The sequence below is a fragment of the Gymnoscopelus microlampas genome (genome assembly GCF_963454915.1).
Source record: "Gymnoscopelus microlampas genome assembly, chromosome: 6".
NCBI lineage: Eukaryota > Metazoa > Chordata > Actinopteri > Myctophiformes > Myctophidae > Gymnoscopelus > Gymnoscopelus microlampas.
Genome location: NC_139943.1, coordinates 46,429,399 through 46,501,487, shown reverse-complemented (window position 1 = coordinate 46,501,487; position 72,089 = coordinate 46,429,399). Strand labels below are relative to the sequence as shown.

At 41.4% G+C, this 72,089-nt stretch overlaps 3 protein-coding genes across 5 annotated transcripts in view; 2 read left to right on the top strand and 1 right to left on the bottom strand.

Moving 5' to 3' along the window:
- The window catches only part of tbc1d2b (TBC1 domain family, member 2B), an 18,315-nt gene extending 14,880 nt beyond the window's left edge, over positions 1–3,435 (top strand). The window contains exons 12-13 of the mRNA XM_084060381.1: positions 918–1,039; positions 1,611–3,435. Of these exons, the coding sequence (XP_083916507.1) occupies positions 918–1,039; positions 1,611–1,806 (318 nt within the window). The 3' untranslated portion in view covers positions 1,807–3,435. The remainder of the gene's footprint in view (positions 1–917; positions 1,040–1,610) is intronic.
- A 2,190-nt stretch (positions 3,436–5,625) lies between these two features.
- dapk2b (death-associated protein kinase 2b) lies at positions 5,626–27,338 on the top strand. 3 transcript variants are annotated; one of them, XM_084059299.1, is made up of 12 exons: positions 5,627–5,780; positions 6,773–6,938; positions 16,749–16,970; positions 18,493–18,631; positions 19,977–20,106; positions 20,257–20,305; positions 20,398–20,424; positions 20,643–20,795; positions 21,510–21,555; positions 25,767–25,856; positions 26,026–26,109; positions 27,183–27,338. In XM_084059299.1, the coding sequence occupies exons 2-12, from the start codon at positions 6,862–6,864 to the stop codon at positions 27,261–27,263; spliced, it is 1,098 nt and encodes a 365-aa protein (XP_083915425.1). In that variant the 5' UTR covers positions 5,627–5,780; positions 6,773–6,861; the 3' UTR covers positions 27,264–27,338. The 3 variants fall into 3 exon arrangements, with proteins under 3 accessions (XP_083915424.1, XP_083915425.1, XP_083915426.1); XM_084059300.1 differs by lacking the exons at positions 25,767–25,856; positions 26,026–26,109; positions 27,183–27,338 and adding exons at positions 21,803–21,933; positions 23,119–23,346; XM_084059298.1 differs by lacking the exons at positions 25,767–25,856; positions 26,026–26,109; positions 27,183–27,338 and adding an exon at positions 23,119–25,744 and having other exon boundaries at positions 5,626–5,780.
- Positions 27,339–59,302: 31,964 nt separating this feature from the next.
- On the bottom strand, positions 59,303–68,664 carry ciartb (circadian associated repressor of transcription b). Its single transcript, XM_084060783.1, has 6 exons — positions 68,483–68,664; positions 65,548–66,013; positions 64,757–64,832; positions 63,779–63,857; positions 61,773–61,905; positions 59,303–61,321 (listed from the first exon to the last, which is right to left on the bottom strand). Exons 2-6 carry the CDS (start codon positions 65,971–65,973, stop codon positions 60,914–60,916), a joined length of 1,122 nt encoding a protein of 373 aa, XP_083916909.1. The 5' UTR covers positions 65,974–66,013; positions 68,483–68,664; the 3' UTR covers positions 59,303–60,913.
- Between the last annotated feature and the right edge of the window lie 3,425 nt (positions 68,665–72,089).

The window sequence follows — 72,089 nt, the reverse complement described above, 5'->3', positions numbered from 1 at the left end:
ATGTATTCATATTAGGATGCAATTCACTCTCAAAGTAACAACCTTTTTGTGAGCGTTATCTGTTTCCGTGGAAATGCATGGGGACTGACTGAAACAATAACTGTTTACTCAGCCAGTCCAGGCATGGCTCTGTGTTTGTTAGCCCACTTGAGCTAATGAACTAAATAGACATTGTGACTTCCCACACACATTCCACACATAGAGTATTAAAACAAATAGGCAGATTGCAGTATGAATCAGTGCAAATTTCCTATTGCATAATAGTCCAGATGGTTATATTCACAATTGTAGGCTAAATGATTTCAGTACTTTTAAAGCAAGAATGCTGTGTACTAAGGCCTAATAGTCACAAAGGGGCATTAAAGACTATGTTTGGCTATGTTATACCATCTGATAGTAAATGTCATTATGCTGCTCACATTGATGCATGCATGGTGGCAGGGTGTTGTGAGCGCTGCCGTCTGTGTGTCTGCCTGTGAGCAAAATAACTAGAGAATGGACAGGCTGGTGTTCGTGAAACATGGTGCCAATAATCTTTAGACTGCCCTAAAGAGATGAGAAACGTTTTGGGATGAAAAGGACAAAGGTCAAGATCAAAATTACATAATCAGTCATATTTCAGTGATGGAAAGCTATAAAACAAGAGATACTGATGCAGGCTGGGTTCACTAGCCTGGCCGAGCCAGTGGCCAAATTTCGCTTCCCTCATTTATATCTCGTAACGAAAAAACTAAGCTCGCAAGATTTAGGCTAGCATTGGGAGGGTAAGGGTTTGCATTCCCAGGTGCATTTCATTGCTACGGTAATGGTTCTATAGAGTAGGTATCAGTCCTCTGAAATGGTGTTACATTTCAGTGGGATTCGATTTCACACATTGCTTTCTCGTGACATGCTGTGACACCGCTTTCTTCTCTCAGATCATATTCCGCTTCGCCCTCGCTCTGTTCAAGTACAAAGAGGAGGAGTTTTTGAAGTTAGAAGATTCCACCACCATTTTCAAGTACCTTCGATACTTCACACGCACAATCCTGGACTCAAGGTAAACCACTGCAGCCAACCCGGAACTTTGGTATAACATAACCTTTTATAAGTGTTCCCTATGGATGGAGGTCGTATTTCCAGCATGAAATAAAGACAGCATGCCTTTTGTTATGTCGCTGTAATTTTTATCCTGTTTTTATAAAGCAATTTGTAACCTTGTTTTGAAAAGCCTTGAAGAAATAAAGTTTATTATTTGTTATTATTAACCGCTTTCAACCTAGCGTCTCTATTTTGGGTATGTAATGTGAATACTTTCCACAATTTTCCAAGATTTTCGTACGATGTCGTATGATTAAGTATGAAATAGGTTAGTGGTTATATCTCGGGAGAGTGGGCTTGGGCGGTGTGGGAGCTTACGATGGGGGGGGGGGGGCTTTCAGGAGGAAACTGCCTGAAAAATAGGGGTGTGTGGGCAGTATGTAGGGGCTTTCAGGTAGGAAGGGGATTTAGTTTATATATTATTGGTCTAAACCTCAGTGTCTAAACCTTTTAGGTTTCCCCCCCTACAATGCTTAGCCTTGTCAGCAGCTATAAGCTAACAGGGCTGGATCTCTACCTCCCCTTTACAGGAAGCTGATGAGCATCGCCTTTGGGGATATGAATCCATTTCCCATGAGGCAGATCCAGAACCGACGGGCTTTCCACCTGGAGAAGGTCCGCCTGGAGCTGACCGAGCTGGAGGCCATCCGGCAGACCTTCATCAGGGAGAGAGAGACCTCTCAGGAGGGTAGGATCTTTGTCAGCGATGATGAGGAGGATAACTAAACCCTGGTGGGTCTCCAGCATGAGGGTCAAACATCGCTAGACCAGTGATTGGCTCCGGTTGCTGCAGTTTTCATGCAGTACTGGATTTGGGGGCCATTACGTTCGCGCTGTGCTGGAACAATCACCCATATGTACAGCATGGCTTCTAAGTACCAAAACCTTACGAGCCAAATTCCTTCCTATCAGTATTCCTGCCATTGTTTAAAAAAAACGTCTGCATGCTAGCGTGCTTGTCTTTCATCGAGCGACATTGTGTTCGCTTGTTGATGTGACAGCCATACAGTAAGTGTCCCATGCCACATTCTGAATCAGTATTTTTTATTTTTACAACTCTATGCTGGACATGATTGTACATGTTCATAATTATTCACTCTTTCCTATTCTTTATGATTGTTTTTCTATTATTTTAGCTATGTAGCTTTTAGTTGTAAGGCCTCACATTGTGTGCTTTTATCAAAATTGTTTACCTGTAATACTGCGCATATTTCTCCTCTGCATTCCTACTCTGTGCACAATGCTGTGCAGTGTCTATTGATGCACTTGAATCACTCTTGCTGAAATGTAGGTCTTTTTGAAGGTTTCCAATTGAAACAATTATGCCTACTATGGCCACTAAATACCCCTGGATGGTGTCTGAGAACACCAAACACAAAAACGTATTATATGGAGTAAGGCAGGTTTGAGAACAAAATCTTACCACATAATCACTTATATTATACATAAGTACATAATCTCTCTATATTCTGTGTGTATCGGTACCTGACTTTGCTGTTCTAATTATTCTTAGATATGTGTTATGGTGGATGTTCTGCCATGTGCTCTCAAATATTCCCACTGTCTCAGATTACAGCTTTTGTCTGTAACGTGATTCTCTTTTCTATGGTTATGAAGGCACTCATGATGTTCAGTGTTTTAAAATACCCCCCCCCCCCCCACACACACACACACACACACACACACACACACATTTCAGCTGTATTATCTCACTGCCATTTTATGCACCCAATCTACACTATTGCTTGAACCTTCCTTTTTTGTTGTCTTATTTCACATTTTATACTGTATGTAGATGCGGTTGTTCGCCTCAGAGTGGCAGTATAACATTTTTCAACCAGTCGTGATGTTTACAGTAGTACACAGGGACCTTTCCACACAATGTACGGTTTTTAATGTTGATCTTACTGTGACTGAGTTTCAGATCAAACGGCAAATAATCTAAACTTAAACACTTGACTTGCCGGCATGGTTGCTGTCTGAAAACAGAAATGTGATTTGGAATAGATGAGGGAAGTACATGAGGGAATTTCATATGCATGTGTAGCAGTGTTCTTTCTCTGTTCTGCAACCCTTGTCATTGCTGGATCCCCAGTACTCTAGGCTTTCTATCATATACTGGGAGTTGACTTGTATCCACCTGGCACCCAGGGTCCCTGATTATAGATGGCTAGAATGCAATTAACTTACTGGTAGGATAGAAGACCAGGGTCCCAGTATCAGAGTGTAAGAACGCTGCCCTATTCCATAGGTACACAGGAGTCATCCAGATACTTGTGGAATACAGCTAACTGCTGTAGGTCTACCACTATCTAATTATGTACTGTAGGTTCGACATTACCTGTTTACAGTGACAACTGTACAACCCCCCCCCCCCCCCCCCCCCCCGGCCACATCTGCCTGAAGTAAACATTTGTGCCTGGTATAATTTAAAGCACTATTATGTAACTCCCATTGAAAATGGATTTTTATTCCCCATGCTATTCTTTGCTGTAGGATTTTCCTTTCCTTTTTTAATTGCTGGACAACTAGCTGTCATGTTTCTGTCTAACCATACATTTGCGTAAATGTCATGGTTACTACAATGATGTAGTGATTTAATGAAGAAAAAAATGGCTTCTACAAATTGGGTTTAAATTGCGTTATTTTGAGAGCAGGTCTCTTATTAAAAAACAACCTTTTATGCTTGGCATGCTGTAGGTTACTCTGTTACTTTGCAAACAGGTTTCTGCATTAGTTTACCTTTAGTCAAAGAGAAAACCGTTGGCTTGTTGCAGTGCTGTACATCTTCATACTTTACTCCTGCTTCATTATGTAACTTTCATTGTAAGCTTGTTATTTTGCATGCTGACAGTTATTTCATGTGATGCATTGATCATATAATGTTTATCATAGCATCATTTATTTTATTTCTTTGTATCAAATAAGCTAGCTTGAAACCCCCTTCTTTTATTCTTCGCACCAACATGTTGCACAAGTGTAGTGGCACAAAGACCTTATAAAATATACCAGGGCACTTTCATTTTGTTCTCTAAATCTATTGAATATCACTGTTGATGTTAATCGGTATCGTTGATTGTTTAAAAAATACCACATGGTGTTGAATTCAATGTTTTTCTCTGATTTTTTTTTCACCCTTCCTTTATTTTTATTTTTATAAAACGGATCCAATAAATAATGTTTTGGATGACAGAGTTCATTGTGAAATTCAGTAGCAGATTAAAGACACAGAATGACCACAGAAAAGGAGCACCACTACAACAACAGTAAACAAAAACAATACTAATTTTTTCATTGCATCAGTCATGCCGAAGGGGTTGGAGGGGTCACTTACTAATTCTGAGGTTTTTCCCCCATCATCATCTGTTTTTATGTCTGGAGACTCCTGTCCAGGACAGGCTTCAGACACGCCTCCGCAGGAGACTTGGCTCAGATCTGAACTCATTTGATATGGTGTTAGGAACACGATGCGACCACATGGCTTTGCTGACGTCGAGGCAGGGTTCGAACCCACAACCTGAGCGGCCCTTAAGCACTTTTCCCCCATAATTCCCAGAAAGAAATGCCTCTTGCTGACAAAACATATGAATTGTTCCAATTTGAGGGCTTCTGAGGCTAAATGTAACAGTCCTTACATAGACGTTTAGTAAGTCTAATGTTAAAGGAGTAGTTCACCCAAAAATGTTTTTATTTTCTATCAATTACACACCCCATGAAGCCTTGAATTCATTCATTTGATGACCAATAATTTGATGACGGGTCATCAGTCAGTAGGAGACTCTTTGTCTGCCGGTCATCAAATTATTGTTTTAGGAATGCGACAAAAACAATCAAATCAATTACAAATCATGGAATGTGTAATTGATTGAAAATGTGATTTTTTTTGGGGAGTGAACTACTCCTTTAATCATTATGGTTGTAATTATAAGCATGAATTTAATAACCTTTATTAGTTTAATGCCTTAAATGTCTTAAAGAATGTAATCTGAAAGACCACCTTTTTCTAGAGAAAACTGTTCAAGTACTTGCAATGCAATAATGCTGGCATAATAGTGAAGTTGACCCCCCCCCCCTCCCCCCCATTCAATACTTCCCCTTCTTTACACATAAGAATTCCAATCTGAGTGGAGCTCAGAGGGTCATCACGCTGCAAGCAATCTGGGAACCCATCTGCAAACAATGAGCTCTCCCCTCCCTCTCATGTTGGGCCCCCCAACAAAACAAACAAACAAACAAACACACACACACACATAAACACACACACACACACACACACACTTTCTCTCTCTCGCTGTCTCTCTCTCTCGACATGGCTAGACATGTCTACACTATGTTCACGTATAACTGATTGAAAGCTACAGTAGCAAGACAAGTGGTAATTTACCAATGACCAATGTTCCTCCAGCACGTTTAGGCACAGCTCTATAAAAACTTCCATAAAAGTCTAAGTGATTTTCACCAATGTTTTGTCTTGGCTCTGTCACACAGTGCAGTTTCCTAATGGAGCCATCAGGGGGTGTGACATTCAAAGACCTTTTGAGGGAACAAAAGCGTGCTGGTGCTGCTGCGTGACAGACAAACAGAAGTGGAGACTGACAGGGCAGCAGCAGGACTACAGACGCACTGTGAGCGCAACAGGACTAGTTGTAGAAGGAGGGAGAGTATGCAAGTTCATCATCAAACCTGCCACCTGACACAAGGTAAGACATTACTTCATGTTCTTTCTAGTTTAAACCTTGTAAAGTATGAATTCAACATGGTAAACCTAGACTTGTGTACCTCAAGTTTTACAAAGTCAAGTTATTTGAGTATATAGGCTAATATAGCATGAACTGTATATGGCATACTATTCATCAAATAATTGGTCATTTCTTAGTTTAAAGGTAGGGTAAGTGATTTACTTTGGTTAAAATAAGTGTTAAATAGCTCTATTTTCTGATAGTACTCATTGCTAGAGTGTTTGTTCAGTAAAATGAGTCTCCCATGTCTCTCCAGCTCTTTAATAAACAGAAAATGCATTTTCAGTGCTCTCTCCTGATTGGCTTAAATGTTGTCTCCTACCTGAAAATGTACTATATTCTGTTTACTCAAGAGCTGGAGAGACCCCTGTGACCGAACAAACGCTCTGTAGCAATGATACTATCAGAATATAGTACTTTAACCTTTTTAACAAAAAACTAAAAAAATACCCCAAAAATTCACTTACCCTACCTTTAATTCAAAATTAATGATTATGCCATATAAGCATTTATAAAGCTTATGCTATTGTCAGCATCTACCTGTGTCATCATACAAAAACTGTTCAAAACAGATGTCCTACCCCAAATAACCAAATGTCCTCTTTGGTTTGTTATATACAGCTAAGTACAGTATACTACACCTGAGTTGTACTCTTACAGTAGGTTGTACTAAATGAATAGGCCCAATTAAGCCCTCTGTAATAACAATGTCATCGGCACTTTTGTTTAGTGCCAGCTAGTAGGTATTTAGACCTGTGAAAGACAGAACAAGTGCCTTCTTTATATCTTCCCTTCATGAGCAAAAGGGTATCTGTTTGTGCTCGTCGGGCTAACGTAGAACATGAATTTAGATACAGTACTGAGATGGAATGCTAGACGGCGTGCTGGAACATGTGAGCGTACTCTCTGCTCTGCTGTCAAACTGCAACAAGAACATCTCCTGTTCCTCACAGGGCTGGACTTGAAGTGAAGTTAAAAGGAGTTGGACTGACGGAGGAGCGACTGACTTAAGAGTTCCATGTTCAGGAGATAACCTATATCAATGAGGACACTGGGCATGGCAGTATTCAAGCAACAGAAAGTGGAGGACTTCTATGAGATTGGAGAAGAACTAGGAAGGTAAGTGTTGTTACTTGAACCCTGCAGTAGCATGCCTATTCCGGGACTGACATTTGAGCAATTTAAGATATTTGGTGTAGAGGAAAGAAATGAGGGGTCCTAGTATAGAGTCCTTGGGAGTCCGGTTTAAGTGGTTAGGTTTGGGCTATTAGTTTTAATTTAATCATAAATACAGGGGATGATTATAAAATGCTACATGCCTCTTAGGATAGTGGTCTAGGTAAGTATACTTAGGGATTGCTGATATTGTGTGCAAACAGCGGGTCTGTTAACGTTTAAGCTGCTTGGGTGTCACCATGATAAGTGGGTTGAAGTTTACAGCAAATGATAAAGTTCAAAGGATAAATGTGTGCCAACCTAACGAGTAGGCTACTGTTTCTTTGGAATATAACAAAAAAACACAGTGGTGGAAAAAGTACTCAAATGTTTTGCTGAAGTAAAAGTATCAATACTGCAATGTAGAAGTACTCTGTTACAAGCAAGAGTCCAGAATTAAAAATGTACTTGAGTAAAAGTACAAAAGTATTGGTATCAAAATGTACTTAAAGTACCAAAAGTAAAAGTACTAAAATGTCTGAAAATAGCAGATCTACAAGCTCACAATGCGTCGCAATGCGACACGTTGTGAGCTTGTAGATCGGCTATTTTCAAATAGCCTAGGTATGAAATAGGGCTTATGTGGTTAATGTATGTTTTATAATAGAATAATGTATATCTGCAAAGTAACTAGTAAAGTTTTCAAATAATTGCAGTGGAGTAAAAGTACAATATTTGCCTCTGAGATGTAGTGGAGTAGAAGTAAAAGTATAGACAATTGGAAATACTCCATTAAAGTAAAAAAATACCTCAAAATTGCAGTAAAAGTAGAGTATTTGAGTAAATGTACTTAGTTACTTTACAACACTGGTAATACATTGAGTTTAAATGAAATTTTATTCAATAGCTTAAAATGATTATGGAAATACAGGAACAAATCATTTAGAGACAAAATTATGCAGCTGAAGGCAAGCCCCCTACATCGAGGAAATTATTTCACAAAGGGAAATTGATAAAAAGGGAAGTTGGCAGTGCAGTGTTGAAAGGGGAAGCTGCAAATCATTGTTTTGGACCGAAGGCCAGCATGACATGTGCAACTCCTGTTAACAGATGTGGAGGGTATGCGGGGAAAAAGGTGTGACAAGGTTCTGACTTCTCGTGACCTCTGAAAGCAGACTAGTATGTCCCCGTTTGCTGTCCAAAATATACAGTTACTTGCTGGACACACCCTCACAGAGGACAAGCTGAGAGCATGCCTGTACAGGCTACAGTATAGCCTGATGTTCAACTGGACGACCCCAGCTGTGTTTACAGTACATGCTTCATTATTAGTAACATTAGGGGAACGATTTTGTGTCTTCTTCTGCCATAGAATGACACGAACGATATAGCATTATAAACATTTCCAATGTGTACTATTTGCAATTTCACCCAAATGTGAATACTCCATATTATAAAATTAATTATATTATTATTGACTGCTGGTTAAACATATTAAGACATTTTAAGATAAGCCATTTTAAGCGTCTGTTTGATTTCTGTGATACCCTTTTGTACTCTTGTGTATGGGCTAAATTAATTGTAGCATAACATAATGGAAAATATAATGAAGAGATTACTAAGAAAACAATAGGTCAGCCCTATCCTTTTGAAATGCTCTTTGTCAATGGTTGAATGGAGAGATGAAATGTAATTAAGACAGACGAACAGAGGTTACATAACAAGCTCATGTCTAAATGAAGACCTTCAAAAACTTACAGGTTCACAATATCACAGCGTTTGTGCTACTGAAAGCTTTTTGCTTGCCAACATGCCTGAGCTCAAAAGTGGGTTCTATCTATTCTGCACATGTTCGATCCCACCGTCATGAGCACGTGCATGCGCGTGTGAGATAGAGAGGTTCAAAGAGGCAGTGCGGTTGAAAGTAAGAAGCAGAAGGACTCTTTCTGTGGCGTCACGGAAGTGTCTGAATTTCATCAACACTTCAGCAGCTGCCTCAGCCTCACTTGTATTACCGGAGATTATGCTTGTTCCACGGTCTTGTTTTGGGTGACTGTGCGTACAAGTCCCCCAGTGGGTTGCAGAGGCTGCCAAACTATCACCCCCCCCATCACTTTCCCTGCCCTGTGTGGATCTCTAGATTCACCTGTCACGGAAAACGCTATGCAATCATGGTCTCTTGGGGGGTGGAGGAAACCTGACAGGGGGGAGGTGTGTCATAAACTGCCCCGTGTAACATACTCAAGATGTTCTGTACCCTATGGAACCCTTTTGCCTCATGTCACTGTAAGGTGATTCATCATGTAAAGGTCACACCATCGCCCATATTGATATCATGTACGTACCCCCACTCCACGTGCACACAGTTCTACTTGGCGTTGTGTGGCAACCCCCGTCGTCTATCCAATGGCATATGCATGTTTTTCTGCGAAGCCACTCTGTACTGACGTCCACAGCATTTGCAGACAGCTACCTGTCAAGCAGATTACATCTATGGTATTTGGAGCTTCAGGCTGGCGGCCTCCAGCTGTCATTGGCCATCTTAGGGACCGGTGGTGGGGGGGGGGGGGGGGGGCTGTGGTGAGCTGTTATGTACTGTAAGCACCCATCCAGACTTCTGTCTTAAGGACCATGTGAACCCTGCCTTTCAGCAAATATTGGGATGCATCGCTGATGCCTGCACGTGGCTTCGTGCTCATCCATATTTGGCAGCAACAGTTAGTATACCAGACCCGTATCCCATTCAAACAGGGAACGCATCTGTGTAACCACTTAAACCATCGTTTTATACTTTGACTATTCAAAAATAGCAGATAAACAAGCTCATAGCGTGGCTGCAGTATGAGATTGTAGATCTGCATTTTTTTTTTATCTTGAAAGTGTGTTCAAATCTTTGAATATATATATATTTTTAAAGCAAAAAATGTTTTACTCAAATCTTTGCTTCTGGGGGTCCCTAGAACAAAATATTTTAGATGGGGGTCTGCGGCCAAATACATTTAATTTTGGGGGTCCTTGACATGAAAAGGTTTGAGCACCACTGATATAGAAACATAGGTTTTTCCGAAAACTGTTAGGATTTAGAAGACATTGGTAGATGCGTTCCCGGATTGAATGGATTAAAAAGTACAGTGGTTACAGCAGCCATCCCATGATGCAAGACCTCCTGTAGCTGTAGAGGAAGTGCCATTGTTCATAACTAGAGGAGAATACTTTTGTCAAAAACATCCTATACATTAATAACGTCACTTTGAATACTACTACACTGCGTGTGTAGGAGGAAAGTGTGGAAATACTCTGGGTTTTGCATTTCAATGTTGAGCAACGCTAGAGGAAGTCTTGAAGTTGTGTGGTTTTGCAGTGTTGTATTCATGTTTGGAAAAGTAGATGAATGCAGTATCCACTATGCCTGGTAGCAATGGATGTAATGAATGAGACAGTATTGAAAAGCCTCATATGACACTGAAACTCAAAGCGCAGTGTTAGCCACCGAAAGAATCACAGTGAATGTAACATTTTAGAGATACTATGCAAAATACACGAAAAAGGGAAATGAAATAGTAACAGTTTTCTGTTTGCAGAAGTTTAGGGGTAATACTTTCTCATGTGTGGGAATGCATGTCACTCTACTGAGTTCACGTTAGAAATGTGTCGAAAATGTGAGAGGAAATACCGGTCGCAGGGCAAACAGCCTGGCACAGGTCCTTGCGTTAAAGTGCGAGAATGTCTCCAAGGCACTTAAATGTATCTATAATGTGCCCTGTGCCGGCCTGGAAACGGTATAACATGTATGCAGTCGTCCCCGTGGAGACGTGGACAGCTGTGGAGGGGGGCGAGAAATGTGTTTATTCAGGGCAGATTGGTGGAGGGAACTCCACAAGGACTCCCTGGCATTCCAGGCGTTCCTCCAATGACAGGCATCACCCTATCACTGCAGAGCAGAGCACCCTGACACCCACCAAACCATTAGGGTTTTGTTTGACAAGGGTTAGGGGTGAAGCAAAACCGGTACGCAATGCATCCCGTCTGGATGAGAGTTTTTTTGTAGGATATCCATGGTAGAAGACGAATGGTGCATTCAGTGTTTTGAACCATTTGTACCACTTGGATCAGGGTTTCCCAAACGTTTGCATGCCAAAGACCCCCAAATAGCCATAGCCTCTGGCTATGACAATTGTTTTTACAATTATTATTATATTATGTATTTATCTATTTATCTATCTATCTAATTTTTAAAAAGGAAAGAAAATGCCTCTCATTTCCTTCCTGGCGGTCCCCACCTTGAAAACCTGTGACTTTAGATAACATGGTTGTAAAACCACTGACTTCTGTTGTAAAGAAAATATTCTGCAATGAGTCAGTTACGCTTTACAAGTCTGTGAGTAACCGCATATAAGCAAGTGTTGCATCACCAGCCTCGCTACAAATTAGGTTATAGAATTTGCAGATCTGTATTACAAATGAGAGAGGTGTTCAGGGAAAGGGTTTGGTCGCGTTATGAAACCGTCACGGTGTGCCCCAGGGGTTTGTCAGGGTTGAGAAATGACTTTTAATACTGGACGCCGCTGTTCCGTGCATTCCTCCGAATCTGGGCTGTGGATAATAACCTTCAGCTGTTCAGAAAGTGGAAACTCCACAGAGAGACGGTGCTTTACAGCTAAGACAGCCGGCACGCCTGGCCCTTTGTGGAATATCACTGCCAGCATCTCCACTGTCCTCTGCCTGGCTCACAACACAACACAACGCAACGCAACACAACAAAACACAACACAACACAGCATGACACATGTATACATGCATAGTTCAGTCTTGACTGTAGTGTATGTATATTTATCCTTTTGTGTATCCATTTTATCCTACTACCTGTATTTCTTTTGTATGTATTACCCACACTGTTTAATGCTACTTATGTATATATCACTGTTATAAAAAGTGTGATGCAAAGGAATTTATTATTATTATGATTTATCTAGGGCACTGCTGCCCCCATCACATAATCACGACACCCTTTTTAGGCAACTTGACGCCAACTGAAAGTTGACTCACCCCCTCCTCAATTATACTGACACATTACCATAGGCATCTTAAAGAGGGTCAGCCTATTCAAGCATGTCTCTAGGGGACACGTCCTGTCAATAGAGAGGATAGGATGAGCATTTATGATGCCACAATACTCTGCCTCAGCTCCCCCAGAGTAGTCTTTTGTATGCGTGGGTGCGTGCGTGCGTGTGTGTGTGTGTGTGTGTGCGTGTGTGTATACACCAGAGAGCCTACATTCCTTCATGTTATGTTGGTGTGTGTACGTATGCTCAGCACCATTTGTTCCCTTTCTCTTTCACTCTGTCTTTGTCTCTCTTTCTCCACCTCTAGCTCTATCTCCTGTTCTTTCTGTTGTTGGGACCGGCCCACCCAGAGTTTTCACATGGGAGAGTACGCTACATTATTGGCATGCTTGTTGTCTTAACATTAAGTAGGCGTTTGTGATTGGCTGGGTTGAGTGTTTTTTATTAGGTGGCAGGTTGTCATAGCTGCTTTTGGACAGTGGTCGCAGGGCAAACACTATATACACCGGCTATTTGAAAATAGCCGGTGTACATAGGGTTAAAGTGGTTAAAATGATTAAGAAGAATATCTGGTGGTTCTCAAAGTGGGGTCTGGGGACCCCCAGTGGTCCTTGAGGGGGTTCCAAGGGGTCACCAGGCCCCCACTTTGAGAACGCTATATAGAAGCTTGTATATCTGCTATTTAAAAGATCATAGTTAAACATTTTACCAACACAAATCTTGTACCTATACAAGATTTGTCCCTCCGTGAAAATGTTTGAGAACCACTGCTATAGAGAATACATTTGAAAGTCTAAGATTCAATCAGCCCAGCCTGTCCATCTTGTCCTCAAACAAGACATGTATGACATCCCTACCTTCTCCAGTAGTTCTCCAAGTAATTCTTGATAAGGTTATCCACTAAATGATTGAATTACAGTATAAATCTAGTAGCCTATAGATGGCGTTGTGTGGTGTAGTGTGTATCTGGGAGAAATGTGCCTGTTTTCTGAAATCAATAGAGATTTGTTCTTATCATTCAGGATTTGTATTGAAATTCATTATCATTCATCAATACACAGTTGTGCCCAAAGGTTGGATACCGAGGGCAACGACAAAAGCAGTTAAATAATTTGTAGACAATCAGAGTTGGCTGAAAACTTGTCTGACCTTGCCGTTGCATAGCCACTCTGTGAACCATTGATGATTGCTTCAGCTCTTACTTTGTGCCCAGATAAACTCCAGTGTATCTTCGGCTATGGAACTTATCAAACCATCCACACTCCACAGCTACCGTGTTCAGAACTTGGTCAGCTGCTGTATTATCCCTATAGGGAAGATAAGGCTTTAGCTTGCACTGATTGGTCAGCTGACGTAGCATCGCTAGGGAAGATACGGCAGCTGACCAGTCAGTGCGAGTTTATCACCCTCTCTGTCCTTTTATTACCCCTTCAGCCAGGGTAAATATAGGCTGTGTATATAGAATCAGAATCATCTTTATTGTCACGTCACACGTTTACAGGTGTGTAATTTTGAGTGCGCTACATCATTTGTATGAAGGTCAAATAATCAAATGTACATATATACGTGTATACAAATAGCGTGTGTAGTAGCAGGTATGAGTAGAATGTAGACATGATATTTAAAACAGTAGCATCGTATGCAGGTGTGGGCATGTCCTTTTAGGAAAATTAGCATCATATGCAGGTAAATAAACATACAATCAGCACAAAAAACTAAAACCTGGTAATATTTATGTGTGATTACCTTGACAACCACAGTGGAGCTGTCCTTGAGGAAGGCACTTTGTATTTCTCCACCTACACTGCTGGGCACGGGCCAATAGAAGTACTTTGTAGTTGTGTAAGTAGCTCTCATTGTATAGTTTTGTGAGTATGGAGTTGGGCGTTTCTGAAAAAGAGTATACGTGCTTAAGTCAGCTTACACTGAATAAATACAGTGACCCACCCCTCATTGCAAATATCAGCAGGCTGAAACCTCAGGGAGCAATTTGTTACAGTTTGTTCTTTTCATAAATGTTATGACAGTGTCATGCAAAAGTAGAGTAAATGCATAAACTCATAGCATGTCACAATGCAACGTGTTGTGAGCTCATAGATTTACTATTTTTGAAAGGGTTTGAAACTTAAATAATAACACACCCAATAATAGGGACTCCAGGTAGAAAGTCTTTCTGTGGGTTTGTATAGATGTTTAACCAATTGAAATGTATTAACAAGAGCTTGTGTCTATTAACTTCAGTATACTTGAAAAGTAGCTGTTTTGGACATGCAAGGTTTCCGCCTGCATCAGCAGTCAATACATGTGACTGTAAAAGCAAGTCCTTAGAAAGTAACCTAGCCTGGTGACACCCTAGACCTGTCCCAACATAAATGTACTCCGCAAATACAGTTCAGGGTGATTTACGCTCTGCTCCTGCCGGTGTCGTGCACCAAGAATAGATCTTAAAATCTGCCATGTGCGACACAGCACGCAACCAAGTGAAAACAAGTCTCAAGTCTGCACTGCATGCGTGTACAGCTCTAATACCTACAGTTTATGAACACGAGTCCTGAGTCTGCAGGGACACGCAGCGGGTTGCATTGCACTTCTGGAATCTGCATGTGAGCGCTATACAGCCATCAGGGGAACCTCTCCTAACCGCACTGTCTCCCCTACTCCCTTCACCAGCCCAGCAGGCCCCCATTCCTTCCACCTCGACAGTGGAGAGATGGCAGGTGTAGAGGATGAGCCCCCCAAGCAAGGCTATTCTTAGCACCGATAGTGCCAGGCCGAGCCTGGACGGCCTATCACAGCCACCCTGGAAACCTCTCTGTGGGGACGAGTGTCCAAAACACAGGAAATAGCTGGCCATAGTTATCTCTCCCCAATGTCCATCCATTCTTCCAAACAACTTGATAACACATAGTTGTCTATGCCACTCTGGCACCAGAATTCACAGACGTGTACCAGATACGTTTTGTCCTCCAGCAGCCTAATTCCAGGGCAGGCTGGTTCTCAAAGTGGGGTCCGGGGACCCCCAGGGGTCCATGAGTGGGTTCCCAACAAAATTAGTTAATAATATAGCAATAAAATCAGTTCAGCCACTTATAATCCACTATATTATACTACTACAGCTATTTTTGAAAAACTCTTATGGGGGTTCATGTGACCAAATCTTTTCAAATAGGGGTCTGCAGCCAAATACATTTGGGGGTCCTTAACCTGAAAATGTTTGAGAACTAGTATTGTAGCAGCTTGCAGGAGTGGTGTTTAAGCAGGCAGGAGTGGCAGGCTTAGTCATCTATGAGGTCACAAGTGTTCGTGTGATAACACAGCTCTCGCTCCGACCCACCACATACTGTAATTAACTGCATAGCAAAATATTTCTCATCCTTCCTGTTTCGCCCCTTAGACTATTTCAGTGACTTGATCACTACTTTCTACAGTAGTTAAGTGAAAGTGGAATCAAATCAAGCGTTTATTGTTTATGTTTAATAATAATCAGGTGTACAATGGAAACAAAGTGTAGGTTCCCCTAGACTACAGTGTTAAATACCTGTTAACCATTTAAACCCTACAGTATATACTTAGTTGACTGGAGTCCCCAGAGGCCTCTATATGCCCCCTCCTGTTTTCGCTCTACACTAAACACCTTTGCTGAAAATAGCTTGTCTACCGACTCATTTAGAGCTTGTAGATCTGCTATTTTCCGTGAATGTTTGCCCCCAGAATAGGGACGCGAGGGTTTAAGTGGCTAAGTTGGCGAGATGCCAGTACAAGGGCAACAGTCAACGTGGTGACAAGTACAATACACGCAGGCAAGACGATGATACATGAACAACTCACAATCATCAGCGAGAGTGACTGTTAAGTTGGAATGTTCTCCACTCCTACTCCTAGAGTTTTTACTCACTGCAGTATAACCGCGGGTTAGAAGAACTCTTAATGAATGCTTCACAGGTTATGTTGTATGTTATACTGTATACACCCCTACATACATATGGAACACATTATTGCAATGAAAAAAGGAACTGTAAGCCACACCTCTGTTGTGAAATATCTGAGAGTTTTGGGATTTTTCGGAGGAGTGACCTCTGAAGGATGTCTCAGACATTTGGCAGGAAATTTGCTGGAGTGGGAGAATGGCAGTTTTATTCACCGCCTCTCTGTGCGATTGTTCTCTGTCTGGCTCGAAGACAGGATATTATGAACCTTCCCATTTCATTTCTTACACACACTGGTCGCTATACGGAGAAGATTTACTCATTGTCTTCTTTCACTCACATTTTGACAAATTAATCAATGTATAGTCATAGTACTCTCTGGGATGAAGTCAGTTTGTTTCTTTTTCCATGTTGTACTCGGACAAAAGAGTTGAGATTGGGGCCAAGTTGTTCAACTGCCAGGTAGTTGTGAAAGACTGCTAAAAAACAGACCTCCCGCGTATTGCTACAGTTAGTCATTTATTAACCACTTAAACCCTAGCATCCCTATTCTGGGGGTGAAGATAGCAGATCTACAAGCTTGTGGTAGCCTAAGTGGCTTCTACTTCTACAAAAGATCTAATTTCACAGAATTGACATTCTGTTGCTTGTCTCCTCCTGACCCCGAATGTAGACCTTTTCTTGACTGTTTTATCTTGTGTCCTACAACAAGAGTATAAATGAAACAACTGAAGTGGTCAAGACGAGATCTAACGGCAGTGGTGTTGTTTGCTTTCCGTCCACAGCGGGCAGTTTGCCATCGTCAAGAGGTGCATGGAGAAGAGCACAACTCGATGGTTTGCAGCAAAGTTCATCAAGAAGCGAATAAGTCGGACCAGCAGACGGGGCGTCCGTCAGGAGGAGATCGAACGAGAGGTGGACATCTTGCAGAAGATCCAGCACGCCAACATCGTGCGGCTACACGACGTGTACGAGAACCGTACGGACGTGGTGCTCATCCTGGAGCTGTGAGTTATTGCCACACAAGGATTTCCATCACTCTCCACTCACTCACCTATACTCTATTACACACAATGTATTATTACTTAGATTCTTACTGCATGTTTGCTCTTGCATACAAGTTTTGAACTTGTATGGAACTTGAAGTTGATGTTCTGCCTGCTTATTTCAGTCAGATTAGGGTTTCATAGACCCCCAGTTTCTTATACATTAGGCCACGGGCCCCCATTTGATCACATGTTTATCTCTGGAAGTGGTATGCCAATCTACACTGTATCCTCAGTATTATTTTAACACTGAGAGTGTGCAAATGGTTTGTACACTCTCTGAGTCCATTTTGTTCCCGGACCCCACGTTGACAACCAGTCGGCTATACCATGTTGGCATAAAACCAAAGCCATAAAGCAAGTGTTAACATTAAAGCTGCACTCTGTAACCTTCATGATTTACCCAAGCGATTCGATCCCAGGTCCCCCGTGCAAGTGCTGACATTTTTATCACTGAGCTATAAAAAAAAAAGCATGCCTATACTAGCTCAGGAAAGTAGGCATGGATTTTGATCTTCAGGCAATACCACTTGTCAACTAGTAGTGGTCCAACCAGAGGCCAGACCACAGGATCTGAATGTTTCATTTGAAGAACAGGGAGACCACATACAACCACCGCAGTTGTGTTAGTTATATTGTATCAACGTACTCCATACAAAGTAACATTTTATTCACTAGCCATGCAACCGTGTTTAGATCGATATCAATACTTGGTATCTGTCTGTCTGTCTGTCTGTCTGTCTGTCTGTCTGTCTGTCTGTCTGTCTGTCTGTCTGTCTGTCTAGCGGTCTCTCTGTCTGTCCATAGCACATACTGTGTTTGCCTGCAGTTCTCTATGTGTGACTAAGGCTATATAGGTCATCACTAGTCAGACTTGTGTTTGATGCAAGCCTCTGTCAGTCAGGGTCATGCTGGCGAAACAGAAGTAAAGGTCACTTCACTGAGTCAATAATGGCTGGGTTGAGGAGAGGCCTCCGAGGGTAGCGGCGCGCTTCCATGGGTGATGGGAACACGGAGGGCCCAATTAGGACTAATTGAAAGCTCAATCCAATTAAAGGAGGGGGGAATGGTAGCCCAACAGACTGGGTTCTGTTACATTGCGTGGTCGTTGCTCTTGCACTGTGCTACAGATAGACAGCATAAAGCGCACTTTGTTCAAACTGCTGGCTCATCAATGGCTCTGTGTCTTCCTCGGTTGGTAGCGAGAGAGCAGGCTTGCGATAATATCTAGGGGAAGAAGTGATGCGCATCAACTATCTGATTGCCAAAGGATTTCTTGTTCAGCTTTTCACAAATTCTCCTGTTGCTGATGTGTTGTAAGTTGTAACCATAAACAAAGTTACCCAAGGCAGCCACAACCATTGCATCCCTACACCCAGAATATACAACACATTATCATAATGCCTAATTTATGCTATGCAATGCTGCACATAATTAGTGAAACATACTCTGAAAGGCTTGTGTGTGTACATTTATGTTACAGAGTGTCTGGAGGAGAGCTGTTTGACTTCTTGGCTCAGAAGGAGTCTCTGAGTGAAGAGGAAGCCACTCAGTTTATTAAACAGATCCTCGATGGAGTCCTGTACATCCACTCGAAAAAAATTGCACACTTTGATCTCAAGGTAAGATTGAGTGAAACACTCCTGTACGTATACAGTACGTCACCTGACCCCCCCCCCCCCCCCAGAAGCAAAGATTTGAGATACAAATATATATGTATGTATGTATGTATGTATGTATGTATGTATGTATGTATGTATGTATGTATGTATGTATGTATGTATGTATGTATGTACAGTATGTATGTATGTATGTATGTATATATGTGTATGTATATATATATATATATATATATATATATATATATATATATATATATATATATTTATTTATTTATTTTTTTTAATTTATTTTTTAAGATTTGCACACATTTTCAAGATTTTTCATAAATAGACAAAGAAATCTAAAATGACACAGATGCGTTCCCAGTCTTAACGGTTTAAGCCAGAATTCCTGAACACCATGTACAATTCTAGTAGTTCTCCAAATGCACATTGCTGTCAATAGCAGAGTGTGTCTGGGCTATTGGCCAATCTGATGCACACTTCCTTCCTGTTTTCTGTGGCTTGGGTCCAGACAGACACCACAAGGTTATCTCTTTGCCATTAGAGCAATGTCACCCGCGCTGTTCTGTGATAATCTTCATCCTGTTTTTCTAATGCTGCATTCCCCCTACACTCACTCAGAGTCCTTTTAGCTTGGTAATTGTCGCGGGCCACTCAGGGCAAATCCTTGATTAAGAACTCCCAGAAGTCTAGTCTAACACCGCTCCAATTGGATTGAAAAGTAACAGTAACCCACTCCAAAATCTGTGGAGTGGGTTGTAGGGCTACCACGATCATGACATTTTACTTGACGATTAATTGTCACACAAATAATTGCGATTAATGATTTAAATTTTTTTTTTTTTTTTGCCATGAGCCTATAAATGGGCATGCCCATATACGCCATATACTAATAACATCAGGGATCTCCATACTGTATATGGGCATAAAGGGGACAAGGACAGACAGATATAGATATAGTATGTCTCTCCGTCTACAGACAGACAGACAGACAACGGGTATTCTGACAATTGGTATAACGGGTATTGCATAAGGGGGTGAGGCATGCATTCCCTGCATCGTTCCCACCTTGCATCGTTTCCGAGTAGCCCTGGCACCTGTCTAGACTCAAATTATCGATTATGCAATAATTGTGACAGGCCTAGTGGGTTGAGGTCATTCAGGGAAAACACTGGAGGCTGTTGTTTCCATCTCACTCTGCCTCAAATCCACTCACAATGTTTTCCTTCAATGCCTACGCTAAAAGATGAACAGGTAACCTTAATCTATGTTGCCTATTATCCAATCTTATCGTTGACCAAGTGACTAATGTGGTTTTGTCATTTGTTTTTTGTGGTTTCAGCCTGAAAATATTATGCTGCTCGATAAGAATGCCCCAGTACCACGCATCAAAATCATAGACTTTGGCTTGGCACGTATAATGGAAGATGGGACAGAATACAGAGACGTTTTTGGAACACCGGAATTTGTTGGCAAGTGTTTTCAAGCAGAGACCTTTCGATCTTCCATTCAAGTTGCTGTAGTTCTGTGTAAAGGCCCGGTTCCGTGTGGACTTTTTGTATGGTTATTAATTTGGCCTGGTGTTGTTTGTGATGTGGGAACGTGTGCCTGTCTATTTTCAGCCCCAGAGATAGTCAACTATGACATACTAGGATTGGAGGCAGACATGTGGTAAGAGCCCATAATTCCCTCACACCATTCTGCCTGGCATACAACAGGCTGCGATGCATTTCTATGGATTAACCTTGTGTTAAACTTTGCAGGAGCATTGGAGTCATCACATATATACTGTAAGTTGAGATTTATTGCCAGCTATGCACATGAGAAATACACATAATATGTATTGTATGTCTGCATGTAATGTACACTGTAATAATACACATACTATGTATGTATGTCTGTCTGCATGTAACACAAGAGGAGCTGTCATATTCATGATTTAACGGGAGGAACGTATAAACAGAAACCATAACGTCTGGTGCATGTTTTTTTTCTTATGTCCTCACAGTTTGAGTGGTGTTTCACCTTTTCTCGGAGACACGAAACAGGAGACCATGGGAAATATCTCGGGGATGCTCTATGACTTTGACGAGGACTATTTCAGCACTACAAGCGAGCTGGCCAAAAGTTTCATTACACAACTTCTGGAGAAAGACACAAGGTGAGGTTAGGGCCACTCGTCCGGCTGTAATACACACTGAGGTATAATAAGGCTGTGTCTGAGCGCTGCAATGAAAAGGCCCAGCCCAGTACACAGTAAAATCTAGAGTGTTCATTTGTGTACAAGTGTACAGGTCATTTTTTTTCCTTTCAGAGTTAAATAAACACCCTGGCTTTTGTTGTGGACAATGTGTCATGCTGTGACGTGTTGTGATCTTGTAGATCAGCTTATAGTTCAGCAAGTTGCGCGACACCGGCGCACAACTAAGTATAAATCTGTCTTAACCCTCAATAGAGAGGGATTTAAAGGTCCAGTCCTTTTCCAAATGTGAATGAAAGGCCAGCCAGCCCACATAAATCTGAAGTACAGTGTAGGTAGGCAATTTTTTTCTGGCCACTTTATTTACAAAGGTCTTCACAGAGGGGAATTTAGGACTTTAATTGAATCAGCTTGGCACGTACAGCTTTTCTATAACATGTAATTTGAACTTATCCTGCGTCCTGTATTGTATCACTTAGCTAATTGGTTTCACTGAAATATAACACAGGGAAACATAATATTCCTGTGAAAGTTATGTTTTTCTGTACATATTCCCAATAGAGTAATATTCCCAAGAGCATCAGAGTCAGTCCGTCTGTCTGTCTGTCTGTCTGTCTGTCTGTCTGTCTGTCTGTCTATATTGATTCATATTTTATTTTTAATATGTTTTTTTAGAAAGAGGATGACCATACATGATGCCATGAATCACCCTTGGATAAAGGTATGCCACCTGTTGTTTTCCTGTATAATGGCATGTCTCTGTGTCATCCACTACTGAGATCATTTTGACAGTGGTGTCATGGGGGGCCACACGGAGTAGAACATCGTGTGGCCGGTACATTTTTCAAGGTACGGCACGGTACAGTGCCGCACGCACGTGCACGCTGTGATGTGATGATGTGATGTGACTTGCAAACGACAAAGAAGCGATAGAATACCGACCGCGCAAGTGTCATCATTCATTTCAGGAGAATACTTCACAAGGTTCACTCAAGGTTTCAGGCGGCGTGGTTTACATGGCACACCGCTCAGTCCTCTCAGCCTGCACGGTAAAGGGCCGCAGACACGGAATGTTGGTCGGCAATCGCTGGGTCGCACGGTAAGCAACACGGCATCTTGGCATCAGTAGCCGCTGCTGCCAGTATCCTATCTGCACGCAACAATGCCTCGTCGCCACCGTCGAAGAAGAGAAAGATACTCGTTCAAAGCTAACTTTTAGTTTCAGCTCTATAATTCATGGCATTCCTTGAATTTGTATTAGTTTAAAAAGACTAAAACTAAAAAAACATTTCCTATACAAACATGTGTTTCCTACTTTAACCCATTAAGACCTGAGGCGATTCTTCGGTGCCACGCTATGAGCTTGTATATCTGCTATTTTTGAATAGCCAAAGAAATCTAAAGTGACACAGATGCGTTCCAGGTCTTAATGGGTTACGGTAAAATAAAATGCGCATGCCGTGCGCACACGCGCGTGACGTCATTAAAATACCGCCCTGCCGGGAACAATACACCCCTGCATTTTGATATTAACATTAAACATCACATTAACATTAAACATCACTTACAACAGGTTAACAACTGGCAGCTACAGTACAACTAGGATATGTTTTTAAGTACCAAACTTGTGACCATTAAAAATAACGTGGTCATGCTCTGTCATAAAGTCAAAAGTGATATAACAGTACAGCAGGCTTGTTGGAAAGGGGAGTCGCAAATCTGTCTGTAAATCCTAAAAGAAATTTGAATAGAGTATTTACAGAGCTACAGGCTCCAAATGCCAGAGTTCAAACCCCGGCTACGTGGCGTTTGAACCCCCCCCCCACACGAACCCCTCCTCTGAGAGCATTCTCTCATCTTTCACCTGTCTAAACAAACACACAGCACTCGGTCTGTCTCTCTCGGGCTGGCGTGCTCTGAAACTGTCATTGTGGTTGTGGTTAACTTGAATAGATCAAAGACAAAGGGCACTGAAGCTCCAACTCACTATCACATGTGAATTGCATGGTTTGAACCTGTAACATCCTGCAACGTCGGGGGAAAGTGCGTTCCACTACCGACCTCTGACGTGCATGCGAGTGCTGTTTGTTGTTTTGCTGTGGAATTCCCCATCCCGCTTGGATAAATAGGAGCATGGCAACAAGGAATGCGACACTCAGCTCCATGTGAGACTAGTTTTTACGCACTAATCCAACAGTGGCAGTGTCTGCTGGGATGTTTGCCGTGTGTTTCAAAGATGCATCAATGAGACAGATTCTCACTCAGTGTCCCTCCACCCCTGAAGCCCCCGGTCGTGGAAGAAACCCCTGTTCCCGATTCCAGAGACATCGCCGAGCCTCAGCAGCTCAAGACAACAACACGCCTGAAGGAGTACACCATCCAGTCCCACTCCAGCATGCCGCCCAACAACACGTACACCAACTTTGAGCGCTTTGCTCGCGTGGTGGAGGCGATCGGCCTGACGGAGACGGGGCTGACCGACGTGGCCGGCGACAACTGCACCCTTCAAGGCGACATCGAGGCGCTGCTCTCCATATACGACGAGAAGGAGACCTGGTACAAGGAGGAGAGCGAGGGCGCGAGGAAGCAGTTGTCTCAGGCGCACTACGAGTTTCGCAAGGTGGAGACCACGCGGCGGGTGGTGCAGGAAGACCTGAGGGCCGTGGACACCGGTCTGGCTAGCATCAGCAAGAAGTACCAGCAGAGACAGGGGCGGATTGCTGTCCTCAGGCAGGAGATGGAAACCGAGCTGCAGTGGATGAAGGGGGTGATACGCTCAGGGAGCTCTCAGGGACCAACGACCACACCCACAGTCTCAACAAGGGAGTGAACCAGGCCCTGGAAGAATGCACAGGGTCCTGTGTTTGGGAACTGTGTCCCGAAACAGCCAAACAGCCTATTACAGAGTCTGGCTAACTTGAAAGTTGAATGGGAGACAAATGTAATATGAAACTGAACGGTCTTTACTTAATCTCAACTCTGTGTTCCTCTGAAAAAGAGATGCTCTGAAGGTAATGGATCTATTCGACTTAAAGTCAAATTGAACATTTTCTTTACACTTTATGCCTGTTTCTTTTTCCTGTGGGAGTTTCATATCCATGAGTTTATAGATTGCCTATTTTTGGTTGTGAGACACCGTTTTGATTGATTGATTGATTGATTGATTGATTGATTGATTGATTGATTGATCGATTGATTGATTGATTGATTGAATACTTTATTAGACAGAAATGCAAACAGTACGGGTACAGTCATACACTTGGGCTAAAAGGATGACACAACAGTGCGCAACTAAGTATAAATCATGTGCCACTATCATGGAATGATGTTCAGTGCTAATCATGAATGTTTTTTTCTACTGTGTCATGATCTAATACTGAGTCAAACAGGGATTCCTTTGTTTGGAATGGAGCAGATGGTCACTCTTTAAAACCATTTTTAATCCATTTTCTTTTTGCGTTCTGTGCACTCTTACCAAACAAGGTTCTGTATGGAACTGAAAAAGAATCTATCGCTTGCATCATGTACAGTATGGTACGTTCAATATGGTAAGTTCAATAAAGGAACCAAGGTTATTAGAGTTAACTAAAAGTAAAATAAAACCTAAAACTAGTTTGGGGAAGAAAAACATTTAATTAACTGAAATTAAAAAATGACATTTTTTTTTTGAAGAAGCTAAAATTAACTTAAACGATATTGTGTACTTAATAACAAAAAAAATTATAATAATAATGTACAGAAAATGTCTTTTGTTTTAGTCTTTGTCAATTTGGTCAAATTTGTCAAACACCAAGCATGAGGAGACATTGGTGAATATGCTTATTGAGACTGGGATGTCTACTTGATTGTGAGTCAGTCGCCTTCACAAAGTCTTGTGTTTGTATTGTAATCCCGATTCTGAAGTCTTGCCCTGACTAATACCCCCATATTATAATAAAACAACTTAAACAGTTGAAGTTGTTTTATTATAATATATTTAACAAAATGATTCACTTTTGTTTTTATTAGTTTCAGTAGTTAAACTAATACTGAAACTAATAAAAAAAAATACAAAACTATAATAACCTTGTAAGGAACCGTTTTGATGTATAATTGAACCATATGGGTTCTTTATAGATTTATGTAAAATTATTTGATATGGAACTTTTCTGGAGTGTGTTTATGTTGTTTTTGTTTAAGACTCAGTCATTTGTGTAGTTGCACGATTACTCACAGGTGAATCTTTTCTTCATTTTAGTCTTCTTAAGCATTCGGTTATAAACCGAATGCTGAAAAAACACTTTTACTTGAGAATTCTTTAGAATTTATTTGTTGAAGACTTAAGGCAAAGCATATTGTGATGCACTCTGACTGTGTTTTGAGTGTAATTGTGCCATTATTTTGGTTTGGTTGATGGGATTGGTATTTCCCATACAGCAAAAAAATATATAGGTCTGTATTTCACATACTGTATATGTGTCAAAGTATACACATTGATCAAAAACGGTATGGAAAATATATTTTGGACACTTGAACTTGTTTATTTTTGTATAGGTGTGTCCAAAATATACATGCAATATTTTTTCTTTCTTTTTTTTGTATATTGTGAAGTAACTTCTTTCCTGTATGAGTTGATATAATCAATCAATGTATCCTATGTATATAATATTTTGTGTGTTTTAGCACTTAGATTTCTTGTCCCCACAGACATTTTTACTGCTGTGTTTATTTATTTTCTAAGCACTACAATAAATGTTTCTTGTTCATCTATGTATTCCAGTCCCAAAGCCTAATTTGTAATTTGTTCAGTTTTACTTTTACTCAGTATTACTTTTGAGTTTCCATAAACCATATCAAAACCCATCTGTACCTAACATATATGATGTACCTAACATATATGATGACACTGATATAAGATGCGGTTTCGTTTTACCGCTCATTCTGTCTCTTCAGCCCTCGAATTCTAGACAGGCCATGGTGAAGAGGCTGTCAGTGGTCAACCTTGACAACTTCCGAAGACAGTACGCACGACGCAGATGGAAGGTAAAACGCTTGGAATTGCTGGGGATGCTATTCATATTCTCGAAGTGAAGTGCTTTTCAAAACCACTGTTACAAAGTGTTTTACCAAACAAATACAAAATGTCTCCGCACAGAGAGGATGAGAGTGGGTGCTGTTCAGAAAGTAAATTCTCTCCCTCGTCCTTCAACAGATGTCCTTCAGAATTGTCTCCCTTTGCAACCATTTAACACGGCTGATGAAGAAAGGCCATCCCAAACTACCTGGCCAGGAGGAGGTAAGGCCACGGACGCAGTGAACAGGGCTGACTATACAGACCCATAAACCTAAACGGGGGAAAAAAGATTGATGAGTCAGACTCGTAGCGTGGGAATTTGCGTAAATGAGTAAAGTACAAAATATGGACATAAACGAGCTTAGTGAATGAGGCCCTGTGTGTGTGTGTGTGTGTGTGTGTGTGTGTGTGTGTGTGTGTGTGTGTGTGTGTGTGTGTGTGTGTGTGTGTGTGTGTGTGTGTGTGTGTGTGCGTGCGTGCGTGCGTGCGTGCGTGCGTGCGTGCGTGCGTGCGTGCGTGCGTGCGTGCGTGCGTGCGTGCGTGCGTGCGTGAATGTGCGCGCGTGTGCGCTTGTGTGTGTGTCAGCCAGTTAGTGAATAAGTTAGTACATTTTATTTATAAAGCACCTTTTGAAACAGTGTTACAAAATGCTGTAGAAATGGAACACAATATACCCAAAATTAACAAGTTACAAACAGGGTATTATAGTACAAAATAGCAAAAAATACAATACAACAAGGATAAAAAACAAAGCATTGACCTATGTGAGTCAGGTAAAACTTCATGGGACAATATGCTTACGAAACAAAATGTGTTTTAAGCATGCTCTTAAAACCTTGACAGACTCAGCATTTTTTAAAGCCACAGTGTGGGAGCAACCACTGCAAAGGCCCGGTCACCCTTTGTTTTGTGATTGGAAGCGGGTATCTTCAGAAGGCCTTTGTCAGAGGACCTGAGGGCTCTCACATTGTCCTTAGGGGCCAGTAGGTCAGTAATATTAAGTGGGGCCAGCCCATGTAATGCTTTATAAGTGGTTAACAGAATTTTACAAATCTATTCTGGACTTGATTGGTAGCCAGTGAAGTGCGGCTAACACCGGAGTTATGTGTGCTCTGCGGTTGGTGTTGGTGAGAATTCTGGCCGCCGTGTTCTGTACTAATTGAAGTCGGGATAGTGACGCACGGCTCAGAGTGGTGTAGAGTCCGTTACAGTAATCAAGACGGGACGAGACAAACGCATGCAAGATTTTTTCCAGATTGTTTACAGTTTGTTAAACATGTATTTCACTCCTTCAGAGGGCCTGTGAAAGTGACCAAGAGGAAGAAGAAATCTTGAAGAAAAGACCCAGGAGCAGAAAAAGAAGCAGCACCTCCTGAAAGCAGTCCCAAACACACACACACACACACACACACACACACACACACACACACACACACACACACACACACACACACACACACCCACACATCATTTTCTCAGTTCTCACCAGCATAATGTCTGTTGCTACAAGTTATGGCTATTCTGGGAACAGTGGCAAACAGCACAGATCAACACATTATTAATAGCAGCTTTTACATGAATATAAATAAATAGTTGCCTACTCATTTGGTAGGTTTATGCTGTTGAAGCAGCAGTGTATGTGTACACCAGGCAACTTGCTTTTGCCTTTAACAGGAGCAGACAATTTGCTGTATATTGCATAGCATTGTGGAAGGGTAACATACAAGTATGTCCCTGCATCACTTCCATTATGTACAACGTGTACAAGAACTGTTGATGGGGGTGAGGGGGTGGGTGGAGAGGAAGTAAATACACAGTCGAATCCTTAGTGTTAATCTGACTCCGAAGAGTGTACAAATGGAACCAAAATGCAGGTTAGATTTAAATGAACACTGAAGATTTTACTGTATGTTAATGCTTCAGGAGAGATGAATGTAGCTTTTGCTTAAAACTGCGGTCTTAGAGTGCCTCAACTACAACTTGACAGCTGATTGTTGACAACTAGTTAGGTTGTCCTATGGTAGCTAATTTACACGTTATTGTATATTTGTGTTGCTTGCAGAAAATAACAGATTTTCAACAAAAGAATCCTACTTTTTTGTTGTATATCAGTTATTTTTGGCGAGTGTCACATGGTCGAACGGCAAAGTGTAAATTAGGCTTAGTTCGATGCACCTCTGACATGTACGTATGTGGTTTACATTGTCGTGTCACCATGAGTCTTGTCAAAAAGTGATTGTTGCAATTGAAGATAATTGCTGTATATCACGTTGATAGCAGATCTTCATAGGCTAATGTTTACATGGTCTTCTGCTGATTTCAGCACCATCTGTGTAAATGTTGTTTACTGTTAATTCCCACATTTGCCACATCGACAGAATCTGAGGACTGTACTCCACTCAGCGCTGTCTGTTCTTTATACTGGAAGACACTTTTTTTTATCTCCGCCAGGCGGAGATATTGCATTAAACCCTGTCTGTGAGTCTCTCTCTGTGCCTGCCCACAGCTAATCTCACAAACTGCTAGACTGATCATCTGAGCGTCATATTTCTTGTGCACACTGCCAGCAGGCAAATGACCTAAATTCCTGAATATTTTGTAAATCCATCAACAGCAATGTCACTTTTTGTGTTTAATTAATAATTGCAGAGCAATCATCCCTCGGGGCTACGACCGGAACTAACCAATTCAGCATTTGTAATATGGTCAATGAAGTCAAATTATTTATAAAGCACATTTAAAAACAACTCTCATTGATCAAAGTGCTGTACAGACCGGGAGGTAGCTACAGTACATCATTGACATAAACAATGAGACTCAAATGCCCAAATAAACAATCAGCAACAAAAACTGTAAAAACATAAATAAACAGTGAAAGCAATAGAACAACTAAATGATGAATATCAGCCACATCAGAGGGATCCAACAGCTAGTGAATAAAAGAGAGTCTAAAAGCATTATTTTATACTTTGGCTATTCAAAAATAGATATACAAGCTCATAGTGTGTCACTTCCTGCCGCGCTACGAGCTTGTAGATCTGCTATTTTAGAAAAATCTTTGAATATAATATTCTTTTAAAGCGAACATTTTAAACTCACATCTTTTCTTCTGGGGGTCACTGGAACAAAAAACATTTTGGTCGGCGGCCAAATACATATCATTTTTGGGGTCCTTGACATGAAAAGGTTTGAGCACCACTGATATAGCAACATGCGTTCTTTCAGAAAACTATTAAGATTTAGAAGATGTAGAATCGGCCTCAGGTGTTAATGGGTTAACAGAGGGGGCAGATCTGATAGGATGGTGAATGCTGTTCCTCAGCCTATAGGGGCTGCAGCAGCAAAGGCATGGTAATGTCATGTCTGTCCTAGTGTTGGGAAAGTTACTCAGGGAGAGTAATAAGTTACTTGTTACTTATGTATTACTCCTTTAAAAAGTAATATTACTTAATTATTACATGGCATCAAGAGTAATTAGTTACATTACTAGTTGTATTACTTTTTAGCGGTGCCAACCGCTCTATACGTGGCTTTTGACTTTTGTATGTCCGTCCGTCCGTCCGTCCGTCCGTCCGGCCGGCGGTTTCAGCACGGGATGAGCACGGCAAAGAAGCAAACAGCTATAACTTCAGTTTGCAGCATGCCACCAAGTCCAAATTTGGTATGTGGACTTAGACCACCAATAGGGACGAGCATGAATTGATGACGTTATCAAAAAGGGGTCCAGGGACCCCCAGCGCCCGTATGAGCACGGGATGAGCACAGGATTTTAAACAGCTATAACTCCAGTTTGCAGCATGCCACCAAATCCACATTTGGTATGTGGACTTAGACCACCAATAGGCACGAGCATGAATTGATGAAGTTATCAAAGAGGGGTCCAGGGACCCCCCGCGCCCGTATGAGCACGGGATGAGCACGGGATTTTAAACAGCTATAACTCCAGTTTGCAGCATGCCACCAAGTCCACATTTGGTATGTGGACTTAGACCACCAATAGGCACGAGCATGAATTGATGAAGTTATCAAAGAGGGGTCCAGGGACCCCCCGCGCCCGTATGAGCACGGGATGAGCACGGGATTTTAAACAGCTATAACTCCAGTTTGCAGCATGCCACCAAGTCCACATTTGGTATGTGGACTTACACCACCAATAGGGCCCAGCATGAATTGCTGAAGCCCCGCCCCCTCTGTCTTCCCATTGGCTGGCCTTCAAACAGCCATAACTCAAGTTCGCAGCATGCTATGGAGTACAAATTTTGTACATGGACTAAAGCCAGCAATAGGGACTAACTGTCATTACTTAAGCCCCGCCCCCTCTGTCTGCCCATTGGCTGGGCTTTAAACAGCCATCATTCCAGTTTGCAGCATGCTCCCAAGTACAAATTTGGTAAGTGGACTCAGACCACCAATAGGGACGCATTGAAATGAGTTAAGGCCCGCCCCAAAGGCACCGCTTCCTTCACACAGGGTGTGATTTTTAGTTTTTATGCAGGCAATTTGGTGTAGACCAAAACACATCAATACATAGGCTACCAGGTATCCCATTTGGTTTCTATAGATTTTTTTTTTTACCTACATTTTTATCCCACGATTTTGTAACCCCTATTTTTCCACCCAGTGCCAATGCCTAAGCGTGTAATCCTGGGCACTACCTTCCCTCTGCCAACCTAGGGAGGCCAGGGCCGAGCTCATGCCTCCTTCAATGCATGAGAGCCAACTGACCTTCTTATCACCTGACAGGGGAGAGTTGACGCGGAGGAGAGAACACGCTTAATGGTTTTAAGCTCATTATTGTCCCCTTTATTTGTTTTAATCTTCTGTTGCCTTTGTGATGATGAATATAATTAATGTGACTACTTTTGTTTTGATAATTGTACTGACTGCTTTAAAAAACAAATATTGCAGCATTCGATCTGTTCCCTCTTTTTTATGATGCAGTGCAACAAATATGCCCAAATAAAGTTAAGACGTTTCGGAATATAGGCTTACCATTAGAGTGACACCTGGAAGGCCAGCTGTCATCCATGAGAGGGTGTCTTTCAAGGCAAGAACAGTTATCCCCTTGTAAGATAGTCAATGCTGCTGTAAGTGCCTTCATAATGGTTAGGGTTAGGGTTAGTAGTAGCAGTACTCCTGCAGGAATTAGTAAACCACTCCTTCTCATTGAAACACTTGATAATTCTCAGTTTTATCTTGATTGGTTCTTTCCTACCACCTACCCACAGCCCTGCGCTGATCTGCCATATCATTTTGCACTAGGGTGCATAAAAAGAACAGATCTATAAGCCAACAACGCATCGCGTTGTTTGCTTGGTAGATTTATTTTCTTCGCATGTGACATACAATGGAGTATAAATGATAGGCTTAATGTATAGCCTATCTAGGTAAAAATAATAATAATGTTCTAGTAATGCAGTACTGGAACGTTACTTAAATTAATTACTGTACTATTATGACTGTTGTGGCAATTAGTTACACTACTCGTTACTGGGTAAAGTAATAATATTACAATAATGTATTACTTAGTAACGCGTTAATGTCCAACACTGGTGATGACAACATGCCACACTACTTTTCGATGTGCTCACTGTCCAAAGATCTCCATATAGCCTGTCCACTCTGATTGCACTGTAATGATGTAATGACAGTCACATTATAATATCCCTGCCCCCATTGCCTTGTGGCTTTTCTACATACAAGATAGACGGAGGTTGGGCATACCTCCTGGTGGAGATTTGTGCTCTACGGAGCACACCTTTCAAGTTTTTATAATATTGCTCACGTCCATTGGACCAACCAAATGGTTGGTCCTGTCCATTAGGAGAGAAAAGAAACCTGTTCAAGTGGAGCCTATTATGTTTAAGAAAATGTATCTTGAATATTTTGTTTGCAGGTTTGGAGATACTTTTGATATAGTCCTATTTATAGTGTAAATGTGCCAGGTCATAATGTCAAAGTCACTAGTGTGTCTTTAGCTTATTGTGTGTTCAATGTCTTGTTTAAGAATCCTATGACTCTGTTCCTTTGTATGTACAGTATTGTAAATAAAATGTCTTCTTTAATAAAGAAATTGATAACATAAGACTCTTGGTCTTCCTCTCTTGTAATGTTATGGCAACATGTACACAAAGATGAACTGTAGAATTTCAAGCATCCCTTAAGGATCAAGACTTTTCCTCCACCTGCATATTGAACTATAGTTACATTGCCATTTAACCTTTTACATACAAGGTATTTAGCTTAGGCTTGTACCGTACAAAAAGATAGCCTGTTTAGCGTTTTGTTCAAAGCCACTTTGAAAACACAATTATTTTCCTTCATGTGTAGGCAAGGAAGTAGAACCGCTTTTGTATGAGTTTATTATAGTAGGATCTGCATGAGCTATTGATTAAGTCCAGATAGTCACTTGGCTAGGATTTCCTAACCTCAGAAGGTGTACACTTATTTCTAAGTTACCTATATAATAACCATTTATAGGAGGATCTCCAGTGTGTCTAATGCTCTGTTCTAAGCAAATTGATCCCAGTCTATATGTTCAACATTTCCGACATAAGTTCTTTAATTTCCAGGTTTTATTTCCTCATCAGATGGTGATAAAACTGGGAAGGACTATGGATATATGGTAACTTAAGTTATATTAAATTCAGTAGGGGAGTCCAGTGATGTGAAGGATCCTAATTAGTGGAAAGCTTCACCCTTCACCGATTTCTTCCCTGGCTGCTACTGTCAAAGGTCCTGTAGAACAGGGGTTTTCAACTGATTATGAGGGGACCACTAGCTGTTGTGTTGGGAGGGGGGATATGGGCGTGGTGTGCGGGAAAAAGCTTGATTGATTGATTGATTGATGTACTTTATTTAGTAAGACATGAGAACAACAGTACATGGAAGTACAAATTCACAATACGAGGTCTACTAAACTGGAAGACTCATTAAAGCACTGGGCTTGTTTCAAATGAGTTCCCCACGCACACAAATCATGATGAAATTCAATAATGACTGTTAAGGGCTTAAATTAATTTGTTAATTCGAGGTGAATTAAATCAAGCCCTTAACAGTCATTATTTAACTAGATAGATATGCTAGTGGTCCAGAGCAAAAAAAAAATCACACCCTGTGTGAAGGAAGCGGTGCCTTTGGGGCGGGCCTTAACTCATTTCAATGCGTCCCTATTGGTGGTCTGAGTCCACTTACCAAATTTGTACTTGGGAGCATGCTGCAAACTGGAATGATGGCTGTTTAAAGCCCAGCCAATGGGCAGACAGAGGGGGCGGGGCTTAAGTAATGACAGTTAGTCCCTATTGCTGGCTTTAGTCCATGTACAAAATTTGTACTCCATAGCATGCTGCGAACTTGAGTTATGGCTGTTTGAAGGCCAGCCAATGGGAAGACAGAGGGGGCGGGGCTTCAGCAATTCATGCTGGGCCCTATTGGTGGTGTAAGTCCACATACCAAATGTGGACTTGGTGGCATGCTGCAAACTGGAGTTATAGCTGTTTAAAATCCCGTGCTCATCCCGTGCTCATACGGGCGCGGGGGGTCCCTGGACCCCTCTTTGATAACTTCATCAATTCATGCTCGTGCCTATTGGTGGTCTAAGTCCACATACCAAATGTGGACTTGGTGGCATGCTGCAAACTGGAGTTATAGCTGTTTAAAATCCCGTGCTCATCCCGTGCTCATACGGGCGCGGGGGGTCCCTGGACCCCTCTTTGATAACTTCATCAATTCATGCTCGTGCCTATTGGTGGTCTAAGTCCACATACCAAATGTGGATTTGGTGGCATGCTGCAAACTGGAGTTATAGCTGTTTAAAATCCCGTGCTCATCCCGTGCTCATACGGGCGCTGGGGGTCCCTGGACCCCTTTTTGATAACGTCATCAATTCATGCTCGTCCCTATTGGTGGTCTAAGTCCACATACCAAATTTGGACTTGGTGGCATGCTGCAAACTGAAGTTATAGCTGTTTGCTTCTTTGCCGTGCTCATCCCGTGCTGAAACCGCCGGCCGGACGGACGGACGGACGGACGGACGGACATACAAAAGTCAAAAGCCACGTATAGAGCGGTTGGCACCGCTAAAAATATTGAGAACCACTGCTCTATTCCTTTCCCATGGTTGCCCTTATTCTGTTCTCTTAAACTTCCATATTAAACTCATGTTAACTGTCATTGCAACTTATCTATGAGCGAGCAGACACATGCGATTGATTATGGGCACATTTCCTAATAATGGTGACTCAACCAGGCAATCCAGTACAGTTTCCCTTGAGATTCTGTCCCAGCCATTTCTGTGGAAGTTCTTGACATCCTACTTCCCAGTAAGGGAACTGACAACATTTACGCATCATTATACAGTACATCACCAGGTAATTTACTGCACTGTAACTATAGTGGTCGATAAAATAAAATGAAATACAAATCTTCACTTTCCTACATTGCTAAATGCATGGTCAGGGACCACATGCAATACCTTCACGGACCACCAGTTGAAAACCCATGCTGTAGAAGGTTCTTTAATGCCTCCCAGCTCACTCACAATATAGGCTACTGTAAGTTGCACTGGGTAAGAGCACAAGCTACAATGTAAACCAAGTGTATATCTTAGCTATGATGACTGCTTTTGAAATGGAATACTTAGTGGAGTAGTGGAGTAAAAAGTACCGTCTTATTTGTCTCTGAGATTAGAAGCATTCAGCCTACATTCACTACCAGAACACCCCACACTTACCCTTAACATCCTTATTGGGACACATATAACTCTCCAGAATTGGTACTATGACAGCAGCTTACAGAGGCGCCTATCTACAGAAGTGCTTCCAATTACGGTCCATTATGTTATTTTATCATTTACCGGCAGATTATGAGATAAGAGAACACATGTACAGTACAGTACAGTATGCCCGGCTCACCAATTTGTACCCACTACTCTAGCCAGAATGAGTCTCTCTCTGGCCCCTGGGGGGCCGTAAATATCTCAGCTATGTATCACTGATACATGATCTTTACCCGTCATTGCAGCTTTGTGTGGAGTATGAGGTGGGCATGACTTCCAGTCACCCGTAAAAGTCAGAACTTAGGACGCTTCTCACGTAACTGATGTCATGTCGGTCCAGGGCTCAGGTCTGTGGTCTACCAGCGATGAGGGGACTGGGGCTTGTGAGATTCCAGAGGATTTAGGATGGATGTTCAGACGATGGGACGATGACGGACCAGGCTGTCGCGCAGACAAATAAGGCCTGCCGTCAGTGTTTGTGTGCTGATGCATGTAACCCAAGAGTATGCCCTTCATCTAAAAACATGCGACTTCTCTCCTGTGGCTGTGGTCACTTGACCCATGTGATGTGTCATAACAGGAGATAGAGAGTATGGGACTTCAATGTGAAATATTGGGATTTGGTATTTTGGCAATCAGATTTTTTTTAAACTACCTCTGCGAGACTATAGCAGTTACCTGCAGGTAAATCAGGACAGGAGCCAAAACAGTGATTGTGTGTCTGACTTTGACAGTAAAACTTGGCCATGGTTTGTGTCATATGATATTAGAGACACTTGCCACTGACAAGCATCCAACATTTCAGAAATTGTAGTATTAGAAAGGCCTAGAAAGATATTGTTTCTATCATGGTCAGTATCCAGATCAGTATCATGTCAGTATTATGTCAGTATCATGTCAGTATCATGGTCAAAATCATGTCAGTATCATGGTCAGTATCATGGTCAGTATCATGGTCAGTATCATGTCAGTATCATGTCAGTATCACGGTCAGTATCACCGTCAGTATCATGTCAGTATCATGGTCAGTATCATGTCATTGTCATGTCATTGTCATGTCAGTATCATGTCAGTATCATGTCAGTATCACGGTCAGTATCATGTCAGTATCATGGTCAGTATCATGTCAGTATCATGGTCAGAATCATGGTCAGTATCATGGTCAGTATCATGGCCAGTATCATGTCAGTATCATGGTCAGTATCATGTCAGTATCGTGGTCAGTGTCATGTCAGTATCATGGTCAGTGTCATGTCAGTATCATGGTCAGTATCATGTCAGTATCATGGTCAGTATCATGTCAGTATCATGGTCAGAATCATGGTCAGTATCATGTCAGTATCATGGTCAGTGTCATGTCAGTATCATGGTCAGTATCATGGCCAGTATTATGTCAGTATCATGGTCAGTGTCAGTATCATGGTCAGTATCATGGTCAGTATCATGTCAGTATCATGTCAGTATCATGGTCAGTATCATGGCCAGTATCATGTCAGTATCATGGTCAGTGTCATGTCAGTATCATGGTCAGTGTCATGTCAGTATCATGGTCAGTATCATGGTCAGTATCATGTCAGTATCATGGTCAGTATCATGGTCAGTATCATGTCAGTATCATGGTCAGTATCATGGTCAGTATCATGTCAGTATCATGGTCAGTATCATGGTCAGTATCATGTCAGTATCATGGTCAGTGTCATGTCAGTATCATCAGGGACGTGCACAGATAGACTCTGGGTGGTACTAGAGCACCTGCCCTTTGCCCTCTTGACCAGAAGTGCCCTTTTGAAAAAAAAGAAGAAAAAAACGTCTTTTTTTTTCCAGTTTACATCGGGGGTCTTCAACAGGGGGTCCGGGACCCCTAGGGGGTCCTCAGAGTTACTACAAGGGGTCCGCCAATTCTTTATGTGATATGATTTTTCTTTTTACCATAACCACTCGAAACCTAGCATCCCTTTTCTGAGGAGAACTTTAGCCAAAAATAGCAGATCTACAAGCCCACAGCGCCTCGCAGCGAGGCGCTGTGGGCTTGTAGATCTGCTATTTTTGGCAAAGAGGTATACATAGGTGTAGAGGGAAAAAAGAGCAGACCAAGTAAACAAAAAAATATAATTTACTTGAGCACCTGCCCCTCAAAATGTCTGTGCACGCCAGTGACGCCACTGAGTATCATGGTCAGTGTCATGTCAGTATCATGGTCAGTATCATGTCAGTGTCATGTCAGTATCATGGTCAGTATCATGGTCAGTGTCATGTCAGTATCATGGTCAGTGTCATGTCAGTATCATGGTCAGTGTCATGTCAGTATCATGGTCAGTGTCATGTCAGTATCATGGTCAGTGTCATGTCAGTATCATGGTCAGTATAATGTCAGTATCATGGTCAGTATCACGGTCAGTATCATATCAGTATCATGGTCAGTATAATGGCCAGTATCATTTCAGTGCATGCAGTGCATGTGGTTTCAGAAAGTTACAAGGTTCTATAAATTCCTTGTGAAAACATTACAGTAATGCATTGATATTAAAAAATAACTTTTACTTGTACTTTTTACTTTAAAGTATTGTTTTAAAGCATGTACTTTTGAATACTTGGGTCTATTTAAAAGCAATTACTTATGTACTTAAACGTGGGTACATTTTTGATTGAGCTACTTTGACTTGTAGTGGAGTAAAATTTGACTAGGAGTATACTGTACTTTGACTCTGGGGTTGAGTACTTCGTCCACCACTGTCTACCTTTAGCTGTGCAACAGTTGTCACTGGTGGCATGAGACTGTTAGAGGTCAGATGAGTCGGAATTCAATGTAAAGCTTCCCTGTACAGACAGTGTATAGACATGATGTGTAGATGTGTGTAGACACAAAGACACATCAGCAGGGGTCATCAACATGTCCATACACAGACAAACGTGTCCGTGGCAAGACATGTCTACTGTATATCTCCGTAGCCCTTTTGTTTTTGTTGAAAAAAAAAATCTAATTATGGCCAAAATATTTTCTTCATTATAATGTATGAAATGTACATATAAAACATGTGTTTGAATAACTTTGGTGACTCATAAAGTAACATGCTAATTAATACGTTGCAGGAGATTTGTAGTATTGCACAACCTGTACACACAATTGCATCAGATGAAGACAACAAGACAGCTAGAAGAAATTATTGCTAATAACTGGCTCAGTTCTGCGAAAATAGTCCACTAAATAACAATCATAATCCATGGTAACCCTAACTCTCCATCCACAGCCTGGACCTTCTCCAACCTAAAAGTTAGCCCACCTCTGATCAAAGTTAGGTACTTTCACCCTAATCTATCGATTTGTCAGCCCATGGAGACTTGAATTCATGGATATTGATGTTTCTGTGAGAAGCATTTAACATGTAATTATTACGTCTAATAAATCAAATCAAATCAAGTGTAGCTTGTAGTGAGTGTATATTTTCCATCGTTACATTTGCATGCCTTGGACTTTCTCATCAACAGAGAACGATCACCTTAATGGAAACCACAGCTAGCTACCCCCAACCAAACCGGTTTAGCTGGTAGAACTTGATCTCCTTCTGTCCTCAATTGTTACATTTGCATGCCTTTGACTTTCTCATCAACAGAAAATGCCTGATCACTTTAATGGAAACCACAATTATAGCTACTGTACCTTGCCAAACCAAACCAATGGTTTAGCTGAGCAGTAGAACTTGGGTCTCCTTCTGTCCTAAAGTAACACTGTCCTTTGAAAAGCCAACAATATATCTACAGTAATAGCCATATTATGTGTAATATGCACCCACTCACCTTTGCAGCTAAGTGGCCCTTTTGCGATGGAAGTACTGATTTGTGATGGTCTGTACTGATGAGACTCAAATATTATTATCCAAAATAATTACGATTTTTGGTGGTTAAGTAGCTTAGTAGTTAATGCAGACATACTGTTGTTTTGCAGCACATTGGAATAGACCCTATGACACATTAGGAGTCCATTAGTATACATTTAGGGCTAGGCCAATGTGTTTTTTGCATGTCCGTGCGAGCTGCCATGGTGATGACCCCTGCACATCAGGCATGACATGCAGATGCTCTCCATCCCTGGTCCCTCTGCTTCCCTGGTACTCTGGTACTGTACCTGCCAGATTAGGCACAAGGGAGGAGATAGGTATGGTTTATTATTTTCTATGAGAGCTCCTCTTCTGGCGGTGTATATAGTTTGGTTGCTCTCCCCTTCAAAGTATGCTCTCACTGCCAGGAGCGAAGTAAAGACTTTGAAGTAAAGAGTTAGATGAAGATTATTGTCTGTCATTGTATCCAGGCATATTTTGAAGAGATTCTTCCATTAATATGGTTTAATAAAGTGCAAGTGTATGATTTTAATCCCATTATGTCACATTACACATATAGACACGTATATAGACACTAATTCATTACAATTATTTCAATGAATTGAAAACTGTAGAAAATGTATACTTAGAACAAAGTAATTAAAACACTCCTAAAATAATCTCCATCCTCCTAGTAGTCTTGCGTGACCAGACTGTTGCCTCCCACAATTTTCAGATGTTTCATATTCAGAGAATGTGTAATAGTTATCTGGCTACGCGGGACTATCCTGAGATAACAATCCTGCTGATATTGCCAGTATGGTCTCCTCAGAGGCTTTTTTCCCCTTTCACCATAGTGCCATCTAGTGGACAAAGATACTTGAGCTTCATTGACTATTGATTCAATCTACTACAGTGAATGCAGGGGGTTTGCAGCAAGTTCTTTTAAATTATATTTTATGTTCAGTTGACATTTCTGTAACCATGATCAGCCATTGATGAATGATCCCACCCCAATTAAAGAATCAGCGTACATCCGAAATTGCAACCAGCTTTTCTCCTTCCAAGTATCAGAATGTCTGACACAGTTATACATATTGCTCTCCAAGTAATGTCTGGCCACAGTTATCCCTTTCATGTAGCCCTCCATGTAATGTCATACACAGTTTATATACCATACCACCATCTATGTATGACACAGTTGCCTCAGGAATGTGTCAAAAACAAAAAAGAATCTGCATGAATTCAAGGCTTCATGGAGTGTGTAATTGATAGAAGGTAAGTGAGTATTTTTTGGGTGAACTATTCTAACCTGCTTCCGGTCTCCTAAAAAGGCGCCCGCCCACTTCACGCCGATAGCTACGCGAGACTATGCAGATACGGGAAGTAAACCGGAGATGGTGTGTCTTGCTGATTTTTGTTGCGCAAATCTTGTTTTTTTTTCCCAGGACTTTCAAAAAGCGTTAAGCATTGGTTCTCAAAGTGGGGTCCGGGGTCCTTGGGGGGTTTCCAGGGGGTCCCCAGCAAAATGTTATTATTAAATATGGCTCTTTTATTGTTACTTTTAACTTTTTAATGGATCCTATGTAAGTAAAGCCTGATAAAAGTGTCAAACTCCCGCACTGGGGGGGCCAGTGTGGTCAACAGTGTGGTCCCCCCCCCCCCCCCCCCCTGGGAAAAAAATCTCCTGTTATCGGACGGTCTGAGGTTGGCAAGTATGGTTATACATGCCACATCAACTGTCAATTCATGTCTAGACAGTTATCCATGCCATATCACCCTAGTAATGACTCTAGTAGACACAGTTATTTATTATGCCATATCACCCTCCAAGTTAATTCTAGACACCGTTATACATGTCATATTGCCCCTCCACACACAGTGTGACACAGTTATACACCATATCACCCTCCAAGCAATGTAAGAGACACAGTTACTGTATACAGTACATACATGTCATAGCCCTCCAAGTAATGTCTCTATACACATGTACCACCCACCAAGTGATGTGAGTGATAGTTATGTGTATATTGGCCTCCAAGTAATGTCTAGGCACAGTTAAACATGCCATCGCCCTCCAAGTAATGTCTAGACATAGTTATACATGCCATATCACCCTTCAATTAATGTCTAGACGCAGGTATACAAGCCATATCAACCTCCAATAATGACTAGTTACATGCCATAACGCTATACGCAAGTAATGTCTGCAATAGACCTGTACGTACAGTATATGTTCTCTACACAGGAAAATCCACAGTGTTCATTTATCCATTTGTAACTCTGACAGGATTTTACATAACAATATGCCTCCGACCAAGTAGCAGAGCTTTATAGCCTATTCTAGAAGATGTTCCCAGTGCTGCTGGAGCAGAGGACCTGATGACAATGGGCGGTATTGTAGCTCAGGAGACAGACCTGGGTGCCATTAATCATGCATGCCAGCCTCCCACTTTATCTGTGTGATCATTAGGGCATGCTTTAGCATGATGATCACTCTCTGGAAATGAGCTCCTGGAGGCTGCGTCCATTATTCATACCTACAGGAGCACAATCCGCACCTATTCTTAGAAGAGAGACTTAATGAAGGGTGGCCGTATTTAGGCCGCTGTGTTCTTGATCTGTCACAGCGTGGCGGTGCCTCTACTACAAAAGCCCCCCCCCCGCCCCCCACCCGGACCCCTCGCTCTCCATCCCTGGTCCCTCTGCTTCCCTGGTACGCCTGTGCTGTACCTGCCAGATTAGGCTCAAGGGAGGAGACTGGGTATGGTTTATTTTCTAAACGAGCTCCTCTTCCAACGGTGTCTATAATTTGAGGGGTTGCTCTCCCCCTTCAAAGTAAGCTTTCATTGCCCGGAGCTATAACTGCTGATCAGACAAGACCTTTATCATCCATCTGCCGTCTATGTTGCCTTTCAGATGGTTGTTGCCTGTAATTGTGTCCATGCATATGTTTTGAAGGGATTTTATTTTATTATGCCTTACTAAAGTGCAGGTGTAGCCTGCTTTATTTATTTATGTATTAATTAATTAATTAATTAATTCATTCATTCATTAATGTATTCATTAATTTGTTAATTCATTCATTAATTTATAAAATTCAGAAGTGTGTCGCCAAGTTGAGCGAAGCATCCACTATACAGTATCTAGATGTCCTCCTGCAGTACAATGTTGTTTGTTCATTTCCTTCAATGCCACAGAGGATCTATAGTTTGGAACCATTTGGATGTACACAATATGCATGCACACCAGAGGATTTGGGAAATTCCCAAATGGTATGAACCAAATGGCTGCTTGTTTGTCCTTTAGAGCTGAATAGTGTGTCTGTTGCAAGGGAGACGTGCCCCTGTGCATCACTACTGTTCTTCTGCTCTGGCAATCAGCACTACAGCTAATTAGCTGGCTACATGTGGTATGGTGAGCATTTGCTGATGCCTTTCTCACATAATTGGTCTCTGAGGCACCCAACAAAATTGACTGCTCAAAATGGTTTAGAGATCAATCGATGAAAAGAAAAGTGCTTGCTCAACATATTCTATACTATAGGATTATACAACCAGTTCTATCTCGGGACCACTCTGTGAGAATATAGGCTACCATAGCATGTGTTCTGTATTTCAGAATGTAAGTATCAGTAGACAATCCTTACACTGTGTGTCAAAGAATTGATTTCAAAATACTACTGTTGGTCTATAAATCTTTAGGGCCAAAACTGCATTTCTGATCTTGTGCGATATCATGAACCATCCAGACCAAAAATAAACGTAAACAACAGCAGAAGAAGCAGGCAGCATCAGCTGTAGAAGCTCAATCAGCATCAGCTCCCACAGTATTTATTACATACATACCATAATTGTACAGGTTTAATCTACATTGTTAATCTACATTCTATTTAATGTAGATCATTTAATTAATCAATATAGACAATTAGCATTTCTTTGTTATTTTGATCTTATTGCATGTTTATTTTTGTCCACACTGTTGAATATTGTCAACGCTTATTTCAGAATTTCAGTGCCTGCAATTTTGTCACAGCTGTATTTTAATGCAAGTGACAAATAAAAACCTTAAAACCTTGAGCTGCAGAGCAGAATGAATGACTGTGATTTTCAATAATTCTCGCTGTGAATCAAGTCGGCCTCATCTGTTTGATACCCAGGAGGCTGGACACTTAATCACTGCACTGCTCGTTCATTGTATAGGCCTATGGAGCAGAACCCCCCCCCTTCAAGAAACTGCTATATCATATACCTACTATAGATACCTATCAAGATCTATCTTTGGACATTGTATATGGTTTGAAATATCTACATTTGAAAGTTTGTTTTTGTGGCGAAGGAAATGTTTCATAGGTTTAGAAATGTACTCCTCTAAAAGTTTTGGCACCTCAAACAACGCTTTCACCTAATATGTTCATCTTACTGTGAACAATGTTTGCCTGAAAAAAAATCTTTCAAATGTTTCATAGGTTTAGAAATGTACTCCTAAAAGTTTTGACACCTCAAACAACGCTTTCACCTAGAAACTCCATTCACACTTTTTATAATTCATCTTACTGTGGACACACATGCTTGAACTTTTGACTTTGAAATGTTTTGTAGTTTTTGAGACATTTAACTTTAATCGTCTAATGCATTGTCAATGGCAATGGATATAGAGCACCGAAGTGTGACGTCACTGCCAGTAGAGGGCCAGTAGAGGGCCCAAGACTCAAGACCCAAAAGAGTCTTGAGTCGAACGCATTAGATCCAAGTAGACATCAAATTTCTCTTTTGGGCCTTAAGTCCCAAGACTCAAGGCCCAAAAGAGAAATTTGATGTCTACTTTGATCTAATGCGTTCGACTCAAGAATCTTTTGGGTCTTGAGCTTGGGACTGAAGGCCCAAAGGAGAAATCTGATGTTCATACTTTCTGTGGTCTCTTGCACGCTCTTCAGTGAAAGATCAGATAAAGGTGCAAGAGTCGGGTAAAAGTTTGAAAAGTTCGCTGGTTGGATTTAAACCGGGAACCTTCTGGTTGCAAGTTCTGTATCTAAACCACTGCACCACAGAGGTCCTTACCTATTCTGTTGACTTGCGTCTAATTTCCTAAAAGATTAGATAAAGGTAAAAGCCCCAAGTAAAAGTTAGAAAGATGTCCTTGCGGGAAATGAACTCAGGACCTTCAATATGCAAGGCCTGAATCTTAACCACTGCTCCACCATGGTACATACTTTCTATGGTCTCTTGCACGCTTTTCAATGAAAGATCAGATAAAGGTGCAAGAGTCGGGTAATAGTTGGAAACCTGTCCTACTGAAGTTGGATTTCAACCGGTAACCTTCTGGTTGCAAGTCCTGTATCTAAACCATTGCACCAAAGACTTATTCTGTTAACATAGCCTACCAAATCTTGTACCCTTTTCCCTTTAAATATCCATTGCCATTGACAATGCATTAGGCGCTTAAAGTCAAATATTTCAAAAACTACAAATCATTTCAAAGTAAAACATCTCAAGGATGCATGTCCACAGTAAGGTGGATTATTTGAACTGTGAATGGAGTTTCTACGTGAAAGTGTTTTTTTGAGGTCCCAAAACCTTCCATCCGCCTCCATTATAAATCTCTGAACTTTTAAAGGAGTACAATTCTAAAACTATGCAACATTTCAAAGATTCCTTTTCAGGCAAACATGTCCACAGTAAGATGAACATTTTAAAGTATGAATGAGGTTACTAGGCTTAGTAAATTTATTTTTTCACCATTGGGTCACTACCGAAACCAAAGTTGGTCACTACCGAAACCAAAGTTGGTCACTACCGAAACCAAAGTTAAATCCGAAAAAATCACTAAGTGTGGAGGCCAAAATCGTCCCCCCGAAAACCTGTTAGGAGTACGTTTCAGGCAATTTAGAGTTGATTGGTAGTACTTTGTAGTGACTTTTTTTTTTGTCCCTAACATTCATCGAGCTCTGGACTTAGTAAATTTATTTTTTCACCATTGGGTCACAACCGAAACGAAAGTTGGGTCACTACCGAAACGAAAGTTAAATCCGAAAAAATCACTAAGTGTGGAGGCCGAAATCGTCCCCCCGAAAACCTGTTAGGAGTACGTTTCAGGCAATTTAGAGTTGATTGGTAGTACTTTGTAGTGACTTTTTTTTTGGTCCCTAACATTCATCGAGCTCTGGACTTAGTCATAGACGGATTAAAGTGAAAATGGGCCATGTGCACAAAAGCGCAACGGTTAAGGTATATATATATATATATATATATATATATATATTATATATATTTTTAAAAGCCTATTAAATCCAAGGGCCCCCATTGGCTCAGGGCCCTTTGCACGTGCACACTTTGCCCAAGCCATAATCCGTCCCTGACTCCATACCAGTAGTGGTTGAAAAAGTACTCACATTTTTACTTATTAAGTATCAATACTGCAATGTAGAAATACTCTGTAAGTGCGGAATTCAACATTTACCAGTAGTACAGTACAAAAGTATTAGTATTAAAATATACTTAAGTACTTAAAGTAATTAAGTATTTACATTTTGCAGAATGTCCCATTTCACAAGTTTCAAAAATGTATGAATGCTTTGAAAATAGAAGATCTACAAGCTCACAACGCATCGCTTTGCTACTTGTTGTGAGCTTGTAGATCGGCTATTTTCATAGGGCTGCAGTGGTTAATGTATGTTTTGTAATAATAATAAAAATGTACAAAGTAACTATAACTAACGTTTTCAAATAATTGTAGTGGAGTAAAAGTACAATATTTGACTCTGAGATGTAGTGGAGTAATAGTAAAAGTATTTGAAATTGGAAATACTCAAGTAAAGCACAAACACCTCAAAATTGTACTCAAGTACAGTACTTGAGTAAATGTACTTAGTTACTTTACACCACTGCATCCTCCACACAGCAGTAGATGATTTAGCGTTGATTACTTGAAAGCAGTCTGGGGATCAATTCACTCTGCAGGAAGAAGATCCGGTTGGAAAACGAAAACGGAAATGATGCGTCCACGTACGCGTTCACTTCAACATACCAGATCCAGTAGGCGGGGCGCTAGACCGGATGTGAATACGGGTTTAAATTGGACGCAGGTGCACCACGGCTGGTTCTTACAGTTTTGTTTGTAACGTGGTGCTGCTCTGTAGAAGAAGGTAAAACTGAAATGCATCAAACTAGTCATTTTGATCAGTCAGATTTTTACCTCATTGATATGCAAATAATCAAAATTGAGAAAATACAACTATAATAGTCTTGATTCAAGGCTATTGCAACAAACATTTGTTCCAAATGATCACAACTAAATGTCACCTAAAGTTTAAACCTGGCTTAAACCACACTCACTGTGTGGGGGTTTGTAGATCTAACCCCACCATACAAACATTACATTCATGTGGGTTTATAATCTATTTAGGCCTTGGATCTAGACTGGTCAGGGATTTTATTTATGGTGATAGAGTCTGATGTTTGTTGGTAGTTTTAAACGGCTCGTAAATCCCCATAAATGAGCCCAATCCAACACATAACGCGTTTCTATTTCCACATTCACTTGTAGTGTAATACATGCGGTCACCTGCTGCGCCACTTTCCTAAACAGTGTGGTTTTCTGTGTTTTAAGGCTCGTGCGTCTACATGTCTGTATTCATTGTAAATATAAAGTTATTATCTTAAAGCCACAGATGTTATCCGTACATACGGGGTCTTGGTGTTCTCTTGATATTCAGTATAGTTTAATAAAGAAGTGTTTTAACCCGTCTGTGGATGAACATCATTGTATTTCCTGGATTACATGGGATGTAATACCGGCGTTCACCTGCTGCATCAGCGCCACTTACACCCATTGAATGATATACAGTGATGTTCTGACAGACCAGATTAAAGCATTTATTAATTGAATAACACGGAATATTGCTGAACACAAAGGGTCCATGTGGTGGGATAACATCTGTAGCTTTGGGATAAACACTTTATATTTAGAGTAATATACATTTATCAAGATGTTTGAGACTTTAACATGGAAACTACAAACACAATTTTTTGGAGTGTTCAAGAACACTCCAAAAACGTGTTGAAAGTCTAGTCTCGGAGGTGGGAAGCCTCTCAGCACCCCACCTTCTCTGTAAAATACACGTTTTGATCAGAAAAGAAAATATTTCACCGGAATGCAAAAATCGGTCAATAGAAAAATTCCATTGACCAGATCTGTAGAGGGCGCAGTGGAGCAACCAAAAACATTTTTTTCTTCCGGTGAAATATTATTTTCTGGCCAAAAAGTGTATTTTACAGAGAAGGTGGGGTGCTGAGAGGCTTCCCACCTCCGAGAACAGACTTTCAACAACACAAAACAGCCTTTGTTTGGGTGTGTAGTGAAATGGTTTTGTTTAATTTCACTACTGTTGGAGCCCTCGCAGGACAGTGGAATTCCTTGTCTATAAGCAGAGCAGAGCGGCTGGCAGAGCGTTAGGGAGAACTCACTGACTCTCTGGACCAGGGCGAGATCATAATAATAAAACCTTATTTGTACAGCACCTTCACATTTCATACTTTTCATAAAATATCTAGAACAAAACAAATGTTAAAGCCTAAGATAGGAGAGATAACGGCGCTACATTGTAACAGGAGATTAGAAACTTGGGAGGAAACCTAATTATGTCCAAAACCTTTTTCAGGATAAAAAAATTGTAGCAGATCTACAAGTTCGAAACGTGGCGCGAAGCGTCACGTTTCAAACTTGTAGATCTGCTACTTTGATGCTTTATGCAACGCTGTAGTATAGATCAAGTAGGATGAGAGATTGTTGCCCGACAGTTTCGAACGTATGCTTAACACTAGCCTAAAATAAGTGTTAAATAGCTCTATATTCTGGTTGTTCTCATTGCTATAGAGTGTTTGTTCAGTAACAATATTAAATAGCTCTATATTGTGATAGTACTCATTGCTATAGAGTGTTTGTTCAGTTAAAGGAGTCTCCCATGTCTCTCCAGCTCTTTATTAAACAGAACATGCATTTTCAGTGCCCTCCTGATTGCCATTGGCTTACATTGTGTCACCTACCTGAACTTGTACTATATTGTGTTTATTAAAGAGCTGGAGAGACCCCTGTGACCGAACAAACACTCTGTAGCAATGATTATATCAGAATATAATACTTTAACCTTTTTAAAAAATACCCAAAAATATAACTTACCCTATCTTTAAGGAATATATATATGTATTTTTTGTTTGTTTTTTGTTTTACAATCTTAATATTCTATTCTACAATATATTATATGTAATATTGGTGTATATCTGTGTCTTGCAGGTTAATCATGTGGTGACCTTCTGCAGAGTGGACTAAATCTACTTCATACAGTGAGTTGAAAACGCTGAGTCATGGCTTCTAGCTATGACTCAGCGTTTGACTCACTGTATGAGTTCTTCAGTGAAGGTCATGGATGGATGGAGTCATCAGGAGATAGCTGGTAATAGAGTGTCTGTAACTCAGGAGAAGGGGCAGGAAGATGGAACTTCGACGCAGCAGCGAGCCCTGAGAGCTGAAACGTATAACGGTGCCAACGAACGCTCTCCGTTGGAGATACAAGGCGTACGGTGCTCGGGACGTGGTGCCATACAACCTACGCGGCTCTATTAATACCAGCTATCTTCAACCGAGCGGCGGGAGACCCCACACGGTACGTACCTGTAACCTGGATCACACCTAGCCAGCAGTGGTGGAAACTAAGTAACTAGGTGCATTTACTTGAGTACTGTATAAAGTACAATTTCAAGGTATTTGTCTTTACTTGAGTATTTCCAAATTTCAATACTTTTACTCCACTACATTTCGGATCCAAATATTGTACTTTTTACTTCACTGCATTTATTTGAAAACTTTATTTTAGTTACTTTGTAGATTTTGACTAATTACAAAACATGTATTAACCACTTCAGCCCTATATACATTTTGGCCATTTGAAATTAGCCGATCTACAAGCTCACAATGCGATGCGACACATTGTGAGCTTGTAGATCGGCTATTTTCAAAAGATTTTGATATATTTTTGAAAACTTGAGAAACGGGATATTCTACATAATGAGTACTTTTTATTTTTGGCACTTCAAGTACATTTTGATACCAGTACCTTTGTACTTTTACTCAAGTGAATTTTGAATTCTGGACTTTAACTTGTAACAGAGTATTTCTACATTGCAGTAGTGATACATTTACTTAAGTAAAAACAAATCAGTATTTTCTTCCACCACTGCTGGCCATTATAAACTAGGGCTGTGTCACCATTACAAAATGGAAGTTGACGATTCATTGTCACATGATTGATTGTGATCAAAGATTTAATTGTGTTTGACGTTGTCGTTGAGCATGGGAACATTATGAATACAAATGTAATTTATTTTTGGCTTTTAGGGCTTCGTAAACAAAAGTTGCACAAGGTAGATATGACAAATAATATACATAATTTAATTACAAAAAATACATTCATAGTGGGATTAGCAGAGTGGAAATAGCCAATCTACAAGCTCAAAACGTGTCGCATCGCAACACGTTTTGAGCTGGTAGATCTGCTATTTCCACAAAATATTTGAAAATATATGAACATTTTTAACATGGTAAGGACTATGATGATTATGCAAAACACAATTGCAAATTCAAATAATTGCTATTAGGCTATTACGTAATAATTGTGACAGGTCTAGTATAAACCCTAGGGTTTATGCTCATGGTAACTGATGGCTGATATCAGACATCACTTTGAGAGCCACTGGTCTAGTATAAACCCTAGGGTTTATACTCATGGTAACTGATGACTGGTATGAGAGCCACTGGTCTAGCGGCTGAGAGCTGAACCAAGACGTCTGTGGTTTTATTTTCAAGCCGAATCCCAACCCTCAACATTCTGCCTCCTCCAGTGTTATGGAGAAATTGGTGACCTGACAAAAGATGTGTCCATCACATGTCAAACATCCAAAGTAAATCACTGCTGTTAGTTTATGAACAGAGTTGCTCTGTTCATAAACACATTGTTATTTACATTTGGACATGGTGATGTTTTTGTGAAGTCCATGAGATGGTCGCATGTTTTCTGAAGGTCACCAATTTCACTGTAACACACAACCATGCTGGAGGTAGGAGGCACAAACTGGAGTTTTGGAATCACCGGCCATATTGGAAATAAATCGGGCCTCTTCCTCACTTCCCTTCACAGGTGTTACGATGATGCTAATGAAGGCTCTGTTCCCAATGGACCCTTACGGGTTTGTAACTCTTGAGTGTACAGATGGAAACAAATTACAGGTCCATTTGGTTCCATTTGTACACTCAGAGTTATGGGTGTCCTTTGAGAACCACTGTGCTACACTAAATAGAACAGAGCCTTCATTAGTATCATTGGTAACGTGGTAATGTGAAGGAAGTAAGGAAGAGGCCCAATCCTAGGCCAAATGAATATTCATGTGGGGGTCCTTGATATGAAAACGTTTGAGAGCCACTGTCTTTAGTTGTTTCTGAAACTTGATGAAATGATAAGTATTGTAGACTTTACTTGAACATGGTGTTTGATACAGGAATAGACGGCACCTCTTTGTTAAATTGGCAATTTTTCTCCCAAAATGTAAAGCAAATGAAGAATTTGCAAAATGTTCTTAAAGCAGGGGTCTTCAACAGGGGGTCCGGGACCCATAGTTACTACAGGGGGTCCGCCAAATCTTTTTTTACATTAACCACTTGAACCCTAGCATCCCTTTGCTGAGGAGAACTTAAGACAAAAATAGCAGATCTACAAGCTCACAACGCCTCGCGCTGCGAGGCGTAGTGAGCTTGTAGATCGGCTATTTTTGGCAAAGAGTTATAGGTGTAGAGGGAAAAAAGAGCAGCAAAAGTTTATCTCAAACACAATTTTATACAGTATAGAGGGGGTCCCTGCTTCATCTCTCTCTCAGCTAGGGGGTCCTTGGCCTGAAAACGTTGAAGACCCCTGTCTCAAAGGGATAGTTTAAAACACTTCCTATGGATTAGTCACCCCATGGAGACTTGAATTCATGGATATGTTTTTGTTTTTGTCTCATTCCTAAACCAATAATTTGATGACCAGCAGCGGTTCCGGTAGGAGACACAAAGAGTCTCCTTTGTGTCTCCTACCGGAACCGCTGCCTACCGGTCCATAATTCAAGGCTCCATGGGGTGACTAATCGATAGAAAAAAAAGTAAGTTTTTGGGTGAACTATCCCTTTTTAAGTAATGTAAAGTATACATGATGTGAACATGTAGGGGTGGGTACATCATTATCAGACCTAAAACGTATTGTTTTATGCCCACAGTGGCTGTAGGCCAGTCAAGCATCTTCAAATCATGTACTTAAAGGAGTAGTTCACCCAAAAAATTACTTATTTTCTATAAATTGCACACCCCATGAAGCCTTGAATTCATGATCTTGTTTTAGTTTGTCTCATTACTAAGCCAATAATTTGATGACCGGGTGTATTTCCGGTAGGAGACACAAATACTTTACTTTGTGTCTCCTACCGGATACATTAGCCGGTAGGAGACGGGAATCTAATTATTGGCATAGGAATGCGACAAAAACAAATCCATGAATTCAAGGCTTCATGGCGTGTGCAATTGATAGAAAATAAGTCATTTTGTGGGTGAACTACTCCTTTAAGTTACTTAATTACGTACTTTGAGGAATAGAAATGGCCAATTACACATTGAAGTGCCCACTTTTCCCGGGTGCCCACTCTTCTGGTTACAAAAAAATTAATTTATTTTCAAACATGTTCAATGTTCATGTACAATACAATTAAATCCTTAATCACAATTATTTGTGACAATTACTCAAGTAAAATGCCATAATGGTGGCACAGCCCTGTCAGTGACCAGCTTATGGCTCTACAGACCATCTTCTTGGCTTCCAAAATGTCACCCTGTAAGGCCTGCTCAACTTTTTTGTGTCTTTACAGAACACGAAGATGACAAGAAGAAGACGTCCGTAAGTGAAGATGGCAGGAAGGTAGGAACCTTTTGATTGCAGCTGCTGCTTGTTAAGGGGGCTACATGCTACATGCTACCATACCATGTATGTGGTCATTTGCGTCGTCTATCGTTTCACGTCATTTGCATCGCGTCATTTGTGGGTAAAGCTTCATCACGTCGGTCCACATCACATAGGACCATGTGCCTTTCTGTGATGTGGATTTATGTGATTTTATTTATTGTTTCACGTCATTTGCGCCCAAAGCTTTGATCACATCGGTCCACATCCCATACGACCATATGTGGTCGTAACTTCTCTTTTTCTCTATTCTTTGCTTTAATAAAGCAATAACAAAATTATTTGTTTTTATTTACTTTTGTGTCTGAGTTATTTGATCGATTTTTTTTTTTTTTTTGTTTTGTTTTATCTTTCTTTTCACAAACACATTTCTTTCTTCTTGCCTGTCTATTGCACTAGTTCTTCACTAGTGGTTTGTGTGTACAAATGTATGTGATGTGGAGCTATGTGATTTATGTCTGGTATCATTATGGTAGCATGTAGCCCCATTAACACTGTGTTTACAGTCATCTATGCTGTAGGTCTGTGCAAACTAAAAGAGAAGGCAAATGATGTGCGATGTGCATTTGCTTCTTTCTTAGTGTTTTTTAATTTCATTTGCTGTTTGAGTCGTGGCTGCTGTTCAAGGTAAGTGATAGTAGTGACACGGTCTATCATTGGTTGTCGGGCAGAAACCTTGTATATATATGTGTATATGTATATATATATATATATATATATATATATATATATATATATATATATAGTCTTAAATACATTTCTTTACTTGGTCATACCGTGTGACAGTGTCACACACTAAAGCAGTACAAACAGCCGATCTACAAGCTCACAACGCAAAGATCATGATAATTACATTGGATCCATTGGAACACAGGTTATTTTGTGTCCATTTTAAAAAGTAACAATTTTGGACATATACGGTTTCTGCCTGACTTCCATACTTTAACTTCCCCTCTTTTCTCTTCATTATTTGCTTGAATAAAGTTATAACCTTTTTGTTTCCGTGTGTCTTGTGGTTTTTGTCTGTACAAATGGACCCGTCACTGGTCCATTTGGTTCCATTTGTAGTATTGACAGTATACGTATACCAGGCTGTTTATGTAATGACAGGGTACAGTATATGTAGGCCTACGCTAAGCTGTATAATGTAGTGACGGGGTACAGTATATGTATACTAGGTTGTATAATATAGTGACAGGGTATAGTATATGTGGCTCTTGGTCACATAGCAAACTCGCATAGTTAAACCTATTTGTGCTTTATCTATTTTTGATAAAGTTAAAAATATAGCTTTTTTTTGCCCTGTCATAGTATCAACTAAACATTTTTTTAGCTTTAACCGTAAAATTTGCACTATCAGCGGCGTTCGCGTAGCGCCGCTTGCGTTGCGCCATTTAACGGGTGGCGGGCCAGCGGTTTGCGTCGTTTGCGTTCAATGCCCGTCATTCTTGAAGAATAAGTAAGAAGGGACTGGACCAGTGTTTTTTATTATTGGGTCACGGCCAGCGTTTGTGTGATTTATGTCTCGTAGCATTTTGCGTTAACTAATTTGATTTGCGTCGCGTCTCAGGATTTCACGTCACATCCGTGCAGGTAAGTCTTCATCACGTCAGCCCACATCACATAAGTCCATGGTGTAGTGTAGTGTAGTATGTGATGTGGATTGATGTGATGTATGTGTTGTCATTTCACAACATATGCGGGTAAAAATTACATTTGATTTCACGTCGCTTCCGTCATATGCAGGTAAGTCTTCATCACGTCAGCCCACATCACATATGACCGTACAGGGGGGCCGTATGTGATGTGCATTGATGTGATGTATGTGTTGTGTTGTGTCATTTCACAACATATGCGGGTAAAACATCATCACGTTAGTCCACGTCACATATGAACATATGTGGAGGTATGTGATGCATGTCGTCCTTTACGTCGTGTGTCGTTTCGCGTAATTTAATTGGTGTTGTACCGTTTCAGGCTATTTACGAGTAAAGCTTCATCACGTCAATCCACATCACATAATAATAATAATAATAATAATAATAATAATAATAATAACATCACATTACTGGTCTTATGTGATGTGGATTTATGTGATTTTGTGATTATTTCACGACATTTGCGGATAGCTCGTCATTCACATCGGTCGGCAATTTTTTCTTTTAGGCGAGGTACACGCCGTTGTTTACAGTAGGTCAGAACAGGGAGAGATGTAGGGCCATCATTCATATCATATGCATTTAATGACTTTGGTTATTCCTGTTGCTTGTGTTGTATGATACAACACAAGCAACAGGAATAACCAGTTGTATGTTGTGTATTAATGTTATTCATAGTGTCGTATCTAGTTATAGTTATGAAACAGTATGCAAGTAAAAATAGTGGAACTGTGAAATGTAATCTACAAAAAGCTAACAATAGTGTTGTATGTTGTTTACTAATGTCATTCATAGTGTTGTATGTTGTTTACTAATGTCATTCATAGTGTTGTATGTTGTGTACTAATGTCATTCATGCTGTTGCTGTATTGCTGACAAATATTGGCACAATTGATTTTGCGTTGCGTCATTTGCGTTAAAGCTTAATCACGCCAATCCACATCACATATGACCAGTATGTGATGTGAAGGTGTGTGACGGATGTCGGCATGTGCATCACGTATAGTTACTCGTTATTTGTGCCGTCATTTGCGAGTAAAGCTTCATCACGTCAATCCACATCACATCATAATAATAATAATAATATAAACGATACATATGACCAGTATGTGATGTGGACTTCGTTTCACGTTGGTTGCGTACAATGCTCGTCATTTGGCAGGAGAATAATGAAGAAAATGGACTGATGCTGGACTGAGACTGATGCAGAGAACATGAAGCAAAAAATGCTGCTGCCATTGCGTCATATGCGCCTCGTATAATTTATGTCAATCGTACACAAATGATGTAAATTATACGAGTCTCTCTATCTCTCTCTCACTGTCTCTCTATCCCTCATCTCTATACCTCTCACCCTGGTAAGTATGTTGGTGAATGTAATGCACATTACAAAGTGCTTTGGTTAAAGGTACTATAGATAAATGCACCATTTAAAATTGTAAACTTTGAATTGAACTCATAGGCATCAGCTAGCAGCCACTGTGACACTGTGTAAGAGGCAGTTCAGTCACTGTAGACTGTATTACTCCCGGAAAATAAAATAAACATTAGTCATAACTGTGTGATTGCATTCTAAACATTACAGTCATAACTGATGTCATTCAAAATGTGTAAGCTCTATATTTAACAGCTACCAGGCATTGTGCCACTGCAGAGGTTCCCAAACCTTTTAGCTCAGGACCCAAACTAGTGAAGATAATAGATTTGCAAGCTCACAACGAGCATGTAAATCTATTTGCACAACCTCTTTTTTTTTTTGTTTCTAATTTATTGCTTAGATTTGTTGTTTTCACGAAATGGCACATGTTCTATTTTGCTTGCTTCTTATGTGCTTTTAATTCATTTTAATTTTACTATTTGACCCCAGGAAAAATAGTCACTGTTTGAATCTGGATCTGAAATTATCAATAAACAAGCAATGGCAAAAACACAGTGGAATGTAAACATTTCAGTGTAAAGATTTTCATAACGTTTTAGCTCGAGACCCAAAAGAGAAATGTGATGTCTCCCTGGGACCTAGTGAGAATAGCAGATCTACAAGCCGAGCTTGTAGATCTGCTATTTTCATTACTCTTATTTTAATATTCTAAATGGAATTTCTTTGATTTTTGTTTTTAAATGTTACAGGTTCTTTTGAAACATAAGAACGTTTTACTACTCTAAATATTTTATTTTATTCATGTAAAACAAATGTAGGATACTAAAAGGAAAGAGGAATATTTACTGACTGATCTCAAAAACAAATGAAAACTGGCAGAAATAAAGACTCACTCCATAAAAACCCACTTAGTACATTTAAAAGTACAAACTTTGGCAGGCTATCAGTCCTATATACTTACAGCCATGGGTGGTTGTGATTAGACACTAATAATCCAACCTACTTGCTCTCTTTTGAAGATATGTGCAAGAAGACAATACAACCCCTTTCACATTAAGGATGTCAGAAGAAACAGGAGATAATGGGGGAGGTTTGAGTGCAAGTTCATTTTAATAGTTCCTTTTAAGCTGAGTAATGCAGCACAAAGCAGAGCCAGCAGAGGGGTTGTTCAATTACCTGTTCCTTATTCACTGATGGCGGCCTGGCTTATAGCCACAACTCATTTTACTTTTCTCCACTACTTGCCCTGTTGAACTCAACATCTTTACCTCTCTTTTAAATAAACCCTTAATTGGAGAGAGAGAGAGAGAGAGAGAGAGAGAGAGAGAGAGAGAGAGAGAGAGAGAGAGAGAGAGAGAGAGAGAGAGAGAGAGAGAGAGAGAGAGAGAGAGAGAGAGAGAGAGAGAGAGAGAGAGAGAGAGAGAGAGAGAGAGAGAGAGAGAGAGAGAGAGAGAGAGAGAGAGAGAGAGAGAGAGAGAGAGAGAGAGATGCATTACATACAGTACATGAATAACTATAACAGAGCAAACCACCAGCCTGCATGGCTTCCATTCAGCAGCACCATGTCATTTCAGACTCAGCTGGAGCTCCAATTAAGGCCATTTACAATGAAAGGCTAGTTGGAGGGAATATTATTATTTCAGCGCTTTGCAACTTGAACTATGGACTTGTTCTCTCTCCCCGGCCTTTTTTTGAATGCATTCAACAAAGGCTCCCATCTCTACTCCTTCAGTAATGATTAGCCTTTGTAGTTCTGCCTACACGTGGCCTGAACAAAGAGTGCTGTGATCAGTCACTTGGACCAAACATTGCCTCCAGCGAACAAAGCTAGGCATTTAAAATGAGACCAACATGACTTTTTTTCCCATAAGTGCTGCATGCTCAGAGCTATAGCAGGTGCCTGCGATTTCATACACCACACTTCAGATGTTCAGCAGCATGTGTTGTAGTACCCAATCACATGCTTCCTCACATTTTGAATCGAAAAACATTTTTCTTGGTGATTCATTCATAATTTTAGTCATGCTTCTTCTGAGCCATCCATTGGGCCCTTACTAATGATTTAGTTCCTTCCATAGTTCCTTGTAGCAGTTTTTAAGCTGGTCACTTTCATTCACTGTTCCACTATCCATCCATTTACATTCACATGGTGGACATGATTGTGTGTGTTCATGCCACGTCTAAAGTTCTAAAGTTGGAGGTACACTGTCTGTGTCCTTGACGTAGCTTGATCCATCACATGACCATATAGCCTTGCTCACATGTTATCGAATCAAACGTGATTTTAGACAAAGCTTGAAACACCATCGCTGCAACCCTGTTCAGATTTGCTTGACAATCCAAGGCCTTTTTTGACTCACAGTTATACTTCGTTCTTCCTATCATTTAGAGGCACTTCCCTCTTGAGGGCATGTGCAAGACATATGCTGTGCCAAGTGCCTTTGGGCACGGATAGTGGTAGCAGTGACTCCAGCCCATTAGCCTCGCCCAGGGAGAGGGAATCTGGGGCGGCAACACTGAAACAATGCAGTCTGGGTAATTGACCCTTCTGTCTCCCACCAATCACTTCCTCTAATCTAGGACAGGAATGCATGACCACCTTGTGATTCTAAAGGAAAAAATACAAACGCCTCTACAATATTTCGATCCTATCTAATTGCCTTGGTAGCTCGTCTGCAGATAGTTTTCCAGGTACTGGACCTACATGTCCCTTTTTCCTCTTTTTGAAAGCAACATTTACAGAAGCAAGCAACATAAAATAATCTATAGGCAGAATATATAACCCAGCTCAAAGCCACACGGATTCCTCAAGAATTTCACTTGTATGATGTTCAAACTCCATCTGCCAACTAATAACTCTCCTCACTGCAAAATGATTTGCCAACTTTGGATTTTTCCAAACTATTTACTAACCCTGGAGGGTTGGGACAAGCAAAACAAGAAGGCCCCTTATTTTCTTGCAACATTGTGCACACTTGCGTCATTTACAAACTACTGTAGGCATGGTGCATATTAAGAATATAGTCACTGTTGCTCTCGTTGTTTGTCAACGACAAAAAGACCATGAGACGGATGATGTGATATTAACTTTGCCAACCTATAGATGGCAGCATACATTTTTTTATTTGGCTTTACCAGCCTCCTCTTCCAAATTCCAGCTGGCAGGCCTCCTTCCAGTGTGACTAAAATATAAATAAAGAATTACATTCTTTCTTAGGGCTATCTTGGCTCTGGTCATAAAAATGATATTAAGAGAATTACATATAGCATTATAAATGTCATATTGCATCTGTTCTGCATAAGTTACAGTAAATTTCATTTTGTTTCCCTTCATGAACGCTGTAAGGACTCTTAATCTTTACTCTGAATGTAGTAGCGCGGCACCCTTTATAGTGCCATTCACAGATTCCCTACTGATCACTGTTTAAAATTTGTTTCACCTCTACTTACTGTTATCTTATTTACTGTGAAAATGATGCTCGTATCGTTTGATGGGATTGGTTTCATGTGTGGTCCTTACACAGTAAAATCCTCAGTGTTTATTTATCAATTTGTAGCTCTCAGAGTAAAATTAACACTGAGGATGATTTCACTGTTTACCAAACATAGAGACAGGTTGAACCCACTTGCGCGTCGTGAAGTGAAATTCTTGAGAATGTCTACCCTCCCACGACCAGGAAACTTTCCTTTTCTGAGAAATGAGAAGTGAGGCTGACACATTTTGCACATTGTGTGCTCATAATGTGGAAATTGTCGATACCCAGAAAGAATGACATCCTGTTAGTGGTGATACATCTATTTTATTCTCCCACAGGAAGTGGGTTTCATCTGTGTGTTCTACTCCTCTCACCCTGTAATTGATCAGTGTTGCCATGTCCGCTTATAGGCGACTTTGGGCATGTTTTTTCTTAAAGTCGCTTGTAAATATTGGTAATTTTGGGTTGCGTATTAGTTTTTAGCTTGTTTCTATAGTTGCTTATTTGGGCTTGTTGTCTAAAGGTGTTCTCAAACATGTTCATGTCCGCGGACCCCCATTACATCTGAAAATATGTTGTGCCATACAAGACCCCCATACAATACAATACCCCCGTGTGTATTTAAAATGTTTCCGATTTTTTTTTAAATAGCAGAACTACAAGCTCACAACGTGTCACGATGCGATGCGTTGTGAGCTTGTAGATCGGCTATTTTGTGTACTCATCTGGCCAAGTCGCTTCTTTTGGGCTTGTTTTTGTAAACCTGGCCGCTTGTTTTGCTTGCAAACTCTGGCAACACTGTAATTGATCCATTTCTCCAGCGTTAATAATCTGAGACCCTCTTCTTTTATGGTTTATTTGAAGTTAGATTTTAGTGGTGATTTCAGCCTAATTTGTACAATGTAGTACGACGGTGTGGCTTGTCGACAAGAATTGTTCTTTTCGGCAAGCGATGGAGTATAAACTTTACAGCTGTTTCCCCACTGCTGTCAGTAATGTAGAAAACGTTTTTTTTTTTAATTATTTTTTTACTGTTATCCTATCATTCATGCCTGTAGCCTACTCTTATTTCTGTCACAAACAATACAAGTTTGAAAGTAAATTTGATGAAAATACAAAATAGAAATGACATGTATGAGTCATCGCTCCACCATTGATTGAATTCAGTGTTACCAGGCAAGTGCACTTCAGCACAGATCAAAGTGTGCTCAAATGAGTAGATGCCTACCGTATATTGAGCAAATGTGGAGGCACAGAATAGAAATCAGGAGTCAGCTTGCATCAAACAAATATAACCACATTTATTTTCAAAGTATAAAATATCACACTATAAAGGCCACTTTTCAGGGTAAATCGACAACCTATTTTTTCCTTTTTGTTTTTGAAACATTTACACAGAGAAATACCAAGCCCCTCTCTGGTGGTCTCGCGTACTGTCCAGCTCTGTGGCGAAAACAAACACTTGTTCTACTTTGACCACAGAAAAAAAGTAGTTGGCAAGATTTTGAATAATTTACTTGATAACAGGAAATGGCAGGGGCTCGAGAATTCCTGACTTTTACATCCTTTATAGAGGATCCAGGTGTTCTGAGAGATTCTCTCTCACGTTAGTATTAACCAGCATACACACAGTGAAATCCGGAGCGTTCATTTAACTCTGAAAGTGTCACAGCTAACCACATTAACCCTGCTGCCCTTATATTGGGCAAATGTAAAAAAAAAATAAAAAATCCAATAACGTTAAAATGTTTCAATTCATTTTTTGTATTCTTCAAAAAATAGCACAAAAATACCAGATCTACAAGTTCACGATGCGTTGTGAGCTTGTAGAAGTGCTATTTTCACTATGCATCGTATGGCAAAGTATATAGGGCTTAAGTGGTTAAATAAACACCCCGGATTTGACTGTGCAGGCACAGCTTGACTTTACAGGCACTGTTTGCCTTCTACTGGTAGACTCCAAAGATATGTGCAGTTCACATTCTTGACAATGGCACCAGTCAGGCTATGGGAGCGCCCCCCCGTGGAGCGAGCATCCCCCCCCCGTGGAGCGAGCGTCCTCTTTGTTTGTACAAGTGGAACAACTCGTAGCCTAGACCTCGCCATCACAGGCCGTTTGGCTCACTGCACTTCTTGTGAGGAGTCCTTGGAATTTTGTGTGTTATCATTCAAGATCCCTGCCCTCTAAGCTTGACATGGTGCCCACCTGAGGTAGAACAGTTGTACCAAAGAAAAAAAAAAAAACGTATTTATAGAAGTATACAAATGAGTAACAGTCACATCAATAAACTTAAAGAGTGGAGTCATGTGGAGGGGAAAAAAGGATATCACACTCCAACCAGATATTCACCGCAACTAAATGGAGATCACTGACATGTCTGAATATCTGAAATGTTCCCTCCCAACACATGCAATCCTTTTTCCCTTTCAGGCAAAATGGCTGTTGCACAGATACTTCAATTTATGTCAATGCATCTACCAGCCAGAGGGAAAACTCTATTCACTTGTGGAGTCGCCAACAAAGCTGCGGCCCTGAGGATCTCAACACGTGACTTTTTTGCCCCTCCATCTCACACACACACACACTCGCGCACACACACACACACACACACACACACACACGCGCACACACTAATCAAGAGTGCAAAAACAATTTAAAGAAAAAAAAGGATAAGTCAATAAAAGGGTACTTTGTCAGAGAGGGCACTTTCTCACACAAAGAGTTCATGTTCACTGACACCTCCTTCCATGTTCAAACTGAATCCATTTTGTCCCTTATGAAAGCGCCTGTCTCTCTCGAAGGCTGGAATGGACTAAGTGAGCTGACTGGCACCCGGCAGACTGGGCAAGGCTGGGCTGGGATGGGGCACCGAGCCCTCCATAAGCATTACGACCAACTATTGTCCACCATGTCCCCCGTCCCCTTGCGGGTGATGATGCTCTCTGTGGACTTCAGCAGTCTCTCCAGACAGGGCGCGTTGATTTTGCCCAGTGGCGGGGGGCCCCTGGGTATGGAGGAGTCTGTCTTAGCGCGGCTGTCCGTGGTGGAGGACACGGCGCTGTCCTGCGTTAGCTCTCTGTCTCTGGGGGGCAGAAGATGCCTGGGGCCAGCCTGGGCCTGCTCTGCGGCGGGGGAGCAGATGGGTGATGTGTGGAGCCACTTCAGGTTACTGGCGGAGTAGGCTCCGGGGGGAGTGAGGTCAGTGACTCTCAGGGCCTTGGCGGTCACTGGAAGGATACTAACCTGGACAGGGCTCACTGCTCCACTGGACAGAGCTGTGGTCACCGGAGACAGCTGCGGAGAGAACATGAACTACAAGTTACTCTTTGTCCATACCACATTTATGGACATATACTTCTATTTTGGTGTTTAAGGGGGGGAGAATGGTTCATGAAATTGTTGTCTTTAGAAAGGCAAGCCAAAATTAGCCACAGGATTAAATCCCCACAAGCTAGATAAAGAGAAGAGGAATGTTCCTCGATTCTCCCCAGATCCTCCTGACCTTACTTACCACCCTGTGACGTTATTCACCGCCATTGTTCTTGGTGAACATGAGACTAATGGCATTCGTACAACTGTAAAAATATACCTTTAATCCTCTCCTCCCTGCCCTGCACCTCTGTAACCATGTGATCAAAGAATAAACAATACTTCAGTTCTTCCTTAATTATCCGCTGGTTGACACCTTATACCTGCTCTTGACAACTTGGCTTGCCCACCTTTCTCAAGAACTCTTGGTCTTTACCTTCAGTTTCTTGGAGGGAGTAGAGTCCTCTGTCTGGGTTGGTGTGTTGGCGTGTTGGTCTCTGGGTTTGACATTGGGGAACCAGCTCTTCAACATTTCTTCCATTTTAAGAATGATGTTGACATATTTCTCCCTGGAAGGACATTAAAGTAGCAATTTAGAACAGCATTTACCACTTCCTCTATACCAGTGGTTTTAAAAAACGCTCACTCAGACTGACAGAATTAACCAAATGCAGGGAATATATATCTCATGCAGGCGTCATTATCCACATGATCACATCACTTTTCTTTTTTTTTTGCAGGTGCTGGAGTTGTAGCTAAACACAAGAAGAACAAAACACCACACACTGCTTCTAATGCTCCCAAATTTTATTCACACAATATTTCAGACAGCAAGTCTTCAATTTATCATGTAAAATATTTTCGTTCTTTTCAAAAGATTTTACCTGATGAAGACTTAAGTGTTGAAACGTTGCATATATACATTTTTGGGGGCATCAGAAGCAGCTGGTTAAGTATATTTCACACATGTTTCACAACCCACACGTGGCAAGGTGTGCTAACGGTTCTCCTTCGTCTCTAAAAATAAACGCCTAAGCCCACAGCGGTCTCTAACAGCATCATAGCAAAAATAAACTAGCAGCGGTGACGCAGGCTTCATTGGAGGTGGGCAGAGAGTGGTGCCCATTAACCCCCATCCGTCCAAACCAGATGGCTGGCGGGGATTAGCCAATGTCATATGATCAGCAACCTTCCTCCTTCACCCCACTCGGAGCATGTTAAATTCATGTGATAGATTATCCACAACAGTGACTGCTAAAGAAGTCACTTTGATCCCATCCACCACTGTGGCACTGCAGGGGTTGCCAACTGGCAACACGGGCCCCGGCACAGGGGGAGGTAATGGAGGGGAGGGGTTATTCTGCTACGACTGTCTGTCTGTCTGTCTGCAGGAGCAGGCTGCTGCCACACCCACTCTTTGTCTTACGGAGGGAACAGCTGGTAGGTAGGACTCTGATTAGCCTGAGCCAAATTCAGCGCCTAATCAGGCATCATTGTGCCTTTATGCACTCACAATAACTATCTGCCCTATCAAACGCATGGCAGGCCTCGCGATACCCCTCTACCAGTATCAATATCTGACAGTCTTTAATAAACAAAATGAGTGTGTGGCATCTCCCTTAAAGCTCTTGCTCTTGTTCCAGTTCATAGCCAACACCTCACCTACTGTATGGGCGTGCATGTCCACTTCCCTCAATGCTTATTTTTACTTAGTTGCACGCCTGTGTCTCGCAAGCGTGTTTTCGGTGCGACACTCGACACGCAACCATATCATAAACTCAGATATAAACCAGGCATTATGTTACCTCCCTGCCGAGGCTTCAAGCAGGCACCAAGAGGTGGCTGCGGCCTGCGGCTACTGTTGGCAAAGGCCTGCTCCACATTCTCCAAATACAAGAGAGATGATGTGAAATGTGTTAAATCCTGAATAAACCAGCTTGCCTTGTGAAAAGTGGGTTCTATTAGATGAATTAAGTGTGCAAGAAATGTTCAATACACAATGTCATCGTCAATTGGCCTAGGTTATTGGGGTGGCCCTTCACATGGCCACATGGTGGGGCCATGTGCTCTGGTAAGTGTACCTGCTCCTGACTAAACCTAGTTGGATATTCCTCTGATTCTGACAAACTCACAGATCTTGAATCAACAGATACAATGTATTTGCACAAGAACAAGATACATGTCAACTTTGCAGCACCAAACATGGAGCAGGCACACACGTGCGCAAAACAACAAGCAACTCTCTTCCTCAGCAACAGCAAGAATCGTGCATGTATATGTATACAGTATATGGCACCAAACACAGACCTCACCATAATGTGTACCAAATATCTGTATCAACCAACTGTGGTACATTTGTTACCATAGTTGGTACAACAAATGAACGTACAGAACATTGAAGCAGGTAAGAGTCTGTGAGTCACAGTAAGGAAGGACACTTACCCCATGCAGGGGTTTTGCAGGACACCCATGATCCGCTGAATCCTGTCCATGGCTACACTCTCCTGGAAACTGCTGAGTCCTGTGAAAGAAGGAACGAGTTCGACCATGAGCCGCTTGCATTATCTTCACAGCAGGCAGGGCAGAGTCTGTGCAGCAGATGGGTTCCTGTGTGGCATATGCATATGTATGTGCGTGTGTGTGTGTGTGTGTGGGGGGGGGGGGGGGGGGGGGGCAGACGCTCTGTCTCTCTGGCCAGGAAGTGTGGGGTCACACAAGGCCTTGAGCTTGACAGGGATCCCAAAAATAACCACTTTCAGAGCATGTTTGAACATGCTGCTTTGAGCATATAGCTTTGCATTGCAACTCCATGTTGAGGGAGCCAGCTAAAACATAGCGACTTTACAGGCCTTACAGCCTTACACTGCATATATTCAGCTGCGAGGCTCTGGTATGTTCGCACCTCTCTCTGCCAAGACATATCCAGAGTGTCTAATTTATGGGGGAAACTGAAGTGCGACTTCAAAGTGGTTTCTCACCTTTGATATGAAAAAAATATATAGGTTTTCTGTGAGTTTGAATAAGTGAACCAATCTGAGGCCTGAGGGGACATGTTGAAACTGTGTGGTTAGCTCTACACTACGCACACCTTTAAGCCTCTATTCTAAAATATAGACAAGTCGCACACAAAAGGAAATTCTTGTGGTTACATGATACTCGACACCCAACAATAGACGCCTCAGACATCTTTCTCTCAAATCTCAAGGGAGACATTTTCTATCAAAGAGTGGCAGACTGTCTATCATTCTCAGAAGAAAGAAGAGGAGACCAAACACAGAGAGAAAGAGAGCGAGAGAGACAGGCGGACAAGCCGAAAGAATAGGACAGAGACGAAAAGATAGATAACAATCTAGGTGCACGTACAGAAAAGTTGTGCTGCAGAGAATGAAAGAACACAAAAAAATTAAATGGTTGCCTTACGTTCTCGGTACCTTCCTGAACGAAGCCCATTCAAGATCAATGACAGCGGGTGAATGTAGCATTGCAACTGCATGCACTGAAAAACACAAAAGGCCATTATTATAGACATGTAGCACTGTCAAAATAAGAAATGAAAATATACAAAAAGAAAGAAAAGAAAACGTTCAGAAGCTGTTCACTTTTTACAAATAATAACAGGGATATTAACCCATTAAAACCAAGAAAGCATCTGTGTCATTTTAGATTTTAACCACTTTGACCATTTATTTTTAACCTGCTATTTTTTTTAAATCATGAAAATGCGTGCAAAACTTTGAATATATATGTTTTTGAAAGTGAACATCGTTAACTCAAATCTTTGCTTCTGGGAGGTCCCTGGAACAAAATATTTTGAGATGGGGGTCGGCGGCCAAATACATATAATTTTGGGGGTTCTGGACATGAAAACGTTTGAGAACCACTCATATAGCAACATAAGTTCTTAATGGGTTAAGTCAGCTTTCACAAGCTGTCTATTGCAAGTGTAAATGTTGCTCAACATGAATTAGGTCACCCTTAATGCTCCTTTTATCACGACCACGTTATGATGCTCTATATAGTCACCAATTCTTTACAATGGTAAAAGTGTGACTAATTTTAGAGCATGGATGGGAGGGACTCTTTACTGGAAACGCATGAGCCATTCTCTCAGTCCCGCAGGGAAGCTAATCTGGGTGACAGGGCACGGCTTTTGCTGACATTATAACAACCTCCTGTAGCAGATAAACATGAGTCACAGAAGTCCTCCTCACCTTGTTAGTAAAAACGTGGTCTTTCTCAGACTCAGTGGAGATGAGCAGTCGGTCCTTGCGCTGCCCCGCGGGGCTGTGAGACCTCTTCAGTGCATGCTGGGTGGTTTTCCCATTTGATCTCTCTCCTTGCTGTGTGTTACACAGTCCTCTGGCATCATCGTCCTGTGTGTCAGTGTAGCGGGAAGGCAGAGCCCCCCGGCTAGAGGCCTTGCTCACTTCGCTACAGTCGCGGTCGTCGTCCTCCAGCTGGCGGCGGAGCAGCCAGCCGCCGTTGGGCGGGCCTGGGCATGGGGGAGTGCTGGGGGGCGGAGAGGCCCCCTCGGTCTGCTCGGGTCTTCCAGTGCAGTCGGGCTCCCGCTCGCTCTCGTCGTCCTCGTTGTCACTCGCCAGCCAGTCAATGGAGTTGTCCGAATCTGTGGCAGACATCCTCAGCCGCAGGTTCTAACCAACACTGACCATCACTGACCTGTCAAAGGGGAGGTCATTGTTACTTCATGGTAATAAAGACGTAAAAAAAAAAAGAATCCCTACCCTTTAACTCTTGAAAAGTTACGTACAATCCAGAGGGAGATGAAGATTAAAGCAGAGTGCTGTATGTTGAGCAGCTGGTGTCAGTGAAACGCAACTGCTGGCATAACCACTGACCTGCGCCTTTTTCCAGCCACAACACCTGAGCAAGTAAACACAGCCTGGCAGCCAGTCATTGAAAGCAAACACTAAACACCATTCACACCCAGAGCAGTCCCGTGTCGTCCCAGGCGACGCACGCACACAGCAACGTTTTCCCTCTACAAGGAATTCAGTGTGAATCCTTGTGGGTGGGAATTAAGTCTTCGCCCACAAATCTCTACACGGGACTTTGCCTGTAAACAGACCCTGCCATGTGTGGAACAAATGCATGCCTTTACGCGTTTTTCCGATTTCACTGAGGCTGAAAATCTCGTCGCCACGGCCCTCTCAGGTGGCTCACCGGCCACCACCTCTGCACACATTCATTAAACACTGCTAAGCTTGTTTATTCAGACGGACACAGACACAGTCTGCCAAAGATAACCACCTCTGACTGTGAACAGACATGTCATCCATCCACATCCAAAGAATATAGCTCTTCCTACACAGCAGATACAAGGGCAGAACATTGTATACACATTCTCCATAAACACCAGAATGCATTACCAAATGACTTGCAGGATCTAAATTGCACACTGAAAGTGTTCATTTAACTCTGACAATGTACACGTGGTTAAATTAACACTCAGGATTTTACTGTGCAGGTGGATCAGATAATTGGAAAATATTTTTTTTGTGTGTGTGTACTTTGTCTGTACACTGTATGTATGTTTAGATTGTACATATGTCATGTCTGTCACCGTGCCAAATGTATCGGCTCAGTTCTCTTTAGTCCTTTGTCTCAGGAGTGCTAGCAGCTGATGTTATTGATGAAGTGGAGGGTGCAGAGGAGGGCCTTAAACTCAGATTTGACTCATTTTATTACATGAAAATGGTTGATGTGCCACACAAAAAAAACATATCTGAGTGTTTGTTGTTACGGTTTATAACAGCTATCAAAACCACAGCTGCCCAGCAGCTTTACTGGAAACAAAAGGCGAAAGGCAGGTGTAGGCTGCTAAACTGGGAGTCATGAGGGCACTGACTATCAGAGCTCTATATCCTGTGTTTGTTCAAAAAATTCCCTTTTGTCTTTTGTGAGAAATAACAGGTTTTTAATAATTCATGTGTCCTACACTCATGTCCTACATGCAAAGGTAAGACTGTTCTGCAACCTTCCTCTCACAGACCTACAACAAATATAGAAACCCACATCCTTCCAGCACATAAAGGTACAATATAAAGCCTTTTCAAGGCTATATATATTGTACACTATTCGCCCAGGGGTTTTTAATATAGATTAATGTTCATCTTGAAAGGGAGCCATAATTGGATTTCACCTCGTCTGGGGCCAACACAAAACACATTCAATCCGCCTCAACTACATTCACATTGCTGCTATAGCCCCATGTTCCATGTAATGAGGTAGGCTAACCATTAAGGACGTTGATAAGATAGGTAGGCTACACATTTACATAGTATTTTTATTCTCTCTAGACCGTAGCTATATATATATAGCTTATTACAAATACAACACACATTCGTGTCTGGATCACCTGTGTGTAGGTGGGGCACGTTTTTCATTACAGCCGTCGCCCACAACAATTCAGATTCCCCAAACAAAGAAGATGCCATTAAAAGTGAAAGAAGAGTTACATCATAATTATATTTCACTGAGGAAGAAAAAAGGAGAACGAAATCACGAATAGATATATATCCGTCCTTCGTATCCATTTAAAGAGAGAGCAGCTGGGGAGAGCACAGCACGAGTAGCACCCCAAAAAAACATCTTCCCATCAGACAGAATACATTTAGCAGTGTGGGCTACTGTATAACTATAAAGTGTGTTAAATACGCAACAAAAAAAAACTCTTCCAGGAGATATCTTTACACTCTTGTTTGCGCAACAATATGGCCAAATTCCTTGATTATATAATTTCTATAGGGAAAATCATCACTGTAGTAAATATGATACTTTACTTTTACACACACACACACAACACACACACACACACACACACACACACACACACACACACACACACACACACACACACACACACACACACACACACACACACACACACACACACCAGGGGGGGTCCCAAAACGAAATGACTGATATAGTTAGGATTTAGGAGCTATAAAATGACCCTTATGGGTCTGTAACTCCGATCAGTGTACAATTGGAACCAAATGGACCTATACTCTCTCAGAATGAAACAGTGTCTAGATTAGATTAGGGCTCCCAGAAATAACCAAGTACAATTGAGGCCTGTAAAATGTGTAATTTCAAAGGGTGAGAGAGAGAGGATCAGTGACCTACCTTGCCGGGGATGGAGCTGATGTGTGTGTGGTGCGCAGAGTGTGTCTTTGTTCAGTAGGTATAATATTCCAGACAGCAGTGTGTGTGAAGCAGGCTAAGCTGATGTGATGCTGCTACGTGATGAGCGTATGGAAGCGTAGTAGAGAAGTGTGTGCGTGTATGTGTGTGCGTGTGTATGTATGTGTGTGTGTGTGTGTGTGTGTATGTATGTATGGAAGAGCGCAGTGGTGGAAGCAGCACAGTGTTGCCAGGTGTTGAGAGAGAAACAAGCAACTAGGTCTAGGGAAACAATCCTAAAAGAAGCGACTAAATAGGCCACATCTTCAAGTAGATCTGCTATTTTCAAACAATCATTTTGAATATTTTTCTTGAAACATCTGGTACAGGGGTCACAAAATACTTTTAGGTGGTGGGGGGGGTGGGGCGGGGGGGGCATGGACAAATACATACAATTGGGGGTCCTTGATAAGAAAATGTTTGAGAACCACTGTTTTAAACAATTTAGGAAGCAAGCCCAAAATAAGAAATAAGCCCAAAATCCCTTAGACAGGTGATCACCTTTCTACTCTGCACATATACTGTTTTATAATTGTGATGATGATATAGATTTGTGGTGCTATTTTTATGTTATGTTGATGAATTGAATATGGGAAAAAACAAGTCCACTAGGACTTTTTTGTGTAAATCCTTTTAGACTAAGTGTGTGACTCGTGCTGTTTGCATTTCTGTCTAATACAACAATATTCAATCAATAAAAACCACAACCCGCAACTACCAATATTTACAAGCAACTTTGCAGAAAAACAAGCCCAAAAGTCGCTTATAATAAGTGGACATGGCAACGCTGCTGCGATGGAGCGCCTCCTCCTCCGCGGCCCCGTGTTGCTGCTCCCAAGGCAACGTGTCTGGGTGGAGGGGGCGGGCACGATGACCGCGGCCGCACCCCATTGGCTCTCGGAGCGGGGCATCCGGCCAATGGACGTGGCCTCTCCGCGCCGGGCTCTCCCGATAGGGCGACACGTGCTTGCATATTCAAATGATATGGAAATGAGCGCAAACACGTGGAACACGCGGAGTCGGTTTCATTTCAACAGCTGTGCGAAAAGTCATTTTAGGACTGGTTTTTGGTCATAGTGGAGGCATTCATCATCTTCCCCTTTGTATCGTCTTTTGGGTGATGTCTCACTTGTGGCATGCAAGCCCAGTAAAGGCACTGTCAGCAATTTATTTCAATTCAATTAAATTCAATAGAGCTTTATTGGCATGAGAAAACATACGTTTACATTGCCAAACCAAGTGTCAAGATATAATAAAAACAGTTTTAACAGATTAAACAGATCCCAAATGTTGTGTTTTTCACATTTAGCATGTTTCAGATGTATTAGATGCAAAGCAAATATTAGATTTTAGGGTTATTTATGTTGTATTTGTCTATTAACCACTTAAACCTAATATGGGTAACCGGAGTCCCTCAGGGCTGAATACTAGTATATTTTCTGTTTTCTGTTATTGTGAGGAAAGCGTTCGGTGAAAATAGCCGATCGACATGCTCACAATCGGACACGTTCGTTGTGAGCTTGTCGATCTGCTTTTCAGCGAAAGCTTAGTTGGGTTTAACCTAGTGTGATAACTAAGTACATGTACTAAGTGGTTAAAGGGATTTATTGAGTTAATACAGCTCTGAGCTCTATCTTGTCTGTTTGTCAAAATCTAAGCCAATATAAAGAAACCTTAGGATGTGTTCCCAAGTGGTAAACATTTTCAAATTAATCAAGGCTACTTGTTTGCAGTGAAATATTCTACCTAGTAGTACCTATAAACAACAACAGAACGTGTCACATGCTTGCAGTGTGTGATGCTTCAGTCTCTTCATTGATCTGTGTATTTTTTTCTTTCTTTTTTCAGTGAGTCAGTGATGGTAAACGCGTGAGGAAACGCAATTGATGACTCACAGAGCCCGTGGCTGCCTGGAGGGCGAGGGAGGGGAGAGAGAGTCCTGCAAAAAAAGCCAGACCAGACATTCTTGACCTGAGCCTGTGAGTCACAAACTCCTCCAAATTGGACACTGACACCCACCCCAAACAAACAGCCCCCACCCCATCTAAATTGAAAATCACAATTAGCAAAGTCAAATTGAATTTAAAAAATCACACCCTGTGTGAAGGTAGCGGCGCCTTTGATACATTTTGTCATCGATATGTGTTTATATTGTGTTTATAGCCACGTGTCACGTGAAGCTTGACCAATCACTTTGTTGACGTACGCACCTGACCAATCAGAACGTTGACGCACACGGACAAAGTCAGGTATAGAGCAGGATCCGCTCGCGCCGCTAAAAACATAACACATTTCTACTCAACTCTCTAACTCTCTCTCTCTGTCTCTTGCATGTTGGACCATTCTACCTCTCCTAATAATAACTATGCTGTGTTCACGCTGGCAGCTACAAAGATAGTAGTTTCAATGGAAGACAGCGACATGAAGATACAAAGCTACATTGGACGTTTGTCGCTGCTACAACAGCCACAAAGCCACAAAAAGTTGAGCTGGTTTAAACTTCAGATACAAAGCTACAAATGTGCTGTGCAGCTTTGTATTTTGTATCTTTTGTATCTGCCGGTGTGAATGCAGCAGAGAACTTTGGCCTTCCAGGAGAATCGGGTGCATGCCATGTGCACTGTAGCATACATGTGGAGCCAAAACACAGCCCCAGACTGCTTAACAACTGTCTGAAAACCTGTATGCCCTTTTTAAAATCAGTAGGCCCTTCTTCCTCTACTGTACACATCCTATAATGAGCAAGTTCCATCCAAGTTATAAAGGCCTTGATTGCAGCCCGGTTACTCTTAAGAGAAAGATTCTATGGCTGCACTGTGGTCAAGTGATCATAGAGAGGCATATGTGGTTGCTTATGTTTTTATGTTCTGCTGTCAAAGTGACTAACAGGCAGAAGAGAGAGAGGTGGGTGGGGGTTGCAACAGCAGACCAGTGCCCTCAGTTCTGGTCAGTGGAAACGATGGGTGCATTTACTCACATCCTGCTGTGAAGAATCACCGCACCGGTGGAGCCAGGCATAGACATATTGCCAACACCGGTGACTCTCCTGCTGGGATGGGGATTCTGTCGTAGAATCAACAATTTGCTATTAACAACCCACAGTCCTATAACGGAGCCTGAAAGTGGTCTCCTGGTGGGGACCGACTGAGTGTAGCACAGTGTGTGGAGTAGAGATCTGGAAAACGAAATTCCAGTGCCCCCATGTCCTCATTGACCCCACGTCCCCACCCCCCTACACCCCACATACCCCACCCCACCCCCGGCAGTCTTGTGTACTTCCTTCTGCTTCCTGTCAACTGTCATTTCCTCTTTTTGTGTTCAGGGCTTCTCTGTCATTGTGGAGTACGTCACATCAAAGGACAGGAAAGCAGGGAGAAGTGTCCTCATCAAAGAGGTACAGTATGCCAGGAACGTAGGTACTTATTGTACCGGTCAAGGCCAGTGTATGTGTCCTTATAACATCAAAGTCCCATCTGTTACATCTGCCATCATACCAACAGCAAACGTTGAAGCTTGAAATATGCTTCAACTTCAACGTTGAGTATGCTTG

Excerpts from the sequence above, each read along its gene's own strand:
- dapk2b (XM_084059298.1), top strand. The coding sequence starts at position 6,862 with ATGAGGACACTGGGCATGGCAGTATTCAAGCAACAGAAAGTGGAGGAC. Across the intron at positions 16,971-18,492 it reads GTGGTGCTCATCCTGGAGCT|AGTGTCTGGAGGAGAGCTGT; the intron begins GTGAGTTATTGC and ends TTTATGTTACAG. Across the intron at positions 20,306-20,397 it reads GGATTGGAGGCAGACATGTG|GAGCATTGGAGTCATCACAT; the intron begins GTAAGAGCCCAT and ends TAAACTTTGCAG.
- ciartb (XM_084060783.1), bottom strand. The coding sequence starts at position 65,973 with ATGTCTGCCACAGATTCGGACAACTCCATTGACTGGCTGGCGAGTGAC. Across the intron at positions 63,858-64,756 it reads TTCAGGAAGGTACCGAGAAC|GACTCAGCAGTTTCCAGGAG; the intron begins GTAAGGCAACCA and ends CTTCTTTCACAG. Across the intron at positions 61,906-63,778 it reads CTGCAAAACCCCTGCATGGG|GGAGAAATATGTCAACATCA; the intron begins GTAAGTGTCCTT and ends ATGTCCTTCCAG.